Source organism: Thalassophryne amazonica, chromosome 19 (genome assembly GCF_902500255.1).
Source record: "Thalassophryne amazonica chromosome 19, fThaAma1.1, whole genome shotgun sequence".
NCBI lineage: Eukaryota > Metazoa > Chordata > Actinopteri > Batrachoidiformes > Batrachoididae > Thalassophryne > Thalassophryne amazonica.
The window spans coordinates 29,019,961-29,092,049 of record NC_047121.1 but is presented as its reverse complement, the minus strand read 5'-3'; the positions used below and the strand labels follow the sequence as shown (position 1 = coordinate 29,092,049).

At 40.7% G+C, this 72,089-nt stretch overlaps 2 protein-coding genes across 2 annotated transcripts; one reads left to right on the top strand and one right to left on the bottom strand.

Moving 5' to 3' along the window:
• The first annotated feature begins 13,471 nt into the window (after window positions 1–13,471).
• On the top strand, window positions 13,472–29,810 carry LOC117501229 (zinc finger MYM-type protein 4-like). Its single transcript, XM_034160091.1, has 11 exons — window positions 13,472–13,644; window positions 13,742–13,859; window positions 14,655–15,371; window positions 17,253–17,329; window positions 19,042–19,171; window positions 19,262–19,413; window positions 23,649–23,763; window positions 26,807–27,064; window positions 27,261–27,372; window positions 27,517–27,585; window positions 29,192–29,810. Exons 1-11 carry the CDS (start codon window positions 13,555–13,557, stop codon window positions 29,343–29,345), a joined length of 1,992 nt encoding a protein of 663 aa, XP_034015982.1. The 5' UTR covers window positions 13,472–13,554; the 3' UTR covers window positions 29,346–29,810.
• LOC117531873 (homeodomain-interacting protein kinase 1-like) lies at window positions 29,431–58,313 on the bottom strand. The gene is made up of 11 exons (XM_034195066.1): window positions 58,214–58,313; window positions 49,442–49,635; window positions 49,130–49,321; window positions 48,831–49,012; window positions 47,077–47,191; window positions 46,863–46,976; window positions 46,693–46,761; window positions 46,424–46,587; window positions 46,143–46,342; window positions 29,571–29,587; window positions 29,431–29,490 (listed from the first exon to the last, which is right to left on the bottom strand). Exons 1-11 carry the CDS (start codon window positions 58,311–58,313, stop codon window positions 29,431–29,433), a joined length of 1,407 nt encoding a protein of 468 aa, XP_034050957.1.
• Window positions 58,314–72,089: the final 13,776 nt, after the last annotated feature.

Here is a 72,089-nt window from a genome sequence, read left to right as displayed (position 1 = left end):
GAAAAATAATGCCATTAATTTTGAGATAAGCATTTTGGCTCTGAACAGAACCGGTGACAAAGGGCAGCCCTGGCAGAGGCCAACGTGCACTGGAAACAGGTTTGACTTGCTACCGGCAATGCAAACCAAGCTCCTGCTGTGGTCGTACAGGGGCCGGATAGCCCTTAGCAAAGGACTCCGGACCCCGTACTCCCGGCGCACCCCCCCACAGGGCGCCTTGAGGGACACGGTCAAACGCCTTCTCCAGATCCACAAAGCACATGTGGACTGGTTGGGTGAACTCCCATGAACCCTCGAGCACACGATGGAGGATGTAGAGCTAGTCCAGTGTGCCGCGACCAGGACGAAAACCACACCGGTTCTGTTCATTACCTTTATGGACAGAATTTCTAGGCGCAGCCAGGTTGTAGAGGGGGTCCGGTTTGGGAACCACAGAATCTCATCTCTGCTGTTTGCGGATGATATGGTCCTGTTGGCGTCGTCAAACCAGGACCTTCAGCGTGCACTGGGGCGGTTTTCAGCCGAGTGTGATGCGTCTGGGATGAAGATCAGCACCTCCAAATCCGAGGCCATGGTTCTCGACCGGGAAAAGGTGCCTTACCCTCTTCAGGTCGGTGGGGTGTCCTTGCCTCAGGTGGAGGAGTTTAAGTATCTCGGGGTCTTGTTCACGAGTGAGGGACGGATGGAGCGTGAGATCGATAGATGGATCAGTGCAGCGTCTGCAGTGATGCAGTTGCTGTATCGGACCGTTGTGGTGAAGAGAGAGCTGAGCAGGGGGGCAAAGCTCTCGATTTACCGATCAATCTACGTTCCGACCCTCACCTATGGTCATGAGATTTGGCTCATGACCGAAAGAACAAGATCACGAGTACAAGCGGCCAAGATGAGTTTCCTCCGCAGGGTGGCTGGGCGCTCCCTTAGAGATAGTGTGAGGAGCTCTGTCACTCGGGAGGAGCTCGGAGTCGAGCCGCTGCTCCTCCATGTTGAAAGGAGCCAGCTGAGGTGGCTCGGGGATCTTTTCCGGATGCCCCCTGGACGCCTTGATGGAGAGGTGTTACGGGGACATCCCATCGAGAGGAGGCCCCGGGGAAGACCCAGATCACGCTGGAGGGACTACGTCTCTCAGCTGGCTTCGGAATGCTTCGGGGTTCCCCCGGAGGAGCTGGGGGTGGTGTGTGTGGATTGGGAGGTCTGGTCAGCTTTGCTTGAGCTGCTGCCCCCGCGACCCGATGTAGGATAAGCGGAAGAAAATGGATGGATGGATGAATGGATTTTTGGCTCTGATCACAGTAGCATTGCAGTGCTAACTCGTGAGGTAATTTTGTAATTTTTTTGAGGTAATTGTGTGTATACGGTAATCATTGAGATGGTTAAACCAAACCAGTGATTGACTTTTTGCGCTGCCAGTTTTTCATCCATAATTCAACTTTGAAGAATCCTAGTTGAAATTAAAAACAGTCCAGGTTAAACTTTTGCTAATAAAAAAGGAAAAAAGAAAGATAATTACTAAAGGGCTCATATCTTCCAAACACTGACAGCCCTCTCCTGTATCATACCTCACAAATACCAGACTTAAATAAGTCATATTTTGCTAAATGTTTTTATTGAAGATTTGCTTTTTCAAAGCTCTAGCATAGCTCTGGAAGGGCACGTGCCTTGTACCATTGTCACCTTAAATTGAACAATAGGTTCCCATTGGTTTCACAGCTTTGGTGCCATGGGCACTTCTTATCTCCCAGTGTTTCCTATACTTGCATTGCTAAATTCTGACCACTGCGGATTAAGTTCTGCAGGGCGGGCGCATATTATAGCTGATACCGGTCTCTGTAACATGTAATGAACCCCTGTCATTCCAGAAACATGACACAACACAAAAGAAAAATATGGCCAAATAGCCACTAACTTGGAAGTCAGTATTGAATATCTTACTGGCAGTCACCTGACAGCAGTGTGAAACATTTGCTGTCCGCTTCTGTTCATACCTTTAAAACTCAGTAACTCATGTTTCACACTAAACATTTTTGCTGCTAAGGCAAAGTAAGTAAGAAACATTTGTGATCCTCAGCATTATGTGCGTCATGGTTTGTTGCACACCAGCTTGGCCATTGTGCAACACGTGAATGAGGGTTAGTAACTGGCACTCTGTAGTCCACGTTTGTCCCAGACTCCTTTTGTGTGCACATGCTTTTACCAGGGTGTCTGGACTTCAGCTTTGAAGAAAAAGTGTTGACTGGGAGGGATTCTGACAGTAAGTATGTCCATTAAATTTTGCTTGCAACCAAAAGTGGTCTGCATCCATACATTTGGTGCAGTCAATTAAAAGGGAAGTCGTCCAAACTTTTTACTGCTTTTGTGTGTATATATAAATTTCTTGCCAAAATACTTGCGAATTGTCCCATTGCAAATGACATTGCCACATTACATTTCCACAAATTTGGAACCAATGGGTCATTGTTTTTTTTTTCTCTTCACCTGCTCTTCTGATGTTAAAGCGTTGCTAGCAATCAATCCTCTGAGTGCTCTTCTCACCTTTAATGATTGATTTTATTTGTGAGTAATCCTATTTTGAAAAAAAATGCTGTATGAAGTGAATCCGTGAGAGCCAATAGGGAAGCAATCACATGAGTTAAGAATCCCACTGTACTTGTGATGCACCATACTGGATTTTTGCTTCTGTTACTTAAGTTCTTTCATAAAAGGTTATGTCACCCCTTGGTCACCATGCTCCTCCAAGAGTTGCTGCCTAGTACTGTAGTCCAAACACACAAATTAATCCAAAATATTCTTGTTTGTGGTTTTCCAATGGTGCAGCAGGCAACCAAATGCTATCAAAGCAGCACTGGTTCTCAAAGTGGTCCTCAAGGGCCACCTTCCCTACCATCTTTTCCTCCTCTACCACAAGCTGATTAGCTCATTCACATGTGAAACCTATCAAGTACCAACAGAGACCTGAATGAGTTAATCAGCTGGTGGTGGAACAGGAACGAGTGGGAGAGGTGAACAATGTCTAAGGTAGGTGGTCCTTGAGTATCGCTTTGAGAACCTCTGAGAGCAGGGTTGTCCTCTACTTTCAAGGGGCTCTTGAAAACTCATCTCCTCTCCTAACATATCTAGCTTGCACTTACCATACACTTCTTTTCTCTACCTTTCATTGCCTTCTCCAATTTCACATATTACAACCCCTGGCAATAATTATGGAATTACCGGCCTCAGAGGATGTTCATTCAGTTGTTTAATTTTGGAGAAAAAAAGCAGATCACAGACATGACACAAAACTAAAGTCATTTCAAATGGCAACTTTCTGGCTTTAAGAAACAATATAAGAAATCAAGAAAAAAAGATTGTGGCAGTCAGTAACAGTTACTTTTTTAGACCAGAGAGCAGAGGAACTTTTTTAGAGCAGAGGAAAAAAATATGGACTCACTCAATTCTGAGGAATAAATTATGGAATCACCCTGTAAATTTTCATCCCCAAAACTAAAACCTGCATCAAATCAGATCTGCTCGTTAGTCTGTATCTAAAAAGGAGTGATCACACCTTGGAGAGCTGTTGCACCAAGTGGACTGACATGAATCATGGCTCCAACACAAGAGATGTCAATTGAAACAAAGGAGAGGATTATCAAACTCTTAAAAGATGGTAAATCATCACGCAATGTTGCAAAAGATGTTGGTTGTTCACAGTCAGCTGTGTCTAAACTCTGGACCAAATACAAACAACATGGGAAGTTTGTTAAAGGCAAACATACTGTTAGACCAAGGAAGACATCAAAGCGTCAAGACAGAAAACTTAAAGCAATATGTCTCAAAAATCGAAAATGCACAACAAAACAAATGAGGAACAAATGGGAGGAAACTGGAGTCAACGTCTGTGACCGAACTGTAAGAAACCGCCTAAAGGAAATGGGATTTACATACAGAAAAGCTAAACGAAAGCCACCATTAACACCTAAACAGAAAAAAACAAGGTTACAATGGGCTAAGGAAAAGCAATCGTGGACTGTGGATGACTGGATGAAAGTCATATTCAGTGATGAATCTCAAATCTGCATTGGGCAAGGTGATGATGCTGGAACTTTTGTTTGGTGCCGTTCCAATGAGATTTATAAAGATGACTGCCTGAAGAGAACATGTAAATTTCCACAGTCATTGATGATATGGGGCTGCATGTCAGGTAAAGGCACTGGGGAGATGGCTGTCATTACATCATCAATAAATGCACAAGTTTACATTGATAGTTTGGACACTTCTCTTATCCCATCAATTGAAAGGATGTTTGGGGATGATGAAATCATTTTTCAAGATGATAATGCATCTTGCCATAGATCAAAACTGTGAAAACATTCCTTGCAAAAAGACACATAGGGTCAATGTCATGGCCTGCAAATAGTTCGTATCTTAATCCAATTGAAAATCTTTGGTGGAAGTTGAAGAAAATGGTCCATGACAAGGCTCCAACCTGCAAAGCTGATCTGGCAACAGCAATCAGAGAAAGTTGGAGCCAGATTGATGAAGAGTACTGTTTGTCACTCATTAAGTCCATGCTTCAGAGACTGCAAGCTGTTATAAAAGCCAGAGGTTGTGCAACAAAATACTAGTGATGGAGCGTTCTTTTGTTTTTCATGATTCCATAATTTTTTCCTCAGAATTGAGTGATTCCATATTTTTCTCCCTCTGCTTGGTCTAAAAAAGTAACCGTTACTGACTGCCACAATTTTTTTTTCCTGATTTCTTATAGTGTTTCTTAAAGCCAGAAAGTTGCCATTTGAAATGACTTTAGTTTTGTGTCATGTCTGTGATCTGCTTTTTTCCTACAATATTAAACAACTGAATGAACATCCTCCGAGGCCGGTGATTCCATAATTTTTGCCAGGGGTTGTATTCCTCATTTGTACGTTGGTTTTGGGTAAAAAGTGTCTGCTAAACAAAGGTAATGTAAATGAATATTTGTGCATGGGTGAAGATCAGGACGCAGATGTTGGTTTGAAAAAAGTTTAAATGCATGACATCAGTGCTACTTAAGATGGGAAAGTTGATGCAGAACTGGTCCAGACTACGGGCTGGCTGGGATTGTTTAAGGTCAGGGTTGGAAGTTGTGCAGTGATGTATGAGACCAATGAAGGAAGGGCAGTAGAAGATTTTGAAAGTGTCAGAAATGAGAATCTTGGCATGGATATGTACTGTTCCAAAGCTGGGCATAATAAAAATATGAAGACTAGAGGTATAATAAATGTAGGAGAAACCTGTTTAGGCAGTTTTTCAGATCCAACCACCGTATTTTTCTGCTCATTAATTCATTGACTTGTGGCTTTATTCATTCACTGATTGGTTGCTTGTGACTAGCTGTTTCAACGTTTGCACCAGCTCTGCTGGATAGCCCCTCAGTGCCTGACCAGCCAGCTGCTGAAGCGTCCACCACACCAGTGCCATCACCAAAACATCAGCCTATTAATGGGTTGCCAGCACGCCTATCTGGTCGCCATTTCCTGGGAAGGCGGGACAACAACTCTAACTGCAAGGTGTGCTCACAGCCAAAGAGGAAACAAATGGAGGAAGAAGAGCAGGAGAGGAAAAGAAGCAAGATGGAGGAGGAGCCAGAGAAGATAATAAACGAGGAGGAGGAGCCAGAAAAGATGATGAACAAAGAGGCCAACCAAGGCGTCAACTCATTTCACGAGAAAGATGTGGAAAGCAAAGAGGCGGAGCAGTCCGCAATGAGTGATGGATCAGAGTGTGGACGGACGTCATATTATTGTAAGACGTGTTTGTCAGAGCCAAGCCTCTGTCCTGTGCCCTGCTTCGAACTCTTCCACACCAGACTGATCTACAAAACAGCCAATGAAGAGGAAGCACAAGGTGAGTCTTCTAACAGACGATAAAAAAGTCTAAGACGTGCTGATAAACCATGTCATGGTTATCTCCTTAGTTATTGTCCTTAGTGTTCTGATGTAATGATATTGTAATCAATAAAGAAAATCTGTTGTCTTCACTCAATTTTGTGCAGCTGCTTTAACGGGCTTCTTAAGAGGGTCGAGTGTGTCACCCACGTTTTTCTCTCCACAGCCTGCTGATCCACTGACAGGAGAAGCTGGTTTCTGCTGATCCTGACAGGACGTGTATGTTTTGTGCCTTCCTGTTTACAGACCGTTGATGCACTTATAACAGAGTGCATCTGCATTTTCCTGATGAAAGACTGAATATGATGTTACTTCACCATTCCTTTAATGAACATTTATTTTATATGGATATCTCCCCCCCGATCCTGTCAGAAAGGTGTCGTCTTACAATAAGTTTTACCTCATAAATATATTTCTGTCAAAATTCATAAACACTCCAAATCTGGGTGCATAAGTTCATAATATCTGACAAATGTTACGCTTCCTGTTCATAATGTGTGTAGGAGTGTGTGTTGAGTACACTAATTATTTAACTGAAGCATTGAAAAAAAAGTTTTGACATTATTTCCAGTTGGTTTTTGTTTCAGGATGAGAATCTCATCACCATTTGTGTGTGTCAGTGTTTAAACTTATGAAGTGTTTAATCTCATCCTTTCATCATATTAAAATAAAGTATTGTTTCTTTTGACTGAAACACTTGGGTTCAAATAGTTTATTAAATAATTCTTGTTTTTCCTGCGGTCTGTTTGTATTCACACTAATGCAGAAAAGCTGTGTAGTTCAATATTGTCGTAATGCAGCTGGTAGGAAACAAAATGAGTTTTTGTAGGAGTGTGCATGTTACCGGCGGCTTGTTGCGACAAAAGGAGACACGCCAGCACGGAAAGAAACCTGTGTAGCTGACTGATATTTAATTAAATTGCAAGCTAAACTACCAGTAGATTAAATTTTTTTATTTTTGTTTATTTGCAAGTGGAGAACCTGAGGTCAATAAAATTGGAATGCCTTTGTGGTTGGTGACCCAGCATCTCCCGGGAAATGATTTCCATTAGAGATTAAATGGAGGATCTTAATTTGGGGCGAGTTTGTCTCCATGGAGTAATATGAGGTTTTCCAACGATAATGAGACACGTTGCCTGCTCAGTGGGTGTTTGTTCTGACCAAGTCTTCAAACTCTTGTGACCAGCTGCAGAAAAATCTGCATATGAAGACGATCTAAAAACTAGTGTCCAAATTGACGTTTGTAGTTTGGTGCTGCATTGAGGACATTTAATCCACCGGCTTCAAATAAAGCCACATTTTCCACCACTTGAATTTATTTCATTGTTAAAGTCTGCGGTTTATTTGTCCAGTTGTTCTGCGGTTTAATGTAAATTCTGTTTTTTCCAGTCATGGATGTTATGTTTAAATGACACATTTTGGAAGCTGTGCTGATTTTTCTTTTCACCTCATCCACTTACTGTTGTGATGTGTTAGGGGTTTTTTACAGTTTTTTTGTTTTTAAAACATAATTTAGCTGAAGTCCATGCCTTTTGTTGTCTTTTCTTACTAGTTTGCTGTAACATTGTAGATGTAGTTTCATCCTTCTTTTTTCTTTTTTCTTTTTTTTTTTGTACTTCTCTACAGAACTGCTAAAAACCTGTTCTGACTTAATAAACTTAAATTTGTGAACGATTGTCTCATTTTGATTTAAACTTTCTGGAACTACTGACCCATAATTGCATATTTATTTAAACAGTAAATTAAACAAATCTGGTGCTATTAACAAATAAATTGTCCATAAAGACAGACACAAATGTACTTAAATTTTTCGCTCTCAGCCCATAAGATGAGATAAACTTTATTGATCCCACAACATAGAAAATTACTTGTTGCAGCAGCAACGGTTGTACAATAATACAGTAGTATAATATTACAGGGTATACTAGTAACAGTGCAAAATGTTTACATTAAAGAAAGGTGGCTAAAATATATTCCAGTGTTTGCTGGTGAATGCACGAACAGGGTATGTGAAAATAGAATACAAGTAAATATGTATAAATATATTAATTATTACACAGGGTAAATTGCACCAATGTACATAATAACAGTAATTACAATAAGGTAGACGTGACTAATGGTGCAAATCAGCAGGTGGTTATTGTGCTAAAAACATTACAAGGTGTTATCTCCTAATCTTAGTTTTGGCAAAAGTTACCTTCTCGAATAAACAGTCGTGACCATGCAGCACATTTGAGCAGCTTTTGTTGCCATCTAGTGGGTGAAGTGAGCCCTTCTGTACATTTCCTACTTGAAACCCAAAATTCAGTACAAAAGGTCTATCAATTTTAGAAATATGATTTTTTTTTTTTTTTTTTTTTTTTTTTCCGGAAGGCAGATCTTCCACCTAGCAGTATTTATGTATAAAAATTTAGATTTTTAGAATTTTATGGAACATTAGCAGTTTTAGATGGAAAAGCCATCTGAGGCCAGTTTTTATTTTTGGAAACATCCTGGTTGTGTTTTGGGGTCATCTAAGGAACCTAAAACAGTTGGTTTGGTTAGTCCGGGGTGGGGGGTGTGCAAAAGTAGTGGTCGTAGCTCCCCTAGTAACACCTGCTCGGTTCATTAAATGTGTTCGGCGTTTTTGTGGCAGGAACTAAATGCATTTACACACTTAGTCATGGTTAAGAGGATCTGCTGAAGTTCAAACTAAACATCAGAATGAGGAAGAAAGGTGTTTTGTTTTTTAAGTGACTGTGATGTGGTTGCTGTTACTAGGTGGCTTGGCTCGAGTATTTCAGAAACTGCTGACCGACTGAGGTTCTGGACTTGAGTGGTTGGTTCTCTGGGTGAAAATGTTTATTTTTGGCAGGGGTCAGAGAACAAGGACCAGACTGTTTTGAGCATGCAGAAAGCCAATATAAACTCGAATAACCACTTGTTACAAGAACAGCATCTGAGTGCACAAGACGCCAAATCTTGAAGTTGATGGGCTGCAGCAGCAACAGACACCACCAGGTGTCACTGCTGACAGCTAGGAACAGGAAGTGGAGGCTGCAGTCAACAGGCTGATCAAAATTACACCACAGGAGTTGGGAAAAATGTGATGCTGTCATGTCAGTATGAACCAAAACCTCTGTGGAATGTTTCTGGCACATTGTTGAATGCTGTTGCAAAGGCAAAAGGAATCCAGAGGGAGTTTAAACGCTGATCCACTTCAGATCTCCGGTGATGAGCACCATGGTGGACCTCAGGGCCCATATGTGTTTCAACAAAGCAATGAACAGGGTATTATAAACCAAAAATGGCTGGATGGATTGCCTTCTAACTTGTTGGGAACGTTACTTTTAGTAGGTGATTAGATTTTAGATTAGTGTGATGAATGCTTAAAGAAAACTTGGTCTGAAAAAGATTCAAATTTGGTGGGAATATTACTTGAGTAGACATCTAGAGGTGATCATATTTTTTACTATTTTGGTCAAAGGTCTAGGAAAACCCTCTCTTTTGTGCATCTCAACAACAAAGTTGCCTAGATGGATCAACCTTGGTGGAAATATTAATTGGAAAGACATCTACAGGTGATTGCGTTTTTAGTAGTTTGGTCAAGGAAAACGGATGGAATAACACTTTCTATGTAAATCTCAAGGAACCTAGATGGATCAAAATTCGGAATATTAGTGGGATATCTAGAGGTAATTAGATTTTGGAGTAGCTTGGTTTAAGGTAACAAAACCGGTCTGAAAAATGCAATTTTTGGGGGGGGTTATATTTTTTACAACCAAGAACACTAGATGGACGATTGAAACATATTTATCAACAAAATATTTGTGATTGCTTGGAAAGGACGACTTCAAAATTAAGTCGGACATAAGTCACATGATAAGGACATACAGTCAAAAACATTACTGACATATGTTCATTTTGTACTTGAAGGGTGCATCAGCTCTGTGAAACCTTTCGTTAAATATGTACAATACAGATTTGAGAATCATTTTCTTTAGCCAATGCAATATCCAGTTGAGTTTAGAAATGGCCTACAGGTATTTGGCCATTGTAATATGAACAAGCAAACTTTGTGAGTGAATGCGGTACGTCGCTTTAAAATGCTTCCTGTATTTCCTGGTGAATCTACTAAGCTCACATTCACCAAGTATGGAATTGGTTAATTTGTATCAAATGAAAGAAATGCATGAAGTCTGCTTTGAACTTAAAATGCACCAGGGAAGATGATGTCATTTTATACTTGCAATATTTTAAGGTATTTTACTAGCTAATAGTCAGGTTGTTACTATATTACATCATTTTAAAAGATGGTCCAATTCTTGGTTCAGGCAGGTTGCCCTAAACATTATGTCTTGCTAAATAAAGCCTTTTTTGTATTGGAGCGCTGTGGTTGTGCGGATCATTCGTTTCAACTTTTGGTATACTTTTTCTTGGTCCAGCATGCCTTTTTACATGTTTTGGATGTGCGTGTCTTCGTTCCAATTCTTGGTATAAGCTTTGCAGAATAATGGGTCTCTGTGATAAGGCTGTGGTGTACAAAAGTAATAAAAACACAAAGGCAAGTTAACTGCTTCAAGTACAACCTAACAAACAGCTAGACCTTCAGTAACAAACTATTAATGGCCTACTACTACAAATGTTCATGTGAGAGTAGGTTTTCCAAAGTTTCCCTGGATACTGATACTGATGTGTTGGTAAGCAATATTTTTTAAATCACTACAACAGTTTTTTTAGGCTGAATTTCTTGAAGTGCAACTTTTTTCTCTGTTCAGTTATATGTTCACTAGTGTTTGTGTCATGTAACCTTTTAAATCACCTCCTAGATCCTTACAAAGACTTTTCTTTGTATTCTGTTACTCACATTAAACTATTGGCAGATTTGCATAAAAGTTCACTGAACACTGGCTTGACTTTGGAGAAAGAAGTAATATTACATATATGCCCATTTTGAGGTGATTGTCAATGCAGTTAGAACTAAAGCAGAATCATTATGTTTGAGGTAAATGGATGTAAATTCACAACCCCAGGTTTCTTTTCAGCACTGTAGCCAGGCTGACAAAGAGTCAGAGCTCTATTGAGCTGAGTATTCCATTAACTTTAACTAGTAATGACTTCATGACTTTCTTTGCTAACAAAATTTTAACTATTAGAGAAAAAATTACTCATAACCATCCCAAAGACGTATCGTTATCTTTGGCTGCTTTCAGTGATGCCGGTATTTGGTTAGACTCTTTCTCTCCGATTGTTCTGTCTGAGTTATTTTCATTAGTTACTTCATCCAAACCATCAACATGTTTATTAGACCCCATTCCTACCAGGCTGCTCAAGGAAGTCCTACCATTATTTAATGCTTCAATCTTAAATATGATCAATCTATCTTCGTTAGTTGGCTATGTACCACAGGCTTTTAAGGTGGCAGTAATTAAACCATTACTTAAAAAGCCATCACTTGACCCAGCTATCTTAGCTAATTATAGGCCAATCTCCAACCTTCCTTTTCTCTCAAAAATTCTTGAAAGGGTAGTTGTAAAACAGCTAACTGATCATCTGCAGAGGAATGGTCTATTTGAAGAGTTTCAGTCAGGTTTTAGAATTCATCATAGTACAGAAACAGCATTAGTGAAGGTTACAAATGATCTTCTTATGGCCTCGGACAGTGGACTCATCTCTGTGCTTGTTCTGTTAGACCTCAGTGCTGCTTTTGATACTGTTGACCATAAAATTTTATTACAGAGATTAGAGCATGCCATAGGTATTAAAGGCACTGCACTGCGGTGGTTTGAATCATATTTGTCTAATAGATTACAATTTGTTCATGTAAATGGGGAATCTTCTTCACAGACTAAAGTTAATTATGGAGTTCCACAAGGTTCTGTGCTAGGACCAATTTTATTCACTTTATATATGCTTCCCTTAGGCAGTATTATTAGATGGTATTGCTTAAATTTTCATTGTTACACAGATGATACCCAGCTTTATCTATCCATGAAGCCAGAGGACACACACCAATTAGCTAAACTGCAGGATTGTCTTACAGACATAAAGACATGGATGACCTCTAATTTCCTGCTTTTAAACTCAGATAAAACTGAAGTTATTGTACTTGGCCCCACAAATCTTAGAAACATGGTGTCTAACCAGATCCTTACTCTGGATGGCATTACCCTGACCTCTAGTAATACTGTGAGAAATCTTGGAGTCATTTTTGATCAGGATATGTCATTCAAAGCGCATATTAAACAAATATGTAGGACTGCTTTTTTGCATTTACGCAATATCTCTAAAATCAGAAAGGTCTTGTCTCAGAGTGATGCTGAAAAACTAATTCATGCATTTATTTCCTCTAGGCTGGACTATTGTAATTTATTATTATCAGGTTGTCCTAAAAGTTCCCTAAAAAGCCTTCAGTTAATTCAAAATGCTGCAGCTAGAGTACTGACGGGGACTAGAAGGAGAGAGCATATCTCACCCATATTGGCCTCTCTTCATTGGCTTCCTGTTAATTCTAGAATAGAATTTAAAATTCTTCTTCTTACTTATAAGGTTTTGAATAATCAGGTCCCATCTTATCTTAGGGACCTCGTAGTACCATATCACCCCAATAGAGCGCTTCGCTCTCAGACTGCAGGCTTACTTGTAGTTCCTAGGGTTTTTAAGAGTAGAATGGGAGGCAGAGCCTTCAGCTTTCAGGCTCCTCTCCTGTAGAACCAGCTCCCAATTCAGATCAGGGAGACAGACACCCTCTCTACTTTTAAGATTAGGCTTAAAACTTTCCTTTTTGCTAAAGCTTATAGTTAGGGCTGGATCAGGTGACCCTGAACCATCCCTTAGTTATGCTGCTATAGACGTAGACTGCTGGGGGGTTCCCATGATGCACTGTTTCTTTCTTTTTTTGCTCTGTATGCACCACTCTGCATTTAATCATTAGTGATCGATCTCTGCTCCCCTCCACAGCATGTCTTTTTCCTGGTTCTCTCCCTCAGCCCCAACCAGTCCCAGCAGAAGACTGCCCCTCCCTGAGCCTGGTTCTGCTGGAGGTTTCTTCCTGTTAAAAGGGAGTTTTTCCTTCCCACTGTAGCCAAGTGCTTGCTCACAGGGGGTCGTTTTGACCGTTGGGGTTTTACATAATTATTGTATGGCCTTGCCTTACAATATAAAGCGCCTTGGGGCAACTGTTTGTTGTGATTTGGCGCTATATAAAAAAATTGATTGAATTGATTGATTGATAGAGTAGTTTTGTAATTGCGGTTGATATCCTACATATATTTCAGAAGTGACAGCTTTGTTTTGGTCATAGTATCAGCAGTGAGACTTTACACTCAATATTTCATCTGGACCTCATTAGGTGCAACATGTGGAGTGTAAATAGTTTGTTACTGAAACATTCTTGATGGTAGATGTTCGTTCCTATCTGAAAATTTGCTCCATTTCTTTTTGTTGTAAAGATTGTGTATTGTTAATTTTAAGGTGGAATGCTTGAAGCTGTGGTTCGTGTTTTGTTAATGTTATTGTAATCTCTACTCCCATCTTTTGCACACAAGTCCATTTCAGAAATGGGATTATTCACTTATTTGTATCAATTTTTCTCTTCTGGCTGGTTGTCCCTCCTCCTCATGAACTTTCTCTGCTGTCAGTGACTTCCTCACCAGGTGAAGAAAAGGTCAAGGTGCTCATGGTCCCAGTCCCAGTACCAGTCTTCATTCCAGTTCCGATGAACATGTACTCTCAAAAGACACCTGTCCCCATGGCTATGCCCATGCCTGTATGTCCAGTTATACTACCTACATTTTTCCATAACAGTGCAATGATGAATGGAATTCGTCAGCAAAAAAATAAATTGATAAATTGTTTTTCTACAGGTTCCAGTACCTTTGGTGGTACCACCACAGAAAAAGGAAGTGAGTGATGTAGCTGTCCAATCTGAGCCTGTACATGTGGAGGAAGATAAACAGAAGGTCTTGCCCATTGCCAGTGAAGGTGGGACAAATCCAGCTGCAATTTTTATTATCTGTTTAAATTTAAGTTGTTCTGCAAGTTTTACATAATTGGCTATTATCATCCAAAATCTTTGGATGTAATTTACGTCATCACAGATGATCCGGCCTCATGCTCTTTATCTTTACAAAGAGCATTAGGCTGACAATAAACTGTAAGTGAGCCCGCGTTGGAACGGAAGGCAGGTTTTTGCCTTTTGTTCATGGCCAGATGTTGGACATAAATTACTTCAAAGTGTGTTATGCAAATAAGGTCTAGACCTTAGCTACTCCATTAACAAGCACTTTGGTGACAGTGGAAAGGAAAAAAACCTCCATCCTTTTTGATGATAAGAACAAATCTCAAGCAGGCCAGACCCAGCGGGGTGACCATCTGCTATGACCATTCTAACAAGACAAAACAAAAGACACAAGATCGATAGAACATGCTATGTCAAATGTTGCAGCTAAACAGCCATATATGTAATCCAGTGCACACAAAGACAGAAACCAGTCAGAATCTCAGAAGATTCATTTTATTGTTGGACAAATACAAATGCATTGTTCTTGTTTAACGCAACAAAAGTGACTTTTGGCTTTCTCATCGAAACATATGTGTGAACAATTATTAGACAACTAAATGAAAAACTAAAATTTTCCCATCAAATTTTTTTCATTTTTAATGTGCAACAAATACAACTCAAGAAAAATAAACCATTTCAACATTGCATTAGAAGCTTCAGGTCATCTCCTGTGTGCTTTGGTCCATTGTTGTGTTTGTGTGTGTTCTCTGTTACAGACCAGGACAGTTCTCACCCCAGAGAAATAGACCCCGAGGAGATGACTCCAATTATCAGTGAGGACAATGAGCCTGAAAAACAAGAGTGCACGGTACAACGTAATGAAAAAGAAGAGTGCATAGAACAGGCTGAAGAAAACGAACATTCCAGCAAACAAATCAGCGAAAAAGAAGAGCGCACAACACAAAGAGATGAAAAACTGAGGTTCACAATACAAACTGATGAAAAAGAAGAGTGCACAGTGCAAACGGATGAAAAAGAAGAGTGCACAGTGCAAACAGATGAAAAAGAAAAGTGCACAGTGCAAACGGATGAAAAAGAAGAGTGCACAGTGCAAACGGATGAAAAAGAAAAGTGCACAGTGCAAACGGATGAAAAAGAAGAGTGCACAGTGCAAACGGATGAAAAAGAAAAGTGCACAGTGCAAACGGATGAAAAAGAAAAGAGCACAGTGCAAACGGATGAAAAAGAAGAGTGCACAGTGCAAACGGATGAAAAAGAAAAGTGCACAGTGCAAACGGATGAAAAACAAGAGTGCTCACAGCAACCTGATCAGCAACCTACTATATACTCTGTGGGAAGCACTGAGGCAACTGATCCAAAAATTAGTGCCCAGCCAGAAGAAAGCATGATAACGAGTGAGCCACCTTCCACCAGCATTGAACATGACTCCCCCTCTTCTCCCATGATGGACCTGGAGACTGAATTACCAACTGGTGAGACACCATATCAGTTGAATTGTTGCACATCCCCCCAAATCCAAGGTTTTGAGGCCAAATATTTTTCCTTTGTTGATGAAAACTGTCAGGTGGTTCTGTAAAATTTGCAGTTTTTTCTTCTTGACTGAGCACAGTGGACACCAGTTTAAAAAGAAAATATCAATTCACAAAAGCATCAGAAACATCTGAAACTACTTTTACATTAATACCCTGTCACACAAGAGTACGAATGCCGTATGAATGGACACTCGATCGACATTTGTGCAAATTCAAGCTGCATTCGAACCCCTCATGCAGCATTCATGTACTGTATGAGGGGCGAAAACGAATGTAGAGAACGTGCACACCACTATCGAGCTGCATTCGAACGGGGCAAGATTTGAACAGCGATCAAAGGGCAGTCGTACCACAGTCTGACTGCATTTGGAGCATTCTGATCACATTTGAGGGAATCTCGAAATGAACCAGGCACACCAAATCCTGCTGGCACATCCCACTTCTGAGCCCCCCCCCAACATCCTGTTCAGTACTACACTGCGCACAGCTAAACAGGCTGTCACAGCTGTAATACACATCATATCACAGTTACAGCATCTAATACATATGAAGTACTGATGTTGGAATTGTATTTCCAAGCCATCACAGTATGAATAGAGTAAATAGTCACCTTTGGAACAGTTCCAGATGGACCCACTCGGTGCACGCCAGATTCGGGAGCTGCTGCACTCCGAATGTGTGCGAATCATTTGAGGCGGCTTCAAAATACATTCTGGGTATTCATACGGCATTCATACACAGCTGTACGAATGTCTTTCCCATACGAATGTGGCATAAATCCTGGCTGTTTTCCCCCCATTCGGGCTGATTTGGCCTCATTCTGGCTCATTCGTGCGCTTGTGTGACGGGACCCTAAGTAGCGCTCTGCTCTATGTCTGTGCTCAGCGTACAGGTGCTCCAATATTCTATAAATCTGCTCAAATGTATGAAATATGCTGCTTCTGGCTCAGTTCTCATGTGCAGTGGTCCAACCCCATGGAATTTGCAGTCAGGCGTGGTGGTACATCTCAGCATTTGCTGTTTGGTTTTTAATTTGAGTTAATTATGTTAAACTGCTCTGATTGTATTAGAGCAGTTAAACCCCAATACCCTGCAAAATATTTGGATTAGCTGTCACATGACATTGAACCTAAAAGCATTCCTGTGTTACTGGTTTGAACACCCACACATTATTTATGAACATAACATCTACTATACAGTGCTTTTCCACTACAAGGAGTAGATCTGCAGTACAAACCTACCATTTCTAAGAAGTAGTCCCAAGTGCAGGCCTAGTTCCTAGTCCTTCTTTTCACCAGGTTCATATAAATTTGGAGCAGTGGCACAGACAGATGCACAGACTGTCTGCATAGGAATTATGTGGCTAAATATTTTTTTGCCCTCCTGATTCAGACTGGGACCTCACAGTTTGCTTGTTCTCATGTATATGTTTTTCTGTTTCCATGACAACTATACATATCACCAAATCATAGCACAAGTCACCTCATTGTGCTATGCGTGGTGTCTAAAGTTTACAGTCCCATGAGCAAGGACATGCCAACAGTGCAGTGTAGTTTATGATGTTACAACTGTGGCCACGTTTGAGATGGTTGTTATGTTTGAAGACCCATTTGGGACCAAGTTTTCGGATTGTCCTCCTTGATGCCACTTATTTTTGAGGATGCATCCGTCCCTCCATAATGCAGTTGAGGTCTCAGTTCCTGAATGTGTACTTGTCCCTGTGGAGGAAAAGCACCTGTAGATGAGTTTCAGAAAGGTCGTGTTCAGGATGAACAAAGATTTGGAGCAGATGGTCACTGTCAGACGTTTGTGTTTTTGCAGTACTGTTGGATCAGAAGAGGTCAACTCCCCAGCGAGGAGTGAAGAGACCCAGAGAAGGTTCCTCTGGCCGTAAACGGGTATGGCCCCACCCCACCCACTTTCTTTTTAACCAGCCTCTGCTCTATGCAGTTACTCGACTGACTTTGATTTAATTTGTACATTCTTTAAGAGTAACTTCTTACTATGACATTTTATGACGACCTCTATTCTTACAGTAGTGTTCAGAATAATAGTAGTGCTATGTGACTAAAAAGATTAATCCAGGTTTTGAGTATATTTCTTATTGTTACATGGGAAACAAGGTACCAGTAGATTCAGTAGATTCTCACAAATCCAACAAGACCAAGCATTCATGATATGCACACTCTTAAGGCTATGAAATTGGGCTATTAGTTAAAAAAAAAAGTAGAAAAGGGGGTGTTCACAATAATAGTAGCATCTGCTGTTGACACTACAAACTCAAAACTATTATGTTCAAACTGCTTTTTTAGCAATCCTGTGAATCACTAAACTAGTATTTACTTGTATAACCACACTTTTTCATGATTTCTTCACATCTGTGAGGCATTAATTTTGTTGGTTTGGAACCAAGATTTTGCTTGTTTACTAGTGTGCTTGGGGTCATTGTCTTGTTGAAACACCCATTTCAAGGGCATGTCCTCTTCAGCATAAGGCAACATGACCTCTTCAAGTATTTTGACATATCCAAACTGATCCATGATACCTGGTATGCGATATGTAGGCCCAACACCTTAGTAGGAGAAACATGCCCATATCATGATGCTTGCACCACCATGCTTCACTGTCTTCACTGTGAACTGTGGCTTGTATTCAGAGTTTCGGGGTCGTCTCACAAACTGTATGCGGCCCTTGGACCCAGAAAGAACAATTTTACTCTCATCAGTCCACAAAATATTCCTCCATTTCTCTTTAGGCCAGTTGATGTGTTCTTTGGCAAATTGTAACCTCTTCTGTACTTGTCTTTTATTTAACAGAGGGACTTTGCGGGGGATTCTTGCAAATAAATTAGCTTCACACAGGCGTCTTCTAACTGTCACAGCACTTACAGGTAACTCCAGACTGTCTTTGATCATCCTGGAGCTGATCAATGGGAGAGCCTTTGCCATTCTGGTTATTCTTCTATCCATTTTGATGGTTGTTTTCCATTTTCTTCCACGCGTCTCTGTTTTTTTTTTTTTTTTGTCCATTTTAAAGCATTGGAGATCATTGTAGATGAACAGCCTATAATATTTTGCACCTGCGTATAAGTTTTCCCCTCTCCAATCAACTTTTTAATCAAACTACGCTGTTCTTCTGAACAATGTCTTGAACGTCCCATTTTCCTCAGGCTTTCAAAGAGAAAAGCATGTTCAACAGGTGCTGGCTTCATCCTTAAATAGGGGACACCTGATTCACACCTGTTTGTTCCACAAAATTGACAAACTCACTGACTGAATGCCACACTACTGTTATTGTGAACACCCCCTTTTCTACTTTTTTTTACTAATAGCCCAATTTCATAGCCTTAAGAGTGTGCATATCATGAATGCTTGGTCTTGTTGGATTTGTGAGAATCTACTGAAGCTACTGGTACCTTGTTTCCCATGTAACAATAAGAAATATACTCAAAACGTGGATTAATCTTTTTAGTCACATAGCACTACTATTATTCTGAACACTACTGTACATGTACTGTATTCATAGAACCTTTGTAAACTATTTTTTAAATATACTTCAGTATTCTCCTCAGCTAGCTGTTGTGACTGTAATCTGAGCACATCCATTTCAGAGTCGAAGGCGCACTGCTTCACTGGATCGCCGTGCAGTCAAGTCTCCAGCCGGCTCAAAACTGAACCACTTATATGGAGTTAAAGCGTGGAAGAACTGGGTCCAGCAGTGCCATGCCCAACCACAGGGCTGTAAGACTCCATCAGAGTGTTGACGTTACTCGCCTTATTGCTGGTGTCTTTGGCTGTAAGTCATGTATTTGTGTTTGTGATACTTCACAGCTCATTCACTGGATGTTAAAGAGGACATCCTCCAGTGTGACTCCGCCCAGCTGAGCGTGGCTCTGTCTCGCTTTGTCAGACAAGTGAGACGACCCAACGGAGAGACTTACAGCCCAGATAGCATCTTCTACCTCTGTTTGGGCATACAGCAGGTAGGTACACAGACCTCAGGGGCCTGTACTACGAAGCGGGGTTACTGGCTTATCAGGGTAACTTCAGGAGTAAGATGATGACGTGTGGAGTAACTTCCCGGTTAACCCGTACTACGAAAGGTGGATAGGTTTTGATTGAGGTATGCTGCCATGGCAATTTATGCGGTGTGCCAAACCTGCTCTGAGCAGGTTATGTTCTCGGTTAGCTTGAGGTTTTCGCTTAACCACTCCCTTTATAAGTACCGTCCATCCACCTTCAATCACTCTGAAGACAATGCCAGCCTACCTGGATGATCCGTTTGATATTGGGGCACAAATTGTGAGGGGCTCTCTTCGCAGGGCGAGGGTTTTTAAAGACCGCCAGAATCCGCTGACATACCCGGATGATATTCTCTATGAAAGATATAGATTCTCAGCCGAGGGAATTCGTTATCTTTGTCAGCTGATCGGGCCAGAAGTCTGTAACATCACCCATCGTACACTGTAAAAAAAGACTGTTGTTTTACAGGAAAACACTTGCGGCTGTGGTTACCAGGGAATTCCTGTAAAAAATACAGCAGTTAAATGTACAAAAAAAGAGAGCTCTTGTTTGTAGATTTAACAGTTCTTTTAATGTGAGTCAGCCGTGGTTCATTCACTGTAAATCCATATACATATTATGTCTGTAATGTTATCTACTGTGCTGCTCTGTATGTTTTACAGGAATTCCCTGGTAACCACAGCTGCCAGCGTTTTCCTGTAAAAACAAGTCATTTTTTACAGTGTAGCAATGCCCAGAGGATCGAGCAGATAATGTGCCTTGTGCCTATTTTGCCAGTGGACAATTTATTTATTCCATCGGTGATGCTGAACATCTGAGCAAGAATACTGTATGTCGTATGATTCGCAAGGTAGTACTTGCTCTGTCTAAACTGTTGGATGCATTTGTCGTTTTCCCTGGCCATTTATCCGCAATGCAATTCAAATAATGGTTTTATGCAATTGCGGGTAATTACTAATATCAAAATAGGTCTAATGCATGTCCATTAATTAGTCGAAGTGGGGCTTATCAAGCTATGAATATAAACCTGCCGTTCTGAAGGATGTTTTTATATTTCATCTTCACCTGCTGCCAGGTGCGTTTGGCACTGCTATTGCATCTGAAATATTGACAGGATTAGGAATAGCAATCATGCAGTCAAGGTAGCCTATTTAGGAAACATTAAATTAACCTAACATTTATTAGTAGGCCTATGCCCACTTCTGAATCGTGTCGCATCTGGGCGTAATTAATGAAAGGTCATTTTTTTACACATATTAGACATTCCGCAGGTTAATCATCTGTAACAGATTTGGGGAACAATTGAATTGTATGTACACATTTACCCGATCAGCAATACATTGCCAAAAAGCCTGTCTTGCTTTATTGGCAGACGATGTGTTCGATTTCCCCCTTAACATTAATTTAAATTCCTCGTAGCTCCGCATAATAATCGTTCATTCTTCTTCGGTGAAGTAAGGTGGCCGCGCCATCATTGAAAAATGGTGACACCACTTAAGAAAACCAGGTTTTGTCAACCCCGGTTTAAGAGGTTGACCCTGGGTTACATCTGAATAAGTTGACCCCGCTTCGTAGTACAGGCCCCAGGTGTTCGACCTTCAGACAGGTAAACAGTGGCTTTTTACATTTGTTTGGGGTTTTTTAATCAGAGGATTCTCATAGACTTTATAGACTGTCAAAAGTGTCCTGGCAGCCTGGAAAAGATAAAAATAAAAAATCCATGCCCTGTCCTGTCTCACATAGAGGATTTGCATGTGACTTCATCACTCTGTGCGCTTGTTCAGCCCCATTTTGGTAAACAGCAGTTATTTTTGCAGAGGGAATTTCACTTATTTGTGTCGCTATACCCCACATCAACAAAGGTTTAGGGGTGTATTTTGGTACCACTGTCCGGCTGCCCGTCTGTTTGTGACTCTGAGAAACTTTGCACAGTGGCAGCTCACCATGAGGAGATTTGCATGAAGGAAACTAATTGTGGTCTGGAGTCTTCAACCAGAGATAACTGGACTTTTTAATACATCATATTTCTCAGTTATATTTGCGAAAGACTGGCAGCATGTCCAGGGTATACCCTGCCCCTCTCCTAATGACCACTGAGGATAGACTCCTGCCCCTGTTTGACCTTGAAATGGAATCGTCAGCATGGCATTCCCTTGGTGGCAAGGAAAATTGTCTCGTGATCGATTCCTGGCTGGGATGGTCGACTGGGAGATGGCTGAACAGGCCCAGTCTGTTTCTGACAGATGCTGCACGTGGTTACTGTGGGAAGCTTCTGCTGGTCAGGATCTTGCTCTGTCTCCTTCCTCTTTCTGCCCTTGTCCTCGGTGCAAATCGTCTGCATTTTTACCAAACATTTCCACTCCCGTGTGGATCATTGCTCACCAGCTGGCTCAGTCCTTTACTTGTTCATCCCAGGTCTTCCAGTCGATGGAGCAGCTCTTGAAGTTGTACTAGAAAATAAATGAATGTGAATTTCATGTACAGAGGTTGACCAGTAGATAAATCAGCTTGTTAAAACTTACTTTTCATTACTTGAGAGTTTGGATGAATCTGATGATATTCACACACCTCTCAATGTTTTCCTTATAGACAGACAGACTTTATTGTCATTGTCATTACAGGACACAATGAAGTTTTAAGACACTACTAGAGGGTGCATGTTAAAACCAGTAAAAACGCAAGTTAAAACTGTTAGAACAGACAGAAATGTCACATCTAATGAATATAATAATGTACATGTTGTTAACACTTGGTGAAAAAATATGTTATTTGCCAAAGTGAATATAAATATTGCATTTATTGAGTCTAGATTGTTGCACTTGATTGAATTTTGTTCATAGATAAAGAGGCAGATAAAACAGTCTTCATGGCACATGTTTAGTGTCTTGATGGCCCATGAAAAGAAACGGTTTAGGCTGTTTGTCCTGCTCTTAAAGCTCCTGGACCATCTCCCAGAGGGCAGCAGGCTGAGCAGGTTGTGTCCGGTGTGGGACTGGTCCCTGACTATAGTCCTGGCTCTGGAGATTCATCGAGAGCTGGCAGTGTCTTCCAGAGAGGGCAGAGGGCAGTCGATGATTTTCTCTGCAGTCCTTATGAGCTCTTCTGTCTGCTGCTGAGTGGCCGGTGTACCCGTCTGTGAGGCAGTATGCCAGTACACTCTCAGTGGTGGAGCGGTAGAAGAACACAGCTGCAGGTTGTGTTCCTTCATGAAGTCAAGTCACAGCCTGAACTTCTTTACCACCACTGTTGTCTTTGCAGACCAGGTGAGGTCATAGAAGATGTGTTCCAAGGGACTTGAAGGTGCAGACCGTCTCCACAGAGTCCACGTTGATGTGGAGTGGGACAGAGTCAGCTTTCTGCCTCCTGAAGTCAGGGACCACTTCTTTGGTTTTCTTGGTGTCCAGCACCAGGTTTTAGGTCATTCTGTCTCATGTTTCACAAACTGGTACTAGCTACTGTTCATGCACTCTCCCTTGTGGCACGCGCACGCTCACTCCTGACAGGGTCTGTGCTTTGATTTGCCAGTTAAGTCAGATAAACACACATATGGGAAGCTGGCAACTACTAAATGAGGTCTGAACCTGTCCTGACTAGACTGACTGATAGTGATGCCTTATCTGGTTTGGGTCTCAAATTGGCTCTCCAGTCATGAAAACTGACAGACCAGTGAGGAGCTCCATTTTCATAGACTAACAGGGGCGTCGAGTCATGTCTCGAGTTTGATGGACTTTAGCGTGTGATTCTATTGCAAACCCTTTATAATTAGACTTTGACCACCATTAGCAGGAATATAAAATGTGTCAAGTAGAGTAGTTAACACTCTTTGTCTTCTGTCATACCAAAGCCCAGTTTCTCTGTGTTTGAGAGGATTTCCTGTGGGCACTCCCACCATGAAATCATGCTGATGTGTTCGGTTTCTCAAAGAGGTTCAATGTAGGATTTGCATTCCACTCGCTTCATATTACAAAAACAACAAACTGCCTGTTTCTAAGACACCATCTGATTTAGTGTTAAGGTGTCATATCTATAGGGAAACAGCAACATGCAACTAAACATGTTTTCGCTCTTTCCAGTAGAATGGAATCAAATTGGTATTCTTGGATAGGAAATTGTTATTCTGTATCTCCTAGTTATTGTCAGTTATGCTGATGTTCTTCTGCCTGGTTCTTGTCTCATTCTGTTTTTCTTTTGACAGTATCTGTTCATAAAAGGCCGCATAGAAAACATTTTTACTGATGAGCTGTACAGCCAGTTTGCCAAAGAAATCACTGGGATGCTGCGACTCTGGAAACCAAAGCTTCAAGCTGGTGGTATGGTTACTGTCATTTATTTAACACAGTTTATTTCACATGACCAGAACCTGATCTCACTATATGGTCACTACGCATGTTGATTTGGGCCTCACAACTGAAGAAAGGCCTCATTTCCCCCATAGCAAATGTCAGCGACTTAATGATGACAACTATTTGATGCCATGATAAAGCTAAACTATCCTTTGGGAGATGAGAAAAGGGGAGAGGGTGTGAGAAAGTCCATGAGAGAGAGTTTTGAGACAGCAGTCGGGTAAATGTGTTCTCCCCTCTCCATGTTTGAGCTCAGCCAGTATAAGTTAACTCTCAGGCTCTGATGCTACAAGTACCAAGTCAAATAACATCTCATATAACTCATAAATAAAAGAAAAAAGTGTTTTAATGTAAAACCTGTGCCAATGTCCCTACAAAGACGTTTCCTGTTAAAGTCACAGCGTCATTGTTTCATGTGGCTGAGGCCTAATTTGACATTATAGAACAGATTTGAGCTTAACCTTTTCTTTGCTTTAAAAAAAACATAAATCAGCAGAAGGGTGGTGAAAAATTTTCCACAGGTTGGATCATGTTTCATTAAGTAGTAATTTTAAATAAAGTGTTATCTTCTGTGCTGTTTGTGAACCGGCTAAACAAACTGTAAATGACGCGTTGCTGGATTAATGAATACTTTGGAGTAAAATGCAATGTTTTTAAATATTCTAATTATTCTGCTTAACTGTGTCTGACTCCTTTTAAATAACGTATAAATCCTTTTTGTTTTCATAAATTTGATAACAAAAACTAATTCTTAAAAACAATATAAAATACCATATTGAAATATTTTGATATGTGACATCAGTAAAACCAGTAAAACCCACTAAAGGCATAAAAGGGCTTATTATCAACTCTACATTGATCAAATATCCAAATATTTCTCTGATATAATTATTCCTGTCCAAATGTTGTTTTTTTGCACTAAGTGGATTTGATTGTTTGTCTTTGGCCTCACTAGTTCAGAAATTATATTATTTTCTGCCTCATATGTTAAAATGGAAGTGGTCAGATCACTGCTTCCACCTAGTTTTTAACACATTGATAAAAGTTTTTGTAATTAAGTTAGTTATTTTAATTTCTTATGTGAAGCTGTATAAATAGATTGTATATTTATTTGCGTTTTCATATTTCAGACATTCAGATTTTCCTGAGCAATAAAAAAATACATTTTGTTAATGTTGTCAACATACATGTCATTTTAAAAACCATTTCAGCACTGGCTGAGTTTTTAAAAGTACTGGTTTGGCACCAGTACTGAGAAAACAAAACCAAACATGATAACCATCCATGTTCTTTGTAGGTCTCTACTTATTCTTACACTGACAAATGAAGCAAATGAAGGGATTGTAGTGAGAGCAGCAGGGGGATATGGTGACTGTGTGTCAATGGCAAATGGTTTACAGGAGTCAGGTAGGATGGTCCCTTAGCAAAAAACTTGCTTAGGGTACCAGAGGGGTTTAGACGCCTCACGTATCATCTTATTACAGTAGTTAACTTAGACATACAGTAGTGTTCAGAATAATAGTAGTGCTATGTGACTAAAAAGATTAATCCAGGTTTTGAGTATATTTCTTATTGTTACATGGGAAACAAGGTACCAGTAGATTCGGTAAATTCTCACAAATCCAACAAGACCAAGCATTCATGATATGCACACTCTTAAGGTTATGAAATTGGCCTATTAGTAAAAAAAAAAAGTAGAAAAGGGGGTGTTCACAATAATAGTAGTGTGGCATTCAGTCAGTGAGTTCGTCAGTTTTGTGGACAAACAGGTGTGAATCAGGTGTCCCCTATTTAAGGATGAAGCCAGCACCTGTTGAACATGCTTTTCTCTTTGAAAGCCTGAGGAAAATGGGACGTTCAAGACATTGTTCAGAAGACAGCGTAGTTTGATTAAAAAGTTGATTGGAGAGGGGAAAACCTATACGCAGGTGCAAAAAATTATAGGCTGTTCATCTACAATGATCTCCAATGCTTTAAAATGGACAAAAAAAAAACAGAGATGCGTGGAAGAAAACGGAAAACAACCATCAAAATGGATAGAAGAATAACCAGAATGGCAAAGGCTCACCCATTGTTCAGCACCAGGATGATCAAAGACAGTCTGGAGTTACCTGTAAGTGCTGTGACAGTTAGAAGACACCTGTGTGAAGCTAATTTATTTGCAAGAATCCCCCGCAAAGTCCCTCTGTTCAATAAAAGACATGTGCAGAAGAGGTGACAATTTGCCAAAGAACACATCAAGTGGCCTAAAGAGAAATGGAGGAATATTTTGTGGACTGATGAGAGTAAAATTGTTCTTGGCCGCAGACAGTTTGTGAGACGACCCCCAAACTCTGAATTCAAGACACAGTTCACAGTGAAGACAGTGAAGCATGGTGGTGCAAGCATCATGATATGGGCATGTTTCTCCTACTATGGTGTTGGGCCTATATATCGCATACCAGGTGTCATGGATCAGTTTGGATATGTCAAAATACTTGAAGAGGTCATGATGCCTTATGCTGAAGAGGACATGCCCTTGAAATGGGTGTTTCAACAAGACAATGACCCCAAGCACACTAGTAAATGAGCAAAATCTTGGTTCCAAACCGACAAAATTAATGCCTCGCAGATGTGAAGAAATAATGAAAAACTGTGGTTATACAACTAAATACTAGTTTACTCGTAGTGATTCACAGGTTTGCTAAAAAAGCAGTTTGAACATAATAGTTTGGGTTTGTAGCGTCAACAGCAGATGCTACTATTATTGTGAACACCCGCTTTTCTACTTTTTTTTTACTAATAGCCCTTAAGAGTGTGCATATCATGAATGCTTGGTCTTGTTGGATTTGTGAGAATCTACTGAATCTACTGGTACCTTGTTTCCCATGTAACAATAAGAAATATACTCAAAACCTGGATTAATCTTTTTACTCACATAGCACTACTATTATTCTGAACACTACTGTAAATTGGAACTAATGTAAACAACCTGTACAAATCCGCTCCGTGTGCGTGCATGTGACAGCAGGTGGCGTTATTTCTTCACGTGTTGAGGAGTCCTACCTGTGGGAGTGTAAGCAGCTGGGTGCCTATTCACCCATCGTGTTGCTCAATACACTGCTTTTCTTCTGCACCAAGAGCTTTGGCTTCACAACATTGGCTCAACACAGAAAGCTCTCTTTTGCCAACTTCAGCCGGCAGTCCAAACCCTGCAGCCGCACAGGAAAGGTCCAGTGCCTCCGATACCTGAAAAGTGCTGTTGGTCCAACTACTCGAGAAGAGACAGGTAGGTGTTGTCCAGTCACGTGTTTCTTTTGCACTTTGATTGTTTTTGTCACAGAGCAAATCGTTTAGTTGTTAAGTTTTTTTTTCAAAATCCTCCATAAATTACAGCTGAATTCACATTCATCATCTCAAAACGGTTTCTGTCCTTATCCCTGATAAGAGTTTAAAAATGTCATTTTGTGTTTACTGTTGTTTAGAGCGAACGAGGAAGAAGCAGGAGGAGATGGGGGGCGACATGGAGATGCTGGAAAACACTGCAAACCCTCTTCACTGTCCCGTCAGACTCTACGAGTTCTATCTGTCTAGATGGTGAGACACAAAGACACAACTCAGGTTTTGAGCAGCAAACGGAACGAGACAGCAGCAGAACACACTGATATTCACAAATAAGGTTGTTTTTTTTTTTTTTACAAATGCCTGAATACTGTTCTTTGTTCTCCTCTGCCTAATCAGTCCAGAGTCAGCGAAGAAGAGATATGATGTGTTTTACCTCCAACCTGAGAGAAATGTCAACACTCAAAGGTCAGTTCTCCAACATCAGAGAAACTCTGCCATGTCCAGGTTTTGTTTTGTCAGAGTGCTGTGGAGTTGACTTTGTCAGTTGTAAGAAACAACAAAACACATCCTGCTGGACCAGTAACTCCTGCAGAATCGGTACCGTGATGTAGAGGGACAGGTATTTATTCAATCACTGACATTTAAACCCTTCCTGATTTGGCCCAGAAATAAGAGGCCAAGATCAGCACCCTCAGAAGTACTTTGAGAGGATTTTGAGATGAATGTATATCCAAAAAATCCAGGGTCTGTGCCGATTTAGTGTCAAGTAATCATGGGGTGAAGCCCACAGACACCACCCATTTCTGTAGCTACCACGCTACAGCGATTCAGTCACCAGCACAACTAGCTTGGCACGGGGAAGGGTTCACCAGTCCCAAGGTTCACTCGACCAAAGCTTCACTAGTCTGTGTATTTACTCCAAATGAACTCTCTCGCTCTCTCACTCTCGCATCACAGATGAAAGAAACGTCTTTTTAGTTGAAACAAAAAGCACATGTAAGTGTACAGTTAGTAGTACAGCCTACGGAAACTTGGCATCAAAATATATTCCTTTATTGACCTGAACCTTCAGACTAGTGAGATGTTCCCCTTGGGATGTTAAATAAATATAACTTTGCTCTCTGTTTATAAAAAATAATTTCAAGTATGGCAGCCCGTACAGATCAACTGTGATCCCTTAAGGTCTTTTATGCTTCTATTACTATTCTATTCTATTACTCTGTGACTACGTAATCGTGAGCCTTTTAAAGTTCTCCGTCGGGGTTAAGCGTTGGTGGGTGTCACAATGCAGTTCCCCACCAGAACAGTAGGGGGCGTGGTGTTTTTCTGGCCTACTACGCCATGAAAGTCATCGATTGTGAAACGGGAAAAGTGACATTCTGAATTGATGTAGTTAGCGGACCAGCCGCAGCCCGCACAGTCTTCATGCGATCTCTATCACCTCGACGTGTAGTTAGAATTTTTGGGATGTGCACATCAGGCTACAGAGAGGGGCTCGGAGGGGGGTCATAACAATGCAGAGGGCTCTGCTTGGCTGCAGGGTTGCGGATACGGAGCAGCATGAACTGGGCTTCACAGCACTCAGCAGCACACCACAGGAAGCTGTACAAGAAGGAACAGGATTCTGGTCCAGCTTCTTCAAGGAGACATAACTAGGCTTAAAAAATACATATTTGTCATTTACATGTGTAAACAGACCTGTTTATGGACTTTCAATACAGAGGTTGACTACTTTGTTAATGCAGGTTAGTTTATTGCAAAAGATTTCTGATGTATAGTACACACGCACACAACTGGCATGGCTGAGCAGCGGTTCAAGTATTGTATTGCGAGCACGCCCCCTGTGCTCCAGTCGCTCAGTAAATGAATTAATTATGTGGCAGTCGAATCCTCTCGAGGTAGAAATGGTCAGAACTACAACACGCCTCATTTGTTATCTTCATATTTCCCAGTGTTGAATGTTGACATATTAAATATTCAAGCAGTTCTGTGCCTCCGTAAAATCTTTCTTACTTTTCTGTGTAGAGGAATTAAAGGAGACAAAATATGATTTTTCTGCTTTTTGCCCCAGTTCCCTTTGGTTTACATCCCAGCCTTTGGAGAGTTCCACCTTACAGAGCATGCTGACCCGTATCTTGGCAGTCCGCGAGGTTCAGCAGAAACAGGAAGCAGCTCTGCAGCAGCCGGCGGCGACATCCTCAGCCGCCAATGACGGTGTCCACTGATGCACAGCTGCACTTTCCTGCTTCCTGCTAAAACTGTGCATTCCATCAGTCATCTCTGCAACACAAACCTCTGATGCTGTTCAGGTCACCGTGGATTGAGGCTGCACGTACACTCATCCAGGCTGTTGGGACCCTGTTCACCGGGCTTTCAAAGACACAGCAGGATGAGAGACTGTGACACAAAAACAGGCATCTTTGAAATGTGGGGTTCTTGTATTGACTTACCTCAGTGGCTCTCTCCTCTCACAAACGTGCACAATAAGTTTACAAACATCTGACATTTCCGTCTGTATGTGTGGGAGTGGGAGTGAGCACCCTGCTCACCCGCTCTCATCTCATCCATGTACAAAGCTGCAGTAACAGTGCGTCAGTTTAAAGTGATGTTACTGGTCATTAATGAAGACCAGGTGTGTCTCATGTACAGTTCTCTAATTCCTAACAATGTTCTTACCCCAAATCACAAAAGGTAAAGCCGGTATGGAAAATGCAAATAAAAAAGCTCCGCACTGATTCTTGCTTTTTCTTTGATGTCTGTGTCATTGCAGAGAGCGTGAACCCAAGATATTTCAGGTTTTTTGTGGTCAACCTCATTTCATTTGTTAATGTACATACATTCCTGCATTTCAGGCCAGCAACACATTCCAAAAGACATTGACACAGGGACAGTTTAGGAGTAATAATGATGTAAAAAAAAAAAATAAAATAATGTAACTTGGTTTAAAAAAAACGCCATATCCACAAGGCTGAGTCTTTGAAAGGAGGAAAGATGGGCAGAGCATCTCCAGTTTGTCAACAAATGTGTGAGAAAATTATTGAAATTTTTAACAATGTTTCTCAAATGATTGAAAATGATTTACATATTTTCCCCTCTACAGCACAAATTATTACATGATTCAAGGAATTTGGGGTAAGTTCAGTGTGTGTAAAGCGCAAGGGTGCAAGCCTAAGCTAAATATCCGTGATCTCTGATCTCTCAAACAACACTGCATAAAGAATTGTCATTCATCAATAGCTGATATAACCACATCGGCAAGGAATTACTTTGGAAAACCTTTACCAGGCACAACAATATGGAGTTGCATTCACAAATGCCACTTAAAGCTTTACTATGCAAAAAAGAAGACTTTTGTTAACCTTGTTCAGAAGCTGCATCAGCTTCTCTGGGGTCAGAGTCATCTGGGTTGGACTGTGACACAGTGGAAACATATTGTGGTCAGATGAATCAGTATTCTTGTTTTTTGGGGGGATGAACGCAGTGTGCTCAGACCCAAAATGAAAAGGCTCATCCAGGCTGTTATCGGCAACAAGTCCAAAAGCTACGCTCTGTCATGGTGTGACTTTGTGTCAGTGCCCTTGGCAAAGGTAATTTACACTTCTGTGATGGCAGTATTTATGCAGAAAGGCATAGTGAGGTTTTAGAGGCACATATGCTGCCTTCAAGATGTCATCTTTTCCAAGAACATCCATGCATTTTACAAGACAAGGCAAAACAACATTCTGCACACATTACAAAGACATGGCTGCAGAAGAAGAGCATGTGGGTACTAGACTGGCCTGCCTGCAGTTCTGGCCTGTCCATGACAGAATCTGGGGAGGATTTTGAAACGAAAAATGCAAAGACGACAATTCCGTGCTGTTGCACATCTTAAGACACTTTTACAAAATGGGACAAAATAAGACCTATGCTCCACCATCACTCAGTGTCAACACATCTTTTAAGTGCTGTGAGAAGGAATGGCAACATTACAAAGTGGTAAATGATTTAGTGTCCCAATTTTTTGGGATGTTGCAGGCCTGAAATTGAGGAATGGATGGACATTAACAAAGGAAATGAAGTTGACAGAAAAAAAAATGAAAAGGCCTGGTTTCTCACAGTATGCAATGAAATCGAATGCAAAATAAATGTAAAAATCACTTATTTTCTGTTTGCATTTTCGGATCGCGTCTTAACTTTTATGATTTGGGGTTGTTGACTCTCTTTACAGCATATTCTGACATTGTGGGCCACAAGTGGTCTTGACTTTTCATCCTGATATTATCATTATTATTATTATTATTGACTTGATGGCTGTCATCAACAAACATCTTTGCTCATAAAAAATGAAAGCTTTGGAGTGTGTTCTCTCACTAAGCGGTTTAACATATTCACCCAGAACTGTGCACATTTTTACCACAGTGATGTTGTTATTAGAGTCACTGTGGGGAGGTGTTGGGCTTGAGACCGGAAGATCCTCAGTTCAAAACCCAGCCTGACTGGAAAATCACTAAAGGCCCTTGGGCAAGGTCTTTAATCCCCTATTGATCCCGTTGTGTAGTGAACACCTTGTATGGCAGCACCTTCACATCGGGGTGGATGTGAGGCATTATTTATAAAGCGCTTTGAGCGTCTGATGCAGATGGAATAGCGCTATATAAATGCAGTTCATTTACTGTGCTCCGACACACAGCCGGTGCTGATCAGAATGATAACATGGGCTTTTTTGTTTTTGTTTTGTTTTGTTTAAGTAAAACATAATTTGATTAAAAGCCAAAAGCTGTTAACTGCATCAGTGTAACCCGTCTCGTCACGCAGAGGAAAGCCTCTGATTATTTATTATTAGACATTTATTTTATTATTGTTTCCCCCATTTTATGTTGCTCTTCCTCTGTGGCTTTTTCTGTTCCCAACAATTATACTGGTTCTCGCCCACCTTCAATCTCTGCGGATTTACTTTTTTTTTTTTTTTAGTTTCCAGAAGATCTCCTTTCACTCACTCATCTCCAAACCAAAACCATCATAACACTGCCATTGTTTTAGCCTTTCATACATTTTTTCTGATTTCCGTTTTTAAAGGACATTGCCCAAAGTGTTATGTTAGCCCTCTCATATTTACTTGTTTACATGTCTAATCTGATAAAAAGCTAAAATAACCATTTTGCCCATATAATTATATGTGTGACCCATCAGTACTGTATTTTCATGAGTATATGTGGCACCTGTTAAAAAATGTCTCTTAAAGAGGAAAAACCCATATATAACACACAGCAGTATAAGTCGCACCTTTTTCTATAATATCAACTCTTTAATGTGGGATTTTTTTAGATATTGTTGAAGTGTACTTTTTATTCTTGGCATTAATATACTTTTTTATTTGACTTTTTTTATTTAGTGCTTTGATTCCTGGACAAGTCCTATATAAATAGTTATTATAATTATTATTAATAATGAGAGCACTTGATTTTTTGGTATATAAGGTGCACTGGACTGTATGTCGCAGGACCTCCCAAGCTAGTAAAGAACCACAATTTATACTCCAGAAAATATGGTGTCTGTTTTTGACATTGGTCATTTGAAATTTTGTGTATTTTTATCATTATTATTATTATTATTGTAAAAGCAAAACTCACTTGATTTTGAAAGAAGATATCATAAGCTTTAAAAAAAAAAATTAAGATGCCATTTTTTCTTCACATTCTAAGGATCTGAAATCCAAGATGGCATCCAGAATGGCTTCCGTTTAGCAATAATGCAATATCTTTGCTAATACACAAGATATAATTACAAACAAAGTATCTAAATATAGGTTTTGTGACACAGGGAAACCAATGGAATCAACAAATTACATCATTACATCATGTAATTTGATGATTCCATTGGTTTACATGTTTATATATGTTCATATGTTTAACTGTTTAATGTAATTAACAGGATATAAAAGGATTGAGTTCTTCTGAAAACTGTTGAGGTCTAAAAACATTCTGGACTCACATGCCATTCCAACTCAGAGAAACAATAATTTATTACCACCCTTGAAAAATGACAGCTACCTATTTTATAAACACTACCCAATGTAGAGCCCGTAGATCCCCACAGGCAACACGCTAGTAGTTTGTATAATCTGTTTGTTTGCTGCTCAGCTGACAAATGAAATCCAAATATCCACAGTTTTTGACGTCTTGTTAGGTGAAGACTGCCATGTTGGTTAATATACAGTGAGGCAAATAAGTATTTGATCCACTGTCGATTTTGCAAGATTTCCCACATACAAAGAATGGAGCAGAATCAGGTGAATTTTTGCTTTTACCAAAAAAATAAATTTATTTCATAACAAATGAGCCTACACTCTCTTGTTGGTGACAGGGCGGTGGGCATTTCCTTTAAGCACGAGTCATAGTCTATTATTGTATTGTAAGCATTGGTCTGTTTAATTTATTAGTATTATTTCTATTTATTCATACAATCAATCATCAATTCAAGTGTTTAACTGTGTTTTTAAGATGTTTATAAATGTATCCTCTGAAAACTTTTTTTCCCCTGTAGATTTTGACCAGTATTTTTGTATTTAGTGTTTCAACATCAGTCCTGAAAACATTTTTAACATTGCTTCATTATTTCTGGTGACTGACTCTTAGCTGTGCTGTTACCAAACCGCACACGTCACCACCTTCGTGACCGTCAGATGTGAAAATTGGCCCAAATGTATCTGGACGTACTGACCTTTATGACAGTACAGCTGTGTATATTTTAGGCTGCCATTTCTTAGAATTTTAGATGACAACATTGTTATGACTGTTACATCTACAATGAGTACAATTAGGTGTTTAAAATAAAACAATCATTTTTATGCATTATCTGGAATCTTCAAGTCACCTGTGGGTTTTATGTAGAGTTTAAGAAAGAACAGTTTATTTTGTGGTCTATCTCTATAAACGATTTTAAACTATGAAATATACTGTAACTGTCAGCTGCTGGTGCCAATCAAATCTTACCATATGAATATTACAGCTGTTGTCTCTCATTGGAAGATGATGGTGCACATGAGAGGTGATTGTGCACATGGACGATTATACATATGGAAGATGGTGCACATGGATGATTATAATGCACATGGAAGATGGTGCACCTGATAGGTGACTGCACATGGACGATTATAATGCACATGGAAGATGATGGTGCACATGAGAGGTGATTGTGCACATGGAACATGATGGTGCACATGGATGATTATGGTGCATATGGAAAATGGTGCACACGGACAGTTATGATGCACATGGAAGTTGATGGTGTACACGGATGATTATGGTGCATATGGAAAATGATGGTGCACATGGACGATTATGATGCACATGGAAGATGATGGTGTACACGGACGATTATGGTGCATATGGAAGATGGTGTACATGGAAGATAATGGTGCACACGGAAGATTATGATGCACATGGAACATGATGGCGCACATGGACGATTATGGTGCACACGGAAGATTATGATGCACATGGAACATGATGGTGCACATGGACGATTATGGTGCATATGGAAAATGATGGTGCACACGGACGATTATGATGCACATGGAAGTTGATGGTGTACACGGACGATTATGGTGCATATGGAAAATGATGGTGCACATGGACGATTATGATGCACATGGAAGATGATGGTGTACACGGACGATTATGGTGCATATGGAAGATGGTGGTGTACATGGAAGATAATGGTGCACACGGATGATTATAATGCACATGGAAGACACTCAGACCTTTCATCAACATGCACAAAATGCTGTATTGCCATCTAGTATTAAAACTCATTCCTTCATATTCTTGATTGCAAAGGATTTATGACGAAAGCATGACAGAAATGTGACATGAAGAACTGAAACCAACATTGTGCAATTTTGACACTTGGATTCATAAAATGTTTACTTTAGTGTTTTTGTGTGTGTCTGTTAAAGTTTTAAAATAAGTTACTGTCTGCGGCATCCACTCCCTCCATTCAGGAAGAAACCTTATTTTCATTTAGTTCATTATACAGATGTTAGAATTACAACTAATAATTATAACCTGCAAAATAAACAAACAAAATGAAACTGACAAACTTTGAAGTATGTGCGTTGTAATGAGAAGCAGTGGTGGTGGCCACCCGATCCAGGCTTTGTAGGTTAAAGAAAGAAACAGACGCGCCCATTTTAACATATGTAACTTCAAAACTACACATCACTTGAGAAAGAAAAGGACAGAAGGAAGAAGTGTCTGTTTCGGCTACATTCACTTAAAATCCTTTCCGCAGGGTTGTGCGGAGTTGTGACTGTTTTAGTTTTTGAATGTAACCACTGTGAAACAGAAAATAAAAGGCGTCAGAGGGCTGATCTGCACTGGGATATATCCACATTCATTAGTTCCTATTTCAAACACAAATATTTTGCTCATTAATATAAATGTCACATTATCGCTCTCGTCCTATTGGTTGCAGAGATATAGCAGAATTTTTCTTCACATTTTAGGTAAAAGCAAACACTATGTGAATGCAATTTTGTATTTTGGTTAAAGTTTACCGCAACTTAATTTTGTAGAGTTTACAGAAGTTGCTGTAACATGTATTTTTATATTCTAATCCAATTACATTTTTCCACAAATCTGATTGGTTAATCGTATGAGATTTCAGACATTATAATATCGGGGTAACGGTGGCAAAATATTCGACCGTTCACATTTGGATGTATTACTCCAGGCCCTGACCGGTGTTCTGATGAGATGTCATTCCTGTCCTGCGCACACATGCGTAATATTGACGGGACACGGAATTGTCTATTTATGTAACGAGATGTACAATTCGGCAGAACACCGGCCGCGCGCTGCTAGCTGTTAGCGTTGTTAGCTGAGAGCAAGAGAAAGTCGCGTACCGCTGCCACCGAAATGGGTGAATTTAAGTTACCATACCAAAGAATTGATGTGGATTCTGATGCAGAATTACCGTTTCACATTTTATGGATTTTCACATTTGATGGATTACTCCGCGCCCTGACCACTGTTGGAGTGATGCTGCCTAACAGTAAGCCTCACCGTCCGAATTACCTACAGAAAAATAAACCATGCAAACAATGGAAATGTATTAGAATGGGAATAACCCTGTTGTGTCTGATGATTTTCAGACGTTCATGTTGTTATAAGGGTGCAAATATCTGTTTTACCAGCTCCTCTAATACATCGCAGGTAAAGGTCAATTTGTGACCGTATAACCCTAATTTATTCCCTAATTATAAAGACAACATTCCCAGCAAACAATTCTATGTTATTGTAATGATGTTAGAAAGTGACAGTTAGACATTAGTCTGTGGACTCCTAGCAACGTTGCTACAACGTTGAAGTTGGTCAAAGGTACCGTATATACACTTTCACATAGTTCTAAACCATTTGACCTCTCTGAGATCAAACATGGGGCACAGGTAAGACATTTGACTGATGGGAGAGCGATCATCATTACTAACAAAAAGTGTGACAACATAGAATTGTTGGCTGGGAATGTGCTGTATAACGTAAAAACACGACACTGGCAGTCTGTAAACTATGAAATGATGTTGCATTTCTCCTTGAGAACCGACATTAGATTGATGTGTGAGATACAATTTCCCACAACTTTCAAGGTGAAGAAACATGCCTTTCAACATAGATAAGTAAACCCCAAACCTACTAAATATTTTTCAGTAAAATATTGGTTCCACTTAGTTGTTCAACAGTGTTCTAGTAACGCTGCCGGGAGTCAACAGTTACATTGGTGTAACTCGACTTTCTAATGCCATCTACAATTGTTTGCTGGCAACATTGTGGTATAACATAAAAATACAACATTGTGCCAACCTCTGTAAACTCTACGAAACTACATTGCAGCAACATAAAGTCCTAACGTCATATTGTAAATTTGTTAGCTTTTTGGCTTCTCACCTTTTTACTCGAGGTCACCACAACAAATCCAACAAAGATCTTGATTTTGTGCAATTTTTAAGATAGATTGCCTTCCTGACGCATTTCCACATTACAGAGAGAACAGGCAAGGCCACTCTGTCCATATAATTTTACACACACCCATAGGAAAGTTAATATTCATATATATATATATATATATATATATATATATATATATATATATATATATATATATATATATATATATATATATATATATATATATATATATATATATAATTTATATTCATTCATATGTGTGTATGAGATGAAGGAAGGCAAAACTTCAATCTTCATTATAAAACAAACTGATTGTCAGCTCTCATAAATTACCTGAACAGACCAAACTTCAATAACTTTAAGTACAACCCCAATTCCAATGAAGTTTGGACGTTGTGTAAAATGTAAATAAAAAACAGAATACAATGATTTGCAAATCCTCTTCAACCTATATTAAATTCAATACACCACAAAGACAAGATATTTAATGTTCAAACTGATAGACTTTTTTTGTTTTTGTGCAAATATTTGCTCATTCTGAAATGGATGCCTGCAACACGTTTCAAAAAAGCTGGGACAGGGGCAACAAAAGACTGGGAAAGTTGATGAATGCTCAAAGAACACCTGTTTGGAACATTCCACAGGTGAACAGGTTAATTGGAAACAGGTGAGTGTCATGACTGGGTATAAAAGGAGAATCCCCAGAAGGCTCAGCCATTCACAAGCAAAGATGGGGCAAGGATCATCACTTTATGAACAACTGCATGAAAAAAATAGTCCAACAGTTTGAGAACAATGTTTCTCAATGTCCAATTGCAAGGAATTTAGGGATTCCATCATCTACAGTCCATAATATAATCAGAAGATTCAGATAATCTGGAGAACTTTCTACACGTAAGTGGCAAGGCAGAAAATCAACATTGAATGCCCATGACCTTCGATCCCTCAGGCGGCACTGCAATAAAAATCGATATCATTGTGTAAAGGATCTTACCGTGTGGATCTTACCGATGTAACACAGTGGTGTTACAGTGGTGTACCACTGTGTTACATTACCTTTCCTTCTGTTGTTAGAAGGAAAGGTGATGTAACACAGTGATAAACAAACCACTGTCCCAGCTTTTTTGAAACGTGTTGCCGGCATCCATTTCAAAATGAGCAAATATTTGCACAAAAACAATAAAGTTTATCAGTTTGAACATTAAATATCTTGTCTTTGTGTAGTCAATTGAATATAGGTTGAAGAGGATTTGCAAACCATTGTATTCTGTTTTTATTTACATTTCACTCAACATCCCAACTTCATTGGAATTGGGGTTGTAAGTGTGAAAGTTAACACAACCTAAATTTTGCAGTTTTTAATTATTAATATTTGATTTTATTTATTAACCTTGATATTTGTCAAATCTCAGCCACATGGGGTGTGCAGCCAGTACATTTTGAGTGCCAGTCCCAAGCCTGTATAAATGAATAGGGTTGTGTCAGTAAGGGTGTCCAGCAGATCACACCTCAAAATAAACATGTGAAGTACAAATCGAATTTCCATAGGGGATCAGTCGAGGCTAGGGTTAATAACAACTGCCACTGGTGCTGTCATCCCTGACCTCACGCGCTGTGACTGCAGGGATGAGCTCCAGCCTCCCCATCACCCTCGATTAGACTCAGCCAGTATCGAAAAGAAATCAATCCCCTGAAATTATTCAAACCTGGAAAAAAAAAATCACAGCTTCCTGCAAATCCAACATGTGGACATTGATATCTTATGTGCACATGCAGTCCACATGTGTCCCACTTTGAACCATTTCTATTTTGTCAGACTGTCCATAAATTTTCTACATTTTGTCAAACATTCATTGATTCCATCAAAGATGATTTCATGGCTTCTTCCAACAACTGACTGTAAAAGCAGCAGGAGGTTCTGGGGCAGATTCTGAAAGTGAAAATTCATGACTCCAAGAAGCACATCCGGGGGGGGGGGACACCATCTGTTGGGACGCTGGGCTCAGCAGCTGAACCTGAAAATAGTTGTCCATGTGTAAGGACACTTTGAGCCAGTTTGGGCCCAGATATGTAAATCCATGGAAGAATTCCAGGTCCGACTCTGAAGAGAGGCTCACATCATGTTGTCCATCAAAGGCATCAGTTGATGGAATAATTCATCAACAAGAAGTTCTTTGTACGTTCTTTCAAATATTAATCAAATGTCTGGCACTACATCAAAGTTCCACTGCCAAGTATTGGTTTACTTTTTTGGGTCCTTTTAAACTCATGCAATGTTCAAGTTGATCCCATCTGAGCTGCTGAGGAAACAAAAATTACCTACAGAAAAATAAACCATGCAAACAATGGAAATGTATTAGAATGGGAATAACCCTGTTGTGTCTGATGATTTTCAGACGTTCATGTTGTTATAAGGGTGCAAATATCTGTTTTACCAGCTCCTCTAATACATCGCAGGTAAAGGTCAATTTGTGACCGTATAACCCTAATTTATTCCCTAATTATAAAGACAACATTCCCAGCAAACAATTCTATGTTATTGTAATGATGTTAGAAAGTGACAGTTAGACATTAGTCTGTGGACTCCTAGCAACGTTGCTACAACGTTGAAGTTGGTCAAAGGTACCGTATATACACTTTCACATAGTTCTAAACCATTTGACCTCTCTGAGATCAAACATGGGGCACAGGTAAGACATTTGACTGATGGGAGAGCGATCATCATTACTAACAAAAAGTGTGACAACATAGAATTGTTGGCTGGGAATGTGCTGTATAACGTAAAAACACGACACTGGCAGTCTGTAAACTATGAAATTATGTTGCATTTCTCCTTGAGAACCGACATTAGATTGATGTGTGAGATACAATTTCCCACAACTTTCAAGGTGAAGAAACATGCCTTTCAACATAGATAAGTAAACCCCAAACCTACTAAATATTTTTCAGTAAAATATTGGTTCCACTTAGTTGTTCAACAGTGTTCTAGTAACGCTGCCGGGAGTCAACAGTTACATTGGTGTAACTCGACTTTCTAATGCCATCTACAATTGTTTGCTGGCAACATTGTGGTATAACATAAAAATACAACATTGTGCCAACCTCTGTAAACTCTACGAAACTACATTGCAGCAACATAAAGTCCTAACGTCATATTGTAAATTTGTTAGCTTTTTGGCTTCTCACCTTTTTACTCGAGGTCACCACAACAAATCCAACAAAGATCTTGATTTTGTGCAATTTTTAAGATAGATTGCCTTCCTGACGCATTTCCACATTACAGAGAGAACAGGCAAGGCCACTCTGTCCATATAATTTTACACACACCCATAGGAAAGTTAATATTCATATATATATATATATATATATATATATATATATATATATATATATATATATATATATATATATATATATATATATATATATATATATATATATATAATTTATATTCATTCATATGTGTGTATGAGATGAAGGAAGGCAAAACTTCAATCTTCATTATAAAACAAACTGATTGTCAGCTCTCATAAATTACCTGAACAGACCAAACTTCAATAACTTTAAGTACAACCCCAATTCCAATGAAGTTTGGACGTTGTGTAAAATGTAAATAAAAAACAGAATACAATGATTTGCAAATCCTCTTCAACCTATATTAAATTCAATACACCACAAAGACAAGATATTTAATGTTCAAACTGATAGACTTTTTTTGTTTTTGTGCAAATATTTGCTCATTCTGAAATGGATGCCTGCAACACGTTTCAAAAAAGCTGGGACAGGGGCAACAAAAGACTGGGAAAGTTGATGAATGCTCAAAGAACACCTGTTTGGAACATTCCACAGGTGAACAGGTTAATTGGAAACAGGTGAGTGTCATGACTGGGTATAAAAGGAGAATCCCCAGAAGGCTCAGCCATTCACAAGCAAAGATGGGGCAAGGATCATCACTTTATGAACAACTGCATGAAAAAAATAGTCCAACAGTTTGAGAACAATGTTTCTCAATGTCCAATTGCAAGGAATTTAGGGATTCCATCATCTACAGTCCATAATATAATCAGAAGATTCAGATAATCTGGAGAACTTTCTACACGTAAGTGGCAAGGCAGAAAATCAACATTGAATGCCCATGACCTTCGATCCCTCAGGCGGCACTGCAATAAAATCGATATCATTGTGTAAAGGATCTTACCGTGTGGATCTTACCGATGTAACACAGTGGTGTTACAGTGGTGTACCACTGTGTTACATTACCTTTCCTTCTGTTGTTAGAAGGAAAGGTGATGTAACACAGTGATAAACAAACCACTGTCCCAGCTTTTTGAAACGTGTTGCCGGCATCCATTTCAAAATGAGCAAATATTTGCACAAAAACAATAAAGTTTATCAGTTTGAACATTAAATATCTTGTCTTTGTGTAGTCAATTGAATATAGGTTGAAGAGGATTTGCAAACCATTGTATTCTGTTTTTATTTACATTTCACTCAACATCCCAACTTCATTGGAATTGGGGTTGTAAGTGTGAAAGTTAACACAACCTAAATTTTGCAGTTTTTTAATTATTAATATTTGATTTTATTTATTAACCTTGATATTTGTCAAATCTCAGCCACATGGGGTGTGCAGCCAGTACATTTTGAGTGCCAGTCCCAAGCCTGTATAAATGAATAGGGTTGTGTCAGTAAGGGTGTCCAGCAGATCACACCTCAAAATAAACATGTGAAGTACAAATCGAATTTCCATAGGGGATCAGTCGAGGCTAGGGTTAATAACAACTGCCACTGGTGCTGTCATCCCTGACCTCACGCGCTGTGACTGCAGGGATGAGCTCCAGCCTCCCCATCACCCTCGATTAGACTCAGCCAGTATCGAAAAGAAATCAATCCCCTGAAATTATTCAAACCTGGAAAAAAAAATCACAGCTTCCTGCAAATCCAACATGTGGACATTGATATCTTATGTGCACATGCAGTCCACATGTGTCCCACTTTGAACCATTTCTATTTTGTCAGACTGTCCATAAATTTTCTACATTTTGTCAAACATTCATTGATTCCATCAAAGATGATTTCATGGCTTCTTCCAACAACTGACTGTAAAAGCAGCAGGAGGTTCTGGGGCAGATTCTGAAAGTGAAAATTCATGACTCCAAGAAGCACATCCGGGGGGGGGGGACACCATCTGTTGGGACGCTGGGCTCAGCAGCTGAACCTGAAAATAGTTGTCCATGTGTAAGGACACTTTGAGCCAGTTTGGGCCCAGATATGTAAATCCATGGAAGAATTCCAGGTCCGACTCTGAAGAGAGGCTCACATCATGTTGTCCATCAAAGGCATCAGTTGATGGAATAATTCATCAACAAGAAGTTCTTTGTACGTTCTTTCAAATATTAATCAAATGTCTGGCACTACATCAAAGTTCCACTGCCAAGTATTGGTTTACTTTTTTGGGTCCTTTTAAACTCATGCAATGTTCAAGTTGATCCCATCTGAGCTGCTGAGGAAACAAAAATCTTCTATCTTTAAATTTTAACAGGATTATTTGTATCTAAATAACTGACTGTTTTTGTTGTTGTTCTGGTTTTTTTTTTTTTTTTCTATTTCTTCTGTTTGTTTCTCTATCTTTTGTTAAAAATCTTGTAACAGTTGGAATGGCCCAAGCAGTGGGTCACCCCTGAGTCTGGTCTGCTTGAGGTTTCTTCCTCAGAAACACCAGAGGGAGTTTTTCCTTACCAGTGTTGCCTGTGTGCTTGCTTAGGGGGTTGGTAAGGTTAGATCTTACCCGTGTGAAGTGCCTTGAGGCAGTGTTGTTGTGATTTGGTGCTATATAAATAAAAATAAATTGAAATTGAGTTAACAGGGGTAATATTAAGTCTAATTGAATTCCTAGTCTTGAAAACAGGCTTGTGGTTGTTAGGTCTTGGTCTCAATTTGTCTTTCCTCCACCAAAGACTGTCTCAACCACTCAGAAATCCCAAGATCTTGGTCTTGACCATAGAGTTACATGTATGAAAGCTAGAGGGAGGACTCCCTATGTTAGTACTCCCTGTGTTAGTACGCGCCCGTGGCCGATGTGCTTGATGAATTCCTGCACAAAAAGTAGTTCCTAGATAATTGTGATGTATTCCTGTGAACGTGTGTATCTTGTGTGTTTTTACACCTAAATGATCATGAGTCAATACTCACACTCATCCAGCAGCATGTTCTCATGTCAGAAAATTCAGCGCCATTTTGCAAACAACCGGAAACTGGGTCAGGCGAAAATAGTCATAAGCTCAGTCTGTGGGCACGAGCTATTCCACAATTCCAAAGTAGCAGGGATGTCGCTCCAACGAGAGCGGCAGGCTGAGCAGGGTGGTCTTCATTTTTATTCCAAAACTTTTACATTTATTTATTTATTTTTAGCCTTGAGGTACATTTATAGTCATATATTGGTCTAGTGCTGCTGTTGGCATGAGATACCTACATTTTAAGGCGTCAATAAAACGAGGGTAGGCCGAAAAGTTCTAAGGCTCACCAAGAAGAAGAAATGCCATTTCAATAAAACTTGGCATGCATTAAGTTCAACTCTTCTGATGACTAACTGTGTTTTTTCTTCCAGGTTGTGAGGTAGTTTGTGGTTCATAGCCAAGTTTGAAAGTTTGTGGTAGAGGGAAACGACAAAAATGGACAAAATCTGGCATCGCAGTGTGATTAAGTACCTGCATAAGAAGGGGTTAAAGCCCAAGGACATTCATGCGGATATGGTTGCTACATTAGGGGATGAAGCTCCCTCCATATCTACAGTGCAGAAGTGGGCAGCTGAATTTAAAAGGGGCAGAGAGAGCCTTGAAGACGACCCGAGGACTGGGCGGCCTGCAACAGCCACAACCCAGAAAAACATTGACCTTGTTCATGAAATGGTGATGGACGACAGACCATCAACGATTAATCAGCTAGCAGATGCTGTGGGAATATCCCGTGAGAGAATTGAACACATTCTGCATGAAGAACTTGGAATGTCAAAGGTGTCAGCTCGGTGGGTGCCACGTCTTCTGACGCCTGATCAGAAACGCACCAGGCTAGTCATGTCGAAGGCAAACTTGGCGCAATTTGAAGAGGATCCAGCCAATTACATGGAACATTTTCTTACCCAGTATGAGTGTTGGGTTCACCACTTTGAACCAGAGACAAAAAACAATCAATGCAGTGGAAACACCCAAGGTCACCATCTCCAAAGAAGGCCAAGGTCGTTTCGTCTGCGGGGAAGGTCATGGTTTCAGTTTTCTGGGATGCCAAGGGCATTGTGTTCGTGGACTATCTTAAAAAGGGACAAACCATAAATGGACAGTACTATTCTAACCTACTGAGACAGTTACACGAGGCTATCAAAAAGAAGCAACCAGGAAAGCTGACGAAAGGGGTGCTGTTCCATCAAGACAATGCCCCAGCTCACAAGTCAACAGTGGCCATGGCCACTATCCACGAGTGTGGATTCGAAATGGTAGATCAACCACCATACTCCCCTGACTTGGCACCCTCGGACTTTCATCTGTTCCCAAACCTGAAAAAAAAACTTGACTGGGAAGCACTATCGGAGCAATGATGAGGTGATGGCTGCTGTTGAGGACTATTTTGACTCTCAAGATGAAAGCTTCTATGCCAAGGGAATTGAAGCACTCAAGCACCGCTGGAAGAAGTGTGTGGAGTTACAGGGAGACTATGTAGAAAAATAACCCTGAATTTGTTCAATTCGACAACTGCATCATAGTCAGCTTTAGAACTTTTCAGCCTACCCTCGTATGTTTTCCCATTATTTAGTTAGAATTTATGCATAGGAACTATGCAACTTAGGAGAGCTTCAAATAGTGGAAAAAACACACTGGACATAGCCCCATTACAGGATGAATTAGATGTTAGTCCTCACCTCAAAATGCCTCAAAATTTTCAAAAACTGCCTTTAGCCGTTTTTGAATATTGTCAGGATGAGATGCCATCTTTTGGCCCTCCATGTTGACAGTTGCACCAATAGAGTGGAACACTGTGAGGTAAATTGTTTTCTTCTTGTACATCTCATTGTTCCTTCTTGATATTAAGTTTTTTGTTGTTTTGCAACTAGGAGTTAGATGTAACGTGTGTCTCTGTGAATAATTTGACAACAGAGGACACTGCTGCTATGTCCCCAAAAACTACATCCAGTCAAGATGCCAGATCATCTTGCTTTGTCTGACTTTTATTTTATTTTTGCTGTTATTTATATTTATACACACACACGAGCAGTATGTTCTTAGGTGAGTTATCGTGCAGCCTGGGGGCATATGAGCTGTTGCTGTCATGAGACGTCTGTCCACAATTCAGAAAAGCTGCATCTGCTCCCTCAATTTTCAAATGAGTTCAGTTCTGATTGTTTTGTTTGGAAGAACTGATCACTGTGCACAAAACTTGGTTATTGTTTTTGTGAAATTTCCACAAGTGAGCCTGTAAATAAGCTGATTTGAATGAGTTTTGATGCGTCATAAGAACCTTATCTTCTCCACTTGGGTATCATTTAGTTTGATTTTATTACTCTTCAAGACCTCATGGACCACGATGAGCTAAAATGTCACTGACATTCTGGTTAATTTTGCCATTAAAGTGCACCAGCCTGATGCATTTGGCTTAAAAATGGACATCTGGACATCTATTCTTGGGGACCGTGTCCTCAGATCCCACTCATCTGCCGCTGACATTGACATTGTGATGCAGCTGTGCCACACGTTGAAATCAACCACTTTAACCATGACTCACCTTCACAGAGCATCACTCAGTAAAGTGTTTTATTTTATAATTATAACAGTTGTCTCCTTTTACTCTCAGTGCGTTCCACAGGAAAGGGTCACCGTGCACGTACGCTCATTCACAATCTCTATAAATATCCTCTGATGTCAAAATACTCTGCTTTCAGGCTGATGTGTGTGCTGTGTGTCCTCATGCAAAGAGGACAGAAAAGACACAAAGACAATCTCTCCTTTTGACTTTTTATTACAGACTTTGTCTCACGAACCCTGAAAAAAGGAAACAGTTTCTTCAGCCTCGTCAATAAAGTCCAACCAGCTGCAGCTCCACCAGTGGAGGAAACAGTTTCTCTGGACACACCACTGAAGGTCCCACCAGCTGCAGCTCCACCACTGAAGGTCCCACCATCACTGGAGGAATCAGGTTCTTGAGACACTCCACTAAAGTCCTCACTGTCTCCAACTGCTGGATCCATCTCTGGACAGACGCTCATCAGTGTTCGGGACTCCGTCACACTGTGGAAAGCACAGGAATAATCAATCAGCTGTCTGAAGGTGTGTGATGTTTGTTCTGTGTTCACAGACACGTGGACTTACTAAGAGCTGCTGCTCTTCTTCAGATGTGACATTGTCACAAACGGGTGTCTCAAAGCTCGGGCTGCAGTTGTCCTCTGTCTGGCGTCCAGCTGCAGCAGCTGTTTAAGTAGGCTGACAAAAGCCTTCCTGTCCTCATACTCGGCGTTGTCTTCTATTCCATAGACCTGGAATTGTAGAGAATGTTGACCTGATGAAACCTGATTCATTCTTTCAGTGATACTGCTGAAAAACAGACAGATGGAGGAATAAAGATCATCTGGAACACCTACATCAATCAGCTTGTTTAGACAGCGCAGATCGTGTTCCAGATCCCCGTCGTCTTCATATTCATCAGGACACTAAGGAACAAAGAACACTTGAAACATTTGTCCATAAATGTGTTACTGATTTTAAAATTGTAATAAGGAACTAGAAGAATATTATTTTCTGGGTACAACACCTTCAGTCTCCATGTTGGAGTGTGGCAGTCATCGGCCTCTGCAGTGGCGGTTTGGGTGACGACTCCACTGCTGATGAGTCGGTCCTCTGGCGTGTCCAGAAGGTCAGCAACTGCCTTTATTTGGAAAGAAAATATGTATATCAGATGATATCCCACTTGGGATTGTCCATGATGATGTGGAGGCAGTTGCACCATCAGTGCTGAGATCACCTACCGCCACATCAGCGGTATACAGCTGATTTGCGAGGTACAGGTGAAACAGGATGCAGCCTAGACCCCACATATCGATGGCCTGAGAAAGAGGGAGACCGAGGGTAACTTCTGGAGCCCTGAGGGGAGAAAACAAGAACCATTAGAAATCCATCATTCTGCCCTGATTATAAAGATGATTCATTCATTCATTCAGTCTTGCTGGAGTGAAAAACAGCAGAATATCACATATAATCTCAATAATCAGTAACATGTTGTTCTTGGCAGCACGGTGGCTTAGTGGTTAGCACTGTTGCCTCACAGCGAGAAGGCCATGGGTTCGGTTCCCACCTGTGTCCTTTCCATGTGGAGTTTGTGTGGGTTTCTGGCTTCCTTCTTGTGAGCTGCCTGCTCTGTTCCTGCTGCTGTTTTTTCCCCCTCTGCACAGGTGGCACGCTGCAAGCTGATCGACACACCTGATCTCTATCTAATCAGCACCTGCATAAGAACCCCGGCTCCTCATTCCATCTTTGCCAGAACCTCTGCTAACCATCCACGGTAAGCTTGGCCTCTCTAGTTTTCCAGAAATAGACTTTTTCTGACTTTTTGGGGGTTTCTACACACCACCTGTCTGAGCCTCAGCTTAGAGCTGACTTCGTCCACGTTGCTGCCACACCAAGACCAGCTTGTCCTGCAGCCTGTGCGCGGAACACACACACTCTGCATCTACCAGCTAAGTGTTTATTCACCTCTGCTCACACGAGCCACTTCACACTGAACTCTACTTGGAATATCATACAAACTGAACTGTGAACTTTTATGATAAAACATAACTTGAAGAATCTGAACTGTACCACTCTAACAACTGCACTCCTGGACCAGCTGTGATAGTTTGTCACTGATTCACTGTGAGAATCACTTCTGGAAGTGACCAGCTCAGCATTCACTCCTCTGTCTCTCTCCTCCCCAGTCACGTCGACAGCTTGCAGGCGGCCACCTGGCTCCGGGTCCCTTCCACCTGAACTGAAGACATCTGGGCTGCGGTTCTCTTGGTTCCACCGCTGAGCGGGCTGGTCTCCACGCGGCTAGATTGCCGCACACTTTACTCATTAACTTCAGTATTTGAACTCACTGTAAATAAATCTCTTTTCTAACGTACCTTTTCTGCTCCCTGCTTCTGGGTTCATCCTTCATCCACGCCGAACTATAACATTCCTCCCACATCCAAAGACTTGCAGGTTAGGTGGATTGGAAATTTTAAATTGTCCTTAGGTGTGAATGTGTTTGTCTGTGTTGGACATGTTACTTTAAAAAAGTAATTAGTTATAGTTACTCCTCCAAAAAAGTAACTGAGTTACAGAATTATAAAAATAATTAGTTACTAGGGAAAGTAACTATTGCTTTACTTTTTAAAAAATGTTAAAATATATCAACAAACTTGGATCCCCCCCACCCCGACCTTTAAATTCAGCTCCATGTTTAGTTCTTTATAATAAACTGAATATTAATATGTTTAGTGACTTAAATGGACACTTAATAGAATAAATTAACAGAAAACATTGTACATTAATCAACACTATTTTAATGCTGCTGTGTAAGACAAGACACCCACATTTAAAACCAGAAAAAAAAAAATCTTTCTCTCAGAGCAAAGAAAATGGAGATATGACCTTTTGGAACAAAACTCTTCAAAATGAAACCATGAACACTGAATTACAAATCAAACTTATCAAGATGTGTCAAACACATGAATGACTGATTTTTGTAGGGTGAACCGACCTGAAACCCAGAGGCTGGACAATCAGTCCAAGGGGAATGCTGGAGACTTTGAAGGCCACACCAAAGTCAATCAGTTTGACCCTGAAGGGCTCGGCCTGCTGGTCCACCAGCATGATGTTGTCCAGCTTCAGGTCAGAGTGGACGAGTCCAAGACCACTGAGAGACTCCAACGCCAGCAGCAGCTGTAAGAACAAATCAAAGTTCTCAATATTCTGAGCTGTTTGTCATCTGCTTTCATTCATAAATAAACATGTTGTTCTGCAGCTTATTGTCTCCACTTAACAAAAACCCATTTATACCTGCTGTGTGATTGGCCGGATCTCTTTGAGATGCAGTGGCATCCATCCCTTGTCCTCCAGCAGCTTTTCCAGACACCTGTCCAGCATCTCAAAGGACATACAGGTCCGTCCCAGGTCCTCAAAGCACTTGTGGAACTGCAGGATGCAGCTCTTCACGGGATCGAGGACCCTGATGGTGTCTAGCATGGTCAACTGGTCGAAAAGAACAGGACATGAAACACAGATAAATGACATCTCTAACAGTCAGGAGGTCAGATTACATCATTATAGGCCTTAGCACCATTAACAATGTAAAAAAGGTGGATGATCTACCTCTCTCTCAGCAGCTTGTTCCTTTTTCAGGATCTTAACAGCCACGGTGGCAGCTGTATCGATGTTACATTTGGCCACTTTTCCAAACTGTCCTTCACCGATGAAGTCAAGGACGAGGTAGCGAGAGGATCCGTAGAGAGTTTGTCCTGGATACACCTCACATGGCAAAGGAGCAGGAGGTGCATCATGGGTCACTGTCAGAGGAGAGAGATCCAATAGAATGGATGACTTTGGTTGGTTTAACATCAAGCGTTCACTCATGATGCATTCATATGTTGGCTGTAAGCAGCAGACAGTAAAGTGGATCTGAGGTTTTCAATGAGAGGCTGGCGGAAAAATTCCTCCACCTCTGGCTGTGAGTGCGGCAGCCGCACACTGTGATGGCACTGGTCTTCAAAAGTTAAAGATTTTCAATTCTGCTGCTTAGTGCAGCAAGAACAACAAACCGGATACTGTTAACAAGGAGGAAAGATGGACAGCGAGCGACGGAATAGTTAAGTGCAGAGACTCACCTGGTTTTAATCCAGTAAATGTGAATCATTTGTGTGATATTACAAAGAGGAATTAATCTATAGCCTCACAAAACGTTAACTTTTACAGAGCCAGGGCTTCATGTTTTAATTATAACACTGGAAAATGTTAAAACTGTGTTATAGCTTTCAATTAAGTAACTTTTTGTCCGTGTTGTTAACATTGGAAAATGACACCTTCTCACATCATCGCCTAAGTCTGCCACTGAAGATGACAGGAACACAATGACAACTGCTTTGACAGCTTTTTTATACCGTCGACATGTGAACGCAGCATCAGTCAGTAATTTATGTTCAATAAAAATACACACACACACGACAAATAAGTACTGGAAGTGTCCAATCATGTGCAACTAGTAAACAAATAAGCAATTTATTCAGAAGTGACAGAAAATCTAACAAAATTACCTGATTTTTTTAAAACATATTTGTGAAAACAGCCACTGCTTGCAAGTGATAGGACGTAAATGACAATAATAAAGAAAAAAAAGAGTAAGGGGCGTTTTTGCAGTTTCTGGCTTGAAAAAAAAGTTAAAGTGTTTGTATTGCTGTTTAATTTGTATATTTAAGGAGCAGAATGTTTGGTGATAAAGAAGGGAGGTATCCCAGAGTGGTTAAGTTTAATAAAATGAGCACTGATAAATAAAATAAGCATTACCACTTTCTTTCTGTTCAAATTAACTGTCATATTAAGAAATTAGAAGCAGAATTAAATTACCAGTTGTGTCTGCATATGACCAGGATGACATTTTCGTGATTTTAATGGAGCTCTGTGTAGTTTGTGTGTCTTCTCGGGATCTCCAACGCAGACTGAGCAGGTTTCAGGCTCCAACGTCACTAACGTTAATAAAATAAAATAAAATAAATAACAACGAACGGAATCACACGAGGGGAGGGGTGGTTACCATGCCAACAGTACACACACTCGGGAAAGTTTGCTCCAGGTGTAGTAAGATGGCCGCTGTTGACACTTCCGGTACCTGCACTTCTCTCTGTGAGCGCTAGGTGGGAGTGTGATGCGATGCAGTTAGCTAAAAGACGATGCTAACTTAATACTTTGAGCAAAGATAACGGCAACATAATTTCAAGTAAGTATTTTATGCTAAACTATTTCAACAAGATATTTACTTGCTGTAGCTGTGATATTTATTTGTGTTAAACTGATCAAATATTCTACTTCGGCCAAGTTGCCCTTACCAAAAAATAGTACTGATAAGTATATAAAAAGTAAACTGGAAGTACGAGGTCTGTCCGTAAAGTATCGTACATTTTATTTTTTTCAAAAACTAGTAAACGTCTCAGCCTTTTTGGTGCCATACAGTTGTAACGTCTTTACTTCTGTGCTTGACTGACATTAATTCTGAGTTTGCAGACGTACCTCTTGTACACTACGAGTACGTGGCTGTGTTTGGGGAGCTGGCGTAGCTCCGCTCCTCATTCCAGTCTTTGTTTAGTGTGACATCAGGATCTGCACGAGCTCAGAGAATTGTGATTGAGAGGTGGAGGTGCTTCCCACCTTTATATTGAACTGTTTGCTGGGTGTTCACGCACCCACCATCACCTGTCTGTTCTTCCTGCCAGCAGTACCCGATCTGACAGCCGGAGGCAGTGGCCACTTGGGGACCCAGCGCTTGGTGGCTCCAGGATTGCTTCAGGTCCAGTGGAGTGGAGGGCGTGTGGGATCCGGCTCTTTTCTGGACGGGCATCTTCTATCCTCGAGCGTGCTCACACATCACTGTAACTAATTTGACTGTTGATCTCAGTTGTGTTGTCTGTTGCTCTGTTGTGCACATTCACAACATTAAATTGTTATATTTGGCTTATTCCATTGTCCGTTCATTTGCGCCCCCTGTTGTGGGTCCGTGTTCCTACACTTTTCACAACAGGATTTCGCGGGGGGGGGGGGGGGGGGGGGGTCCTGTTGTGTGGGCCGCCTGTCACCTGTCTGTTCTTCCTGCCAGCAGTACCCGATCTGACAGCCGGAGGCAGTGGCCACCTGGGGATCCAGCGCTTGGTGGCTCCAGGATTGCTTCTGGTCCGGTGGAGTGGAAGGCGTGTGGGGTCTGGCTCTTTTCTGGACAGGCGTCTTCTATCCTCGAGCCTGCTCACACATCACTGTAACTAATTTGACTGTTGATCTCAACTGTCAGAGAGAAAAGGTTGTGTCCAAAAGTGAAGGAGGAAATAAATGTTTGTTCTTAATTGGCACTAAATGAGAGACAGCTTCAAATTTGAAATAACATCTAAACTGATACCAAAGGTTAACAGCGTTAAACACTACATGATTGTGTGTAAATTGAGAGATTCTGACAGGTAAGGATGGGTAAAGTAAGGCCAAAACTGAGGATGCCTTACAGGAAGATCGCTTCAGTTTACACAGAGAGGCAGGAAGAACAGACAGGTGATGGTGGGTGCGTGAACACCCAGCAAACAGTTCAATATAAAGGTGGGAAGCACCTCCACCTCTCAATCACAATTCTCTCAGAGCTCGTGCAGATCCTGATGTCACACTAAACAGAGACTGGAATGAGGAGCGGAGCTACGCCAGCTCCCCAAACACAGCCACGTACTCGTAGTGTACAAGAGGTACGTCTGCAAACTCAGAATTAATGTCAGTCAAGCACAGAAGTAAAGACGTTACAACTGTATGGCACCAAAAAGGCTGAGACGTTTACCTGTTCGGTAGACGATTTCTCAGCAGTGAGGTGAAGATGCTGCCCGGCTCTTATGGAGGTGTGGATGATGATGATGAGTGACAGCTGGCATTGTTGATGAGTGACAGCTGCCACTCCCGGTTGCTCCGGTGCCCTCTCATGCCTGAAGCCCGCACTTCAGGCAGGGCGCCCTCTGGTGGTGGGCCAGTAGTACCTCCTCTTCAGCGGCCCACACAACACACTGTGGGATAAAGCTAAAGATAGGATTAGAACCACTTCCTCTTGTGCATGGCTTGGACTTAACCAATTTAAAGTTCTACATAGTGTGTCCAGAGGACATTTGTGGCTGGAACGACGGTGGGATCGAACCCCGGACTGCTCGAACTAAAGACCAGAGCTCTTCCAGGTCAGCCAAAGGGGAATTCCCTGTTAGCCAAGCTAGCAGGAACATCTTTTCAATCCGGACTTCACCTTGCTACAATAGGATTCATTTTTCTAAATCAAGACTTTCTGAAATAGCTCCTGTGATAGAAGACAAATGCGATAGGTGTCTCCTTCCATTTATATATTCTTCTCTTGTCCTAATGTACATAGTTTTTGGCTTAGTTTCTATGGTGTTATTTGTCAAAAGTTCTTGGAATCACTCTGTAGCCGTTCCCCTTGTTACCTATATTTGGGATCCCTGATAGTTCAGTTCCATTAGCCTCCATATAGAATGATATTTTAGCTTTTGCATCATTGATAGCAAGACACACTGTTTTGTTTCATTGGAAATCAGCTACATGTCCCTCTCATTAACGAAAACCATGTTTTGTTTTTTTTTAACTGGAGAAAATGAAATGCACAGTGAGAGGACTGTCAGGATTTGGACTTTTTTATTATGTTTGTTCTGATTAGTTCGATTTGGTAAGTTTTCTGTGTGTGATTTGTCTTGCTAGGTGCTTCCTGCTTGGGTTTTGTCTTTCCCTATCTCTCTTGTCTGCCTCTCTTTGTGCTTGGTGGTGGGCGGTGCACTTTGTTTGGGCCACACCCTATTCTGGAGCTTTCCACACACCTGTTTCTAATCTGTAGCTCATCACCTGGGTGTATATAAGCTTCAGTAGTTGCCAGCCACATCTGTGTGCCTTCGCCTCCAGTGCCTTTCTTTGCTCTGTTCTCAACCTGTTTTTTTTTTTTTGTTCTTGCTGTGTTTTTGACTTGCTCATTTTTTTTTGGACCACGCCTTAGCCCTATGTTTCTTTTACTGTTGCTGATTTTTGGTCTGCCTTACTGTGTACTGTTTTTTTTTCCGGTTTTACCAGTAAAACATTTAAACCGTATCCCTTTGGTGTCTGAGCTCTGTATTTGTGTTAAACCCACCCTCAGTTCCAGCTGTGTTAAGGACCCACTGGGAAGTTTTGTTTTTTTCCATAAATAGCAACCTTTTATATCTTATTTTGCAGAACTACACGTGTTGCCTGATTAAACTCCTATCTGCCCTTATTCACTAATGTTTTTATGGTATTAGGTGGTTGGTCGGACTGAGCCGGGGGTGGGGTGGGGGTGTTTTTCCGTGTGTGTGTTTATTTGGTTTGTTTTTAAGTTACACCATTTTTGGAATTTATAGTGGTTGATTTTGCATACTCCTTTGTCTTTTGGATCCTTTTTGTATGACCATCTAATCCTTTTTATTTTCCCCCTGTATACTTAAAATGGAGAAATAAACAAAACAAACAATTAAAAATTATACTTTGTATGTACATTTTTACACAGACAATCCCGGACTATTTACTGACCACTAGAGGGCAGCAGCAGGGTGCCGCTTTTTCTTTGTGATAAAACTTTTATTGACTATTTATTAGGTTCTATTTAAGGTTCTATAAAATATGGTGAAGCCAAATTTAAACCACAGCTCATTAGTTCTCACTGTCTCTGTGTCCGTATTCAGTTATTAACTGAAAGTCTGCTTTTAACGCTGTTTTTTCCCCTGTTTGTGCACTTTATGTACAATTGAAATGCACATGGCAGCCCACCTGGAGTTTGACAAAAGGCACCTGAAGGACTCTCAGACCATCAGAAACAAAATTCTCTGGTCTGATGAGACAAAGATTGAGACAAACTCTTTGGCGTGAATGCCAGGTGTCATGTTTGTAGGAAACCAGGCACCATCCCTACAGTGAAGTGTGGTGGTGGCAGCATCATGCTGTGGGGATGTTTTTCAGCAGCAGAAACTGGGAGACTGGTCAGGATTGAGAGAAAGGTGAATGCAGCAATGTACAGAGACATCCTGGATGAAAACCTGTTCCAGACCTCAGACTGGGGCAACAGTTCATCTTTCAACAGGACAATGACCCTAAACACACAGCCAGTATATCAAAGGAGTGGCTTCAGAACAACTCTGTGAATGTCTTTGAGTGGCCCACCCAGAGCCCAGACCTTAATTTCAATTTATTTTCATTTATATAGCACCAAATCACAACAAAGTTGCCTCAAGGCGCTTCACACAAGTAAGGCCTAACTTACCAACCCCCAGAGCAAGCACACAGGTGACAGTGGAAAGGAAAAACTCCCTCTGATGATTTGAGGAAGAAACCTCAAGCACACCAGACTCAAAGGGGTGAGCCTCTGCTTGGGCCACAATTGACAAAACAATTGATAAAATTAATATACAGGAAATTTTGCCGGTGCACAGGACAGGAGGGTTACAGAAACAGACACCACACCCATCTCTGGATGGAGCCGCACCTCAAAAGAGAGAGAGAGAGAAAAACAGAATCAGGCGTCGGAAAGACAACAAATACAGTATAATTTATCAGCATTAAGCAACAAGAAAAACAAAAGAAATACTAAGGTGATTGCCAGCCACTAGCCCTAAGCTTCACTAAATGACCAAGACTTTAGATAAAGTTGAGGCTGTGGCATGCCCAGTTTCCCAATAAAATTAATTAAAAAGGGTAAAAAGCATAGTAACATACTATGCCAGTATGCTAGCCATACGAAAGGGAAAATAAGTGCATCTTAAATCTGCGCTTGAAAGTCTTTACAGAATCTGACTGTTTTATTGATGCAGGGTGATCATTCCACAGAACAGGAGCACGATAAGAGAAAGCTCTGTGATCCGCAGACGTAAAGTTGTCCTGCACCATGGGAATGCAGAGCCCGAGTCGGTACGTAGGGTTTAATTAGGTCAGTTAAGTATGGAGTTTTATAGTTTAGTAGCAGAACCAGTGAAGAGATACCAAATGGATGTAATGTGGTCAAGGTTTCTGAATCTAATTGAACATCTCTGGAGAGATCTGAAAATGACTGTGTACTGACGCTCCCATCCATCCTAATGGAGCTTGAGAGGTGGTGCAAAGAGGAATGGACAAAACTACCCAAAGATAGGTGCACCAAGTTTGTGGCATCATATTCAAGAAGACTTGAGGCTGTAATTGCTGCCAAAGGTTCATCAATAAAGTATTGAGCAAAGGGTGTGAATACCTACGTACATGTGATTTCTTAGTTTGCATTTTTAATAAATTTGTGAAAATTCCATTTTCATGTCATTATGGGGTGTTGTGAGTAGAAGTTTGAGGGGGGGAAATGAATTTACTGCATTTTGGAATAGGGCTGTGACATAAAAATCTGCAAAAAGTGAAGCGCTGTGAATACTTTCTGGATGCACTGCAGGTTATCAAATGAACAATTTACCTTTTTAAATCATTTTTTTCATTAACCTCATCTTATTTTTCTAGCTAAATGTGATTCATTGTTCAATTTTATGTGGTCTTTAAGAAGCAATTAAGAGAAACCTGTTCAGTAAGTCATCAAACAAGTGTCAGTGACAGCAACAAACTAAATTTCAACCTGACAGTCTTTTACTGTCACAAGATGGCGGCCGGACCTGCGGTGAAAAAGGGGCTGTGTTCGAGTCCCTCTCTGGTATGGTTTTTACCAGTTATTAGTTATTTGTGTTGCTGTATTTTCAAGGTTTGTGGCACGTAGAATCTGACTTTATAAAAACAAACAAACAAAAAACCAAACCTGTTTTTCTTGTCCAATATATTGATGTTTAAAGCAAACATAATCATTTTTCATGGGTTATTAAAATCCAAATTAGGTGACCGTTGTTGGAGTCACTGCGTATGTGAACACTTGTTCATAATATGAAAAACTGCAAATTAGCCATAACATGCAACAAATCATCTGACCATGAATTATTAATGATTTAATAATAATTTTAAATTTTAGTAAACTTTTCATAGTCCATCCTGCAGATCATCAACTGACCACTAGAGGACAATGTGTGTTTACTTCTGACTTCCTGCCTCCTAAAATGTTTTATTGACTCTTTAATTGGTTCTGCTTAAAGCCTTATAAATTCTAGTGAAACTAGGTCTAAAACACGGCTCATTAGTTCTGTCTTTGTCTTCATCTGTGTGAACGTCACTTTTAATCCGCCTCTGCCATCACTTATTTCCGCCTGCAGCTTTTTCCTGCTGTTTCTACACTTTATTTATTTGCATCGAAAGCTTCTGTGACCCGTGTTCCCGTAAAACCGTCTGTTTACTCATGTTTCACTAACCCAAACATGTGCACACTGTGACCTCAGTAAAAATGGTGTGCGTGAACAGTGATCCTCGTCACACAGAGCCGGCTGCCTCCAGGATGGCACAACCAAACATAGTAATGTTTACACTGGTGGGCAGGTTAGATTTAGTGGATTTATTTTAGTGCATTGTTTCATCGCTGTGTGTGTTGTATAATTGTTCCATTTGAATCCATGTCACATTCAATCATAATGCAAGTTATCCTACAAGTATACATGAGGTCTCGACCTGATCCGCCCCATGAGCAAGCACATTAGAGGCAGTGGTAACGAAAAAGTCCCCCTTTTTTTCTTTTTCCTTTTTTGAGCAGACCTGACTCAGTGGGTTGGCCAACTGCTAGTGCAATTCTATCAAGACAGAACAGAAGACACTGCAGACAGCAAAGGTGATCTGGCCCAGACCTTTCACTAGTGGGTTGGATTTCAACCAGCACTGCTGTTTGGGATGAGCCTGGTACACCAGAACATTCTTTCACAATTAAATTTGATTTCTCAGTTTGGTCATTCTCAGTTTGTTATGGATTTGGACGCTGGTGAGAACCGATCCAGCGTCTGACTGAACCCAGCGTTAAATAACCAGAAGCAGTTCCAAAAAAAACCAAGTTTATTTTCTTTCCTCCTGTGCTGTACACAAAATACTAAATAAAGAAATCTGGTGAGGTGAAGAGGCGGCGCGCTCTCTCAGCGTCACAACGGATCGGAGCCTGAACGTTCTGGACTCAGGAATCTCGCCGACACCCCACAGGTGGCTTTTCCCAGCACTGTACTCTGCGAAGGAGGAACAGAGGTGAGGTTATTCAACACTGTTACCAAGAAATACTATTTAGAGGCACACTTATCAGCAACACGTTCAGGTCTGACTTTGGACTTAAAGGGCAGCTGCTCACAGCCAGTGGAGGATCATCAATCCGCGCGCCACAGCCGTGAGGAGCAAACCAGACAATTTTCACCAATATTTGAATATAGCTGCGCAAAAACGCCAAATTACAATCACAGATGATCTCTTAAGAATAATCACCTCTGACGTGTGCTGACAGCGTTTGCCTCTCAACCTCGTCCTCCTTAACAGGCGCGATGTCAGAATCTGGAGCGGCCCTCAGCGTCCCACAAACGGTCATCACAAGGTCGTATTCTCCGGCAATTCAGTCCTGATCACTGCTGGCTTAAATGCAGTAATTCATTTCTTCATTGGCACCAGCTGAGAGTCCTTAGGTCCGCACGTGAGTGCCACAGGTGTCGTAGATCGTCCTGATGGAGAGCTGCATGTAAGTGCAACAGGTGCAGCAGATCGCCGTGACAGAGGTGAGAGACTCTTCTGCAGCACACTCTCCCCAGAGATCAGCTCCAAACTACCTGGGAAGGAAAACAAACACAAAAACAGCAAACAATGTCCAGCCAAACCCCCCAACACACAACACAGTTTGCGAATTAGTCTGGCTATGCCAGGTTAGTCTAGGACAGAACGAGACTGACAAAACATACTGTAAGTTAGACCAGGAAAGTGCCAGCTGAGACAACCCAATGGGTACAGAACTCAAGGCAAATGGGAGAGGTGATGTCGGCAAGTTTTAGTTTACACACCGAGCCGGAGTAGCTGTGTTCTCTCGCCTGCACAACCGCCTCAATATGTTTGAGCTTCGCATCATAAACAAACAGCAACACGTCCACTTTCCACCACATCGTCACTTTTTCACTTTGTTTGCCGTGTAATTTGCCCAAAAACTCAGAGAAAGTACCATGTTTCTGCTGTGGAAAAATTGCATCACATGCTTCATATTTTACCCTTTTAGCACCAGCCCTCAAACAAGAGTGCAGTGCCCAATTAGGTAGTGCAATTTGTGAGATAGAGAAATCAGTCTGAAACAGATGAGTTTTGAGTTTGGAGTGGGGCAAAGTTTATATTTGTGAGGACAGGTGGTAATGAGTTCCACAGCTGGGGTGCACAGCGGCTGAATGTTCTGCACCCCATAGTGGTGAGACGGGCTGGTGGGACATTCACGTGAGTGGAGGAGGAAGATCTGAGGGTGGAAGGAGTGGCCACATGGATGAGATCAGACAGATATGAAGGTGGGAGGTTGTGGTTTTCTTGAATGTTCACGAGAGAATTTTGAATTCAATGTGGAACCTAATCAGGAGCCAGTGGAGCTGTTGGAGTACCAGGGTTATGTAGTGAATGAAGGTGTGTCTGGTGATGATACGGCCAGCTGAATTCTGAGCCAACTGAAGATTATGGAGGTATTTGTGAGGGAGACCAAAGAGAAGGGAACTACAGTTGTCCAGACGAGAAGTGACCAGGCTGTGAACAAGGATCACAGTGCTATGTTCCGTAGGTGGACGTATGAAGACTGGGTGATGTGACTGATGTGGGATTAGAAAGAGAGTACCATCGAGGATGACACCCAGACTCTTAACCTGTGGGGAGGTCTGTTTTGGATAAAATTAATTTTGTCCCAATAAGGAGACTGTTTTATCACTGTTTAATTTAAGAAAATTTAAAATTCTTAAGAGAAATTTAAATCAAAGGTCAAGCATCTTCAGGGAAATAACATTGGTCATCAAGATATGCTAGTAGCGTGTGCAGTTAGCACTGATGTTATTAAACCATACTCTGAGACTGTACACGTCCATGTTGGGTGGAAAATGGCAGAAAGAGATCAATTATTTACAGCAGCCGAACGCTCCAAAATTCCGCAACTTAAGAACAAAATCCATCTCTGTGGCGGAGTCAGCGATGGACAGGTATATGACAAACACTGTGTGGACTGGCCCTCAGGACCCATATTTTTTGCAGATGTTTTCGGAGCTGTGGCACGCAAGTCTGTCACTGATATTCAGTAGCCAAACATTTGCAACATTTTTGTCAGGAATACAAATACTTTGTTGCAGCATTCGTGAACAAGATCATCATAAGAGGTGTCTCAGATCATCACAGTAAAGGTGAGTTGCTTTGTGTATCTTTTTGTTTTTTAAATAGCGTCAACGAAAATCACGCTGTCAGCACATCCGTAGTGCACGGGTTCGTTTATGTTGTTCCTCCTGCTCCTCATCCTGCTTAGTGAGACATGTTGGTAAAGTACGTCAAATACCTTTCATACCAAAGTAACTTGCTTTAATAATTGTCATTGTTTTATCACAAATGCAGGAGTTCCTGCTTTTACCAACGTTAATTTACAAAATGTTGGTTCGGCTTTAACGATCATTAATTAAACAGCCTCAGGTCCAACAGGCTTAAAACTGAAACTGTTTGATTCATGTTGTCACCTGTCGTCCATCTTGTGCGATCTGTCAACCCAGTTTACGGACATGCGAACACAGTTAGCTGTTGCATTGTTTACCGTCCAGCATGGCGGTATACTGCTGGTTTCCGGGTTTGACGATGTCACGTGCGTATCCTCTACAGCAGAAACCAGCAGGAGTACAAACAGCCGCTGACAGAAATACTGTTAACGGGAAGATAAAGTGTTAGAGTGGATACAGAGCAGGATGCAGAAGGACACACACATCTGTGTGTGGTTGTCGTACAGAAAACACACTCCACATTCTGAGTGGAAAAGTAAACCACTTGGAACTGAGAACCAGCTAGTCTGCTCTTAAACCACTTCCTGAAGGCTTCCACCCAAAGAACAAGACCAGCTTGTTTGAAGCACAAACTCCACATTCTGTTTCTGGACATTAGACACTTGGAAAATAGTTAATAATAATAATAATAATAATAATAATCAAAGCAGCTCAGTTATCAGGGCTCAGTATATGTGTGTGTGATATATATATATATATATATATATATATATATATATATATATATATATATATATATATATATATATATATACAAGGTCTGTTAGAAAAGTGTCCGACCTTTTTATTTTTTGCAAAAACCATATGGATTTGAATCATGTGTGATTGCATCAGCCAAGCTTGAACCTTCGTGCGCATGCGTGAGTTTTTTCACGCCTGTCGGTTGCGTCATTCACCTGTGAGCAGGCTTTGTGTGAGCAGTGGTCCACCCCTCTCATCGGATTTTTATTGCGAATAAATGTCTGAACGATTTGGAGCTTTGCTGCATCAAATTTTTCCAGAAACTGTGAGAGACCTCCAGGTGGACACCATTCGGAAAATTCAGATGGTTTTCAGGGACGATTTTATGGGGATTACACAGATTAAGGAGTGCTCCAGCCGGTTTAAAGACCGCCCACAGCGTCTGAGAGCACAGCGCACTCCAAGCGCCGATCGACAGGCTGACACCCCGCTGAAACAACCAGATCATTTCCAACGTGAAGGCTTTGTTGATCCGGGACGTCGTCTGACTTCCACAAAAATGGCAGAAGACGTGGACATCAAGACTTTTTCAGCACATTCCACTGTTACAGGAGTTTTTTTCATGGAAAGAGAAGCGGAGGGATGCGCCACGGAGCCGCGAATGGCGTGGGACAAAAGCACCTCCGTGTTGGTCTCACAGGACGGCTTTCAGATGGCTTTCAGACGACTGTCGGTGGGTTTTCAGTCGTGTGACTATCCGAGAAATTGTGCATGAGCTGGACATGCCAAGACATGTCCTGTGAGGCTTCATCACGGCGTTGCTTTGCGCCATGCGGCTCCACCGCGACGCGCGGAATTCCTCCGCTCCTCTTTCCATGACAGAAACTCCTGTAACAGTGAAATGTGCCGTTCATTTCCACACTGGACACTGTGTTGATCCGGGACATCATCTGACTTCCACAGGAATCTCAGAAGACGTGGACATCTGCACTTTTGTCTGTCTCAGTGTGCCATGTATGTGTGTGTGCATGTGAAGTGGTATTTTATGAACACGTGTGCATAAGTATAAGTACATCCAGCAGACTGAGCTGATGCCTGCGGAGTGATGTTGAAGGTCTGTCAGGTTTGTTTTGTCTCTAATTGGAAACAGCTTGGTAACCAAGGCAACCACCTAACTGAGAGATGCATTTAGTGGTGTGTTGTCATGGAAACCGAGAGGAGCAGAGGTGTATTATATTTTGTTGTAAATTCAGAAATGTATAACAAGAATTGCGTGTTTTAACTGTTAAATTTTCAGTGATGTCACATGATTTCCATATTATTAACACTGTATATATTATGTTTACCTCCATCATAGAATCAGAGTTGGAGATTTCAAGACTTTAAAAAACAAAAAATCCAAAGTATCTCGGTGGCTGAGTGGCATGACCGACAACATGCTTTGTTAACATTTGAGAAAAGAAATCTTTGAAATCCTCAGACGTGCAGAAGGTTACAAGCAATACATAATTGATTGCTCTTAAACCACAACCAATTTAATTATTTCTTCTGCTGAGCAGGAATTTTTCCCTAAGTATGGTGATGCCATGCTTGGATCTCCTTGGAAACCAACTTGTATCCTGATCAACTCGTAAAAGTCTTCAGTGGCAAGCAGATTCTTTTCATTCCTTTGATTTTTCTCCCCAGCCAAATGTTTTGTCATGTCTGGAAACAGCAGGAAGTCAGATGGAGCCAAATCAGGAGAGTATGGTGGGCAGACAACTGGGTAGAAGGTAAAGTCACGCACAGCAGCCATGGCAACCACTGACATCTGAGCTGGGGCATCGTCTTGTTGAAACAAAATCCCCTTCATTAGCTTTCCTGGGTGTTTGGTCATGTTTATGGGTGGGACCACTCGTCATAATAATCACCTGTGACTAGCTTGTTGTGGCAGTTCCTCTGTGGTGAAGAAGATGGATTCCTGGACAGGAGGTGGATGCAGAGAAAATCTACATCCACAGTCAATGAAACACCTGTTCGTACGTTTGCTTTATGTGGGAATATCGTTGCATGTTGACAAACACACGGTGGTTGACAGATCCCTAACCTGATTCGATGGTTGGGAAATACCAGGTGATTGGGGTCTGTGGACCTGCTGCAGCCTTCATCCACCTTCACAGCCATTGGTTACAAGCATGACGTCCTCCACCTGATCCATTATTGAGGACTTCTTGTTTCACTAGAGACCCGTTAGCTGTCTCTTTTTCAAGGTTCCTGTTGGGCCTTCATGGTTACCGTAGCAGCCAAGGGGCACACAAAGTCGCAACCGTACTTCACCCCAACAGACTGTCCCCTACTTCATCCATTACCCAGTTGTCACAATGTGGACAAGGGTTGGATTTGGACACCCAAGACTAGCTAGTTACTTGTAAACTAATTTTCTTCTATTTGACTAAATAAATAATTTGTATGATTTTCCAACAATTTAAGCGTAAATTGATAACAAATATAGTCATAACAACAAAGTAAGGCATTTCTATGGTTTTAATGTTTGGTTTACTGAGACAATTTAACCTATGGGTGATTCTTAGACTACGGGCACTTATTATGTCCTTTGATCATATTGTATGAAAAACAGAAAAAAGGGGAAATTTCACACTTTTATAGTTATCTTTACAATGAAAGTGTGTTAAGAAATTTGTTCTAGTAGTCTATGATGACTTTTTCACCTATTTTCAGCATTATTATATGCAAATATTGACATTTTGTGCTTGTCCCACACACAGACTTTTGATCTTCAATGATAAAAATGAATGGTAAAGAAACGTTTTTTCTAATGTTTTAAAATATCTCTGAATAAAATATCAGTAAAATAATCAAAACATAATTGGGGTATTCAGTGTCATACAACTGTTATGATTTTTTTAAACAAAATGTAGTTGTCCCACACTATTGCCGTAATTTCCACCACAACACTGTAATGTCCCTAAACAGTTTGTATGAAAGATTGTTTGGGTAGTTTCTGTGGAGATAAACAGTGACATCAGAGCACATGTATATAGCGCCAAATCACAACAAACAGTTGCCCCAAGGCGCTGTATATTGTAAGGCAATGGTGTGGTGGAAATTACATTTACAAGGCCAGTAGTGCCTGTAGTTAAAGAATCACCCCTATACATTTCCGCTGTGGCTGACTTACAATACTCCCTGACTTGAACAATCTTCAACAAGCAGGAAATTTCCAGGACTCCAAAGAATCTATTGCAGAGAATAAGGATGAGTTTCATTTTCCAGGAAAGTGGCTGTGCATGAGCAATCAGAAGTCAGTTAAAATGAGCCTGTCGCTGAAAAATAAGGAATCAGTCACCAAGAAGTCAGCACCATGCTGCCAAATAGTATTTTGACCTGAAAAAAGGAAAAATTTGCCAAACCACGATTTCAATTTCTATACTTGTTATTTTAAAGTAAAGTCAATTTTTTTGACCTTATTCATTTATTAATAAGATTAGTCATTGGCAAGCCCAATCATGATTTTCATCATTCGTCCAAACCCTAGTCCTGTTAGCCTTCCATAACTGTCTCAGCAAGCTGGCATAGTACTTACTCTGTTTATGGTTTGGTCCTTTGGTAAGTAATCCACTAATACAATGCCCTTTGTATCTCAGAAAGCTGAGTCCATCACCATCTACAAAGCAAATCAAAATTATTTTGGACTTCTTTGGAAGAGGTGAGTATGTGTTTACATAGACTGAATTTTTATCTTTGACTCAAAGTGACACACTCAGGACTCTAACCCAGAGTTAGAAAACCATTGATGAAATCAGATGGATCTGCTCCACGTTGTCCCTTGACATGCTGAGCCTGGTATGGTTTTGATCAAGGATCAGTTAGAGTACAAACTTTGACCATAGAAGTAGAGAGATGGAATGCCAACTCAAGATCTGGTTCCATTGAGTTCTGTTGGTGAGCTTGCGACCCCGAGATTTCACTTCCGGTTGTCTGCCAGCAGTAACACCAGATGCGCTTTTAATGCAGTTTCTGCGTGCTTTCTTGCGTTTTCTGCCGTTTCTTCAGTAAGTTATGACCTCAAAGTGTGTTCAAAGTGTAGCTTGAATGAAGTTCTTGTTGATTTTAAATTGTATTCAAGACAAAACTTGCTGATATTATTAAGAGCATGCAGACTCAGCAACCGTGGCAGAAAATCACGGCCAATAATCATTAATTATTCATAAAACATGTATAATTTTATATATATATGTGTGTGTGTATGTATATATGTATACAAATGCAGTACAATTTTTTTGAGAATATAAAGTCAAGTCCTCATGCCTGTTCAAATTTAAGACATGCATATTAAAAATGGACTCTGCAGACACTGTGTGTCTCACAGTTGGAGACGACTGATATACGTCCCATGTGTCTGTCCTTGTTTCTTGTCTTCCTGTTTACCATCACACCGGAGACGCTGAGCCTGTGGGAGAAACACAACTCAATGTGTGTCAAAATCCTTCTCCAGTTCCACACACTGCCTTCATTCACACACTCTGACTGTGTGTGTGTGTGTGTGTGTGTGTTTGTTTGTGTTTGTTTTTGTATGGCACTCAGCCTTTCCACTCACACTACTACACTGTGACTCTGTGTGCGTGTGTGTGTGTGTGTGTGTGTGTGTTTCTCTCTCTATGTTCAATTTAATTTAGAATAAACATGATTGCGTTTATCTCCCATGTGTCATTTTTCTTTCTGATTTTCAGATGTCTGACTTGTCTTCACAGTAATTAATGAACAGTTGTGAGTTTAAAGGTTCACAAAGGGCTTCTGTCAGGTCAATATTGTACAAGGAAAATACTTTTTTTCCCTTTAATTCCTTCTTCCACATGTAGCTTGTGGGAATAATTCATTCATTCATCTTCTATACCTGCTTATTCCATTTGAGAGTATTGGGGGGGTTGAACCCTGGACAGGCTGCCAGTCATCACAGCACCGAGGAATAATTTAATGTCAAATTAAATATCAATAAAATGTAGATTGGAGAGACTAAATATTTTCCCCTTCGTATTTTTGTTGATGCAATTTAGCGTCCTTTTTTTTTTTTTTTTCCTTGTGATAAAATTGAGGTATTTGTTGGGGAAAATAGTTATAGTGTGATTTAATTTATGAAATAAATTTATGGTGAATTTTTAAAATTAAAGTAGAAAATCACTAATAACTAACACCAGTAACAACTTAAACTGAAGGGGTTCAAACTAAATTGCACATTGAATTAGATACATGAATCCAAAGTGGTTTCATGTAGGAAAAGACAAAGAAAGCTCTTAAAGCTCAGCTGCACTTAAAATATGGCATTGTGCTGATTTAATTAAATTCTCTTAACACAAGTTACTGATGCTATGAAACATGTGATTTCAGTCATGGTGCAACAACACCTGTACAGTGGCTGAGAAGTGCAAAACAACTTGACATATTCAAAACCAAAATTACACACGTAAAAATATATTTACAAGTTCAGGAAAAATATTTATCAAGGCTCAAATAAATTAAGATTTAGAAGAAAAAAAAATAGAAACAAATTTACAGCATGCAAAAACTTGCATTGATTGATTAAAGGTAATTGCTTTAAAAAAAAAAACTCCTAAATGACCTTAATTATTTATTCATTGTTAAAATAAAACATTTAAATCTCTTGTTTATTAACTAATAACCTGCAGTCCACCCCCATTTTCCCTCTTCCTTTCTTTTTCCTTTCTTTTTTTAAAATCCCAGAACTGCCATGGATTGATTTAGCATATTTGGTCATGCACAAAACAAATCTCTTTTCAAGCATGAATCAGACGGTGACAGTGTTCCCACAAACTCAAAAGCCATTTGATTAATGGAAAAAGTCAATAACGAGCACGTTCTTAGTGTGGGACCTTTTCTTTTTTATCAGAGTCCTTGATTGTAAAGAAAACTTTCTGGACTGGTAAAGCTGTTTCACATATATTTGTTTTACTTTTGCAATTTTATTTTCTAAATGTTTGTTGTGCTCCTGGCAAAATACAACAGGTAATTTTTTTTCTTTTATAACTATGTTTTCTAAACAATAATTGGTTTGGTCTTTGGTACACATGTTTCAGAATTTGTAAATTTGTGTTTATTTTTGAAGTTTTATTTTCTAGCCTGTAGAGATGCCCCCCCCCCCCCAAATGATTTGCAAAGTCTTTCACATCTTGTAAATTTGTTTTCAATGTTGTGATTTTTTTTCCAAACATGTAAATCTGTTTTGCACTGAATTGTAAAGTGTTTTACATCTTTTAAATTTGTTTTACACTCCTTAACCACCATACCTTTGTATATGATTTATGTAAGCATCACTTTTTCATTGATGTCACATAACTAATATATCAGAGTCCATATATTTCTACAGCATAAAGAAAAACAACACACACACACACACACACACACACACACACACACACACACACACACACACACACAACCACACACACACACACACACACACACACACACACACACACACACACACACAGCTCGTCCAAAGGAAGTGAAACCAGAGGAGGGTCACTGTTTGATACTTGGTGGGCTACAGTTATCTTCCCTCATCAGCAACAAGAGGGCAGTATTGTTCCGCTCTGTTCTGATGTAGCGCCAGTTATGTGGCCTCCTGTCCAACAGGGGGCAGTGAATTGCAGAAGACAACTGGTACATCTCTGCTATGACACCCCCCCCCCCCCCCCCCCCACAACCTATAGGTTGTGGAAATTGTGCAAGCCAAAAGAGAGAGTGATAATTTTCACATTGTAACAACGCAATGGCATGTCACTTTATTTTCACTGAAGCACATTCACACACACACACACACACACACACAGACTTTATAAGGAGGCTCAGCCCTGCTCCTTACTCCATAGAGGTCCTGACAGTAAAACGTCAAAGAAAGGAGAAAAATGTTTTCAAATGTTTGATGCCATTTTTGAAAAATAATATGACAGTAATAAGTATTAAGTAACCAGTATTATAATAAGTAATAAGTACTTTTAGATCTGATTAGATTGGATAGAAATGTATTAATACCTTGTGAAAACTCCCTCAGGAAAATTGAGGTTCCAGCAGCATTGTGTAGCAGCACACAGGGTAAGAAGCCCACAGAGCATAAAAAGTGAAATAAAAAAAACCCTGCACTGTTTAATGCACTGTTGTATGTATGTGTGCATGTGTGTGTATGTTTTTGTTTTTTGGTAGAGGAGGGGTGCCTGAGGTGTAGATGGGGCCCAACACCTCATGCTTGCCCCAGGGCCTTCTCACAGCTTAATCTGGGCCTGTTTAACTCCACAGTGGAACCAAACATCTGAAATGTACTGACCTGACTAACAGATTCAGCCAGCAGGGAGTGTACCCACTCTGTGTGTGTGTGTGTGTGTGTGTGTGTGTGTGTGTGTGTGTGTGTGTGTGTGTGTGTGTGTGTGTGTGTGTGTGTGTGTGTGTGTGTGTGTGTGTGTGTGTGTGTGTGTGTGTGTGTGTGAAGACAATTGATCAGACTGATTGATCAGCTCTGTGTGGAGCTTTCTGCTCCCTGTGTCTGCCAGATGATCAATATTCTCAAACAAGCTGGACGTCAGCTGAGAGATTCAATTTCTTGACTGTCTGCAAATTTAACGAACCAGCAGACAATCCATGATCCCAGCCCCCAGGACACACTTACACAAGGAAACAAGAGGATCTCACACACGCGTGCGCACACACACACACACACATACACATACATGATGAGAGGGCTTTTTCCTCTTAAAGCTACAGTGTAGATGTTCAAGGCACTTGTGCTCTGTACAATTCTGAGTAATATTTCTTTCCAAATTAAACATTTGGAGCCAGTGTGAGTTCATATGTGGTTGTTTGTCTGTTAGAAGCTCATAAACAGCAACAGGTGGAAGCTTTGACCCTGAAGGGTTCCAGTGAGAAAAGGGGTTTATTAATATTTTATTAATCTCAATTGACCTTACTGTCTAAATAATGAGACTTCTGGGAATATTTACATTTTCAAGTCTTTGCTCCTGCAGCCGACTATGCAGTTTGTATTTGTTCTCTAATAATTTTGCAGTTTTTCATGGCCAAACGCCAGCGTTCAGCTCAGCTTTTGTGTCTCCTCAACCTTAAAACAAAGGAGCTGCTGTTTGCTCTCTCTCCACGTTCCTCCTTTATCAGCTCTCCAGCAGCTCCTCTGAAACTTTAATGCAGCTGCTGATGGACTCGAGACGTCGATACAAGCTGAGTGCTCGAGCAAAATCAAGCTCCTGCAGAGCCTGGAAGAAGCTGCAGAGAAAGCTGCTTACAACCCCAATTCCAATGAAGTTGGGACATTGTGTAAAATGTAAATAATAACAGAATGCGATTTCCTCTTCAACCTATATTTAATTGAATACACCACAAATACAAGATATTTAATGTTCAAACTGATAAACTTTATTGTTTTTGTGCAAATATTTGCTCATTAATGCTTCAGGGCCCTATTTTGGCTATCTAAAGGTGCATGGTGAATATTGTGTGACACAGGTGGATTTGATGTTAATGTTTTTTTTTTTAACTTACGAGGGGCAGCTTGCCCGAAACGTCACATTTTCATGAATAAAGCTTTTTTTATGGGAGCGCTGTGGTGCTGCGGGTCTATTTTATTTGGTAGAATTCTACTTTTAAACCCTGACAAGGCTGAAATGATGGTTCTTGGTCCAGTGAGACATCGCCATCAATTTGACCAGCTAACATTTAGCCTAGGCTATTGTGTCATACATCACACTAACAAAGTGAGGAACCTTGGGGTAATTTTTGATCCTATGTTATCCTTTGACCTACACATTAGAGATATTACACGGACTGCTTTCTTCCACCTGCGAAATATAGCGAAGATTCGTCTCATTCTATCTATGACTGATGCTGAGACCTTGATTCATGGATTTGTTTCTTCTAGATTGGACTACTGCAATGTTCTATTTCCTGGTTTACCGCAGTCCAGCACTAGGGGTCTCCAATTGGTTCAAAATGCTTCTGCATGACTTTTGGCAGGAAGCAAAAAGTTTGACCACATTACACCCATTTTGGCGTCTTCACTGGCTTCCTGTCCCTGTGAGATCAGATTTTTAAGGTTCTGTTACTAACCAGTAAAATTATTCATGGACTAGCCCTCCCTACCTAGCTGACCTAATTAAACCCTACGTACTGGCCTGGACTCTGTGTTCACTGGGTACAGGACTACTTTGTGTCCCTAGGGTGAATAAAAAGTCTGCATGTCACAGAGCTTTCTCTCATGGTGCCCCTGTTCTGTGGAATGATCTCCCTGCGTCAATAAAACAGATTCTGTAGAGACTTTCAAGTTCAGACTTAAGACGCACTTATTTTCCCTTTCGTATGGTTAGCATACTGGCATAGTATGTTACTATGCTTTCTACCCTTTTAAATTAATTTTATTAGGAAACAGAGTGGGCCACGGGCTCAACTTTATCTAAAGTCTGGGTCTTTTAGTGAAGCTTAGGGCTTGTGGCCGGCGATCACCTTAGTATTTCTTCTGTTTTTCTTGTTGCTAAATGCTGATAAATTAATAATTGTCTTTCCGATGCCTGATTCTGTTTTTTCTCTCTGTTTAAGGTGTAGCTCCATCCAGAGATGGGAGTGAGTGTTTTTCTTCTGCAGGCCGCCCGTCTTGTGCACTAGCATGGACTCCCAAAATCATCCAAAATTTCCTGTATAATTTCCTGTATTGTCTATTGCATCGATGGCGTGGCCCAAGCAGAGTGTCACCCCTTTGAGTCTGGTCTGCTTGAAGTTTCTTCCTCAAATCATCAGAGATGTTTTCTTCCGCTGTCACCTGTGTGCTTGCTTTAGGGGTTGGTAAGATTAGACCTTACTTGAGTGAAGCACCTTGAGGGAACTTTGTTGTGATTTGGCGCTAAATGAAAATAAATTGCAGTTGAATTGAAATTGACCAGTCAGTGTCACCTGCTATTCCCTTTAAACCAGAGTATGGCAGGCACACAGTGCCGTAGTATTGAGAAACTGGACTCACATGAGATGTTTTTGGGTGAGTTAACAAACACGCCTGTCAGAGTGCAGCAGTGGACAATGGCTGCCAAAGCTCCCTGTGGTGAAGCAGTTAATTGAAGTTGTACGAGGGCTGTCCATAAAGTATAGGTCCTTTTTATTTTTTTCAAAAACTGTATGGATTTCATTCATATGTTTTTACGTCAGACATGCATGAACCCTCGTGCGCATGCGTGAGTTTTTCCACGCCTGTCGGTGACGTCATTCGCCTGTGAGCACTCCTTGTGGGAGGAGTCGTCCAGCCCCTCGTCGGAATTCCTTTGTCTGAGAAGTTGCTGAGAGACTGGCGCTTTGTTTGATCAAAATTTTTTCTAAACCTGTGAGACACATCGAAGTGGACATGGTTCGAAAAATTAAGCTGGTTTTCAGTGAAAATTTTAACGGCTGATGAGAGATTTTGAGGTGACACTGTCGCTTTAAGGACTTCCCACGGTGCGAGATGTCGCGCTGCGCTCTCAGGCGGCGTCATCAGCCTGTTTCAAGCTGAAAACGTCCACATTTCAGGTTCTATTGATCCAGGACGTCGTGAGAGAACAGAGAAGTTTCAGAAGAAGTTGGTTTCAGCATTTTATCCAGATATTCCACTGTTAAAGGAGATTTTTTTAATGAAAGACGTGCGGACGGGTCCGCGCGTTGGGACGCAGCCGGCGCGGAGCGGCAGCACAGGAAAAACACCTCCGTGTTGATAACCATTTGTAAAATCCAGGCGGCTTTTGATGGCTTTCAGTGGAGTGACTATATGACAAATTGTTTAACAGCTGGACATGTTCCAACTTGTCCTTAAGGCTTCCAACAGAGGTGTTTTTCCTGTGGCGGAGCGTCGCGGCGGCTGCGAGCCGACGTGCGGACTCGTCCTTTCATTAAAAAAAATCTCCTTTAACAGTGGAATATCCGGATAAAATGCTGAAACTGACTTCTTCTGAAACTTCTCTGTTCTCTCACGACGTCCTGGATCAATAGAGCCTGAAATGTGGAGGTTTTCAGCTTGAAACAGGCTGATGACGCCGCCTGAGAGCGCTGCGCAACGTCTCGCACTGTGGGAAGTCCTTAAAAGCGACAGTGTCACCTCA

Bases quoted from the DNA above. Each gene is read 5' to 3' on its own strand.
- LOC117501229 (XM_034160091.1), top strand. From the start codon at position 13,555: ATGGTCCCAGTCCCAGTACCAGTCTTCATTCCAGTTCCGATGAACATG. The intron at 23,764-26,806 runs GTATGGTTACTG...ATGTGACAGCAG, and splicing joins ACCAAAGCTTCAAGCTGGTG to GTGGCGTTATTTCTTCACGT. The intron at 27,373-27,516 runs GTGAGACACAAA...CTGCCTAATCAG, and splicing joins GAGTTCTATCTGTCTAGATG to TCCAGAGTCAGCGAAGAAGA.
- LOC117531873 (XM_034195066.1), bottom strand. From the start codon at position 58,313: ATGACCGTTTGTGGGACGCTGAGGGCCGCTCCAGATTCTGACATCGCG. The intron at 46,977-47,076 runs GTAGGTGATCTC...TTCCAAATAAAG, and splicing joins TGTATACCGCTGATGTGGCG to GCAGTTGCTGACCTTCTGGA. The intron at 46,343-46,423 runs GTAAGTCCACGT...TGCTTTCCACAG, and splicing joins AAGAAGAGCAGCAGCTCTTA to TGTGACGGAGTCCCGAACAC.